We start from the raw sequence: 72,089 nt of genomic DNA on the forward strand, positions 1-72,089 counted from the left end.
GTCTATGTGATACAGGTTTTGAGGCTTGGATCGAAAAGAAAAAGAAGAAGAAGAAGTTGTCAAAGATTTTTGGCGATTTCATAAAGACTAGGAGCAAAGCTTTAAGCAAAAAGAACGGAAAGAAGACGAAGGACTTTTTTTTTTATTATTATTTTTTAGATATTTTTTTTTATTAATTTTTTTTTAGAAACTGTAATTAAAGTTTTTATTTTTGTAATCTTTTATTTTTGGACATTATTTTTTTTCCCGGACATTGAACATTGGACATTATTTTTAAAACCTTACGGAAGGGTTATAAATTAAAAAAAAAAATTAAATACAAACTGTTTGCAGGGAAGGACGACGATTACTATATCGTCTCGGCCCCTGGGGTTCGCACACTGACACCGGAGTCAGTGGCCCGAGTCGACTACAGCGGTTCTTCGCCCGTCTGGTACGGGAGGTAAACTTCTAAACACCCGCGAATCTCCTGCAAGCGGGTTTACTGTTTGCCTTAAGGTGAATATATGCTGAGGACTTGAATACGGCTGTTTTAAATTCCTAGTAAAGGGCAAGGCCTGGCTAATACAAGATAAGGGTTCGGATTTCATCACCATTCTCTTCTTGCCCGCCTTAGGAAAACGAAACCAAACGCGATCCTAAGGCTAAAATTTTGACTAGAACGAGACCTATAGGGTAACGAGCTTAATAGGAAACTCGTTCGAAAAATATTGGTTGCTCTTTAAGCACAGTTCAAAGTTCATGATGGTTTCTGTGAGTTGAATGCGTGACTGCGCCGCCTTCTAATGCGGTGAGGCCTTGGGTATCAAAGCTCTACTAAGCTTCCCTCGTCTCTATTCAACTTACTTTGACTCGGATTGATTCCAGAGGGGTTTGCTCAAATTGCAACGAATTCCCTTTCGAAAGATAGAAGCTGGTCGAAACAATCTAAGTGGAGCCATCATGCTTTTTGTTTGCTAGAATTTATAGGTTTGATTTGGTCGAGTCAGCCTTGTTTGTGATTGTGTAGAATTCCTCTGTAGTTTGTGTTTCCTCGGTGATGAATCCTTTTCAGGAGACGCCACCTGAGATGACGTTACGAGAATATATGTCTAGAAATTCTCGTTATCAAGAGACGTCTTCGGAAATGACTCTTGGTGAATATATGCGTGGGCAGCGATATATGGATACTCCAAATTTTATTGAGGAATCACCTCTAACGATCTATGAGAAATATTATAAACATAGACCATGTAGTTGGGAACAAAGCTTGAGAATTCGTGAATATCAAAAATTATATTGTGATGATGATGAGGAGGAGGATGGTGATGATGATTATAATGATATTTCTAGTTCAAATCCAAATAATTTTAATAATTATTTACCTATTCAAAAGGACGAGGATTTGACTAGAAATACCCCCGTTTTAGACGATGATTACGAAACCGATGATGGTTTAGAGGAACCAGTTTATCTTGAGAGTACTGTTTTCGAGTCAAACGATTTAGAAACAATAGTCTTAGATGAACTCGTAGAGATTAGCGGGGATGAACCTGACTTAGAAAAATCAATCGCCCACTTTCAGGAATCTGATGACCTAGAAATTAGGGAGATTATGACCAGTCTACCTAGAGACGCCGAAAACTCTAAGTTTGGGGGTGATTATCATTCTCCATGTTCTTTAACTCTTACAAAAATCCCTCACGTGGGACTTGACATCAATGCCTCAACCATCTTACAAGACTATCTTCGTACTCGTTTTCCCGAACTTAATAATATTCAACACGAGTCTCAACTGTTAGAAACCCATCCTCTGGTTGATGAGGTTAGCCCAGGCAATAATACCAAGATTGACTTTGTTTTCCCACCAAAAACTTTTCTACCAATTGTGGGAACATATAAATTTCAGATGTGTCAATTATTAAGTTTTGAGACTAAACCTAATTACTTTAGGAGATTAGGGTCGACACATCTGTTTAAGGAAGACCACCACTCTCTTGTGGTCAGCTGTGTAAGTCAAATCTGATTGACTTTAAGGATCCCCAGTTATTCAGGTTGTTATTATTTTTAATTGAGTTTTTCCAGACTTTTAAACCTGAACTGTTGGATCTTAGCTATGAGGAAGTGCATCCAATGAAAATATTCTATCAAGATCCTTTCATAGAACCTGAACCTGAACCACAATGGGACATAGGTATCTTAATCAGGAAACTAGATAAGGGTATGCAGTACATGTTCATTTTCTTGGCTTGTTGCAGATTCCTTTTACTTGTGATATCTATTTGGTTTCGATAACCCACAATTATTTCGGCTATTGCTATATGATTCGAGGTGATTAAACCTTTCTTAGTCTGGCTGAAGACTATAAACTTAGCACTTCTTGGGAGGTAACCCAATCTCATGCAACCCGGTAATATCCTTCCTTCACTCTTTTGCTTCAAATAGTAACTGTCTCTCCTTGTTCATGCTTTTAATTTCATCTTTAGAACATTGAGGACAATGTTAATTTTAAGTTTGGGGGTATGGGAGAAACTTTTTAGTTGCAATAAATAAACTCCAGAGCCTAGAAATTTACGCCTATTAAGGATAGCACTAACCAATCTAAGTGGATGGAAACATTTTTGTTTTAGGAGTTGAGGAACCAATCTGACTAGATGGAAACATCTATAGAGTCTATTCATAAAAGCACAGAGCTCAGGTGTTAGAATTAACATGATAGTTTCGCCATATCTCGTCGAGTCCTTTTCACTTTCTATTTTTAGTTTTCTTTTATTTCAAGTGATTTGGTGGGGCACACGATTCAAGTTGTTACCTTTGCTAGGGTGAAATAGAGTGACTGAGTTACCTTTTCAAAAAAAAAAAAAAAAATTAGACCAGACCAGTAGACCAATCGGAATAAATACTAACACTTGGATAGCAATATGTGTGTGTTCTCCCTGTCTCCGTCGCCTAAACAAGCGTGGAATGCAGGATCCACGGGAATCACCATGTAATCTGCTGACAAGAAACATGCGCTTCGGTCCACAAGGTCCAATCATGTTGTTAGTTCTTAAATAAATGTGTGTTTAATAAAGTCGACCACTGGTACCCTTGTATATGCCAGTTGTGTTGACCTAGAGTTAGGATTATTAACCACTGGTTCCCTTGTATATGCCAGTGTGTTAATATTAGTCAGACCGGTATCTCAGTCATTTAGGTTAGGTTCATCTTGGCAGAGGCCTTCAGACAGATATGGGAAACACCGTTCGCTTTTCAACCATCTACATTTTTCTTTTTCCATCTTCTTAATCTTTTCATGTGATTAGTCTGAATCCGAGTATGATGTCCATCGTGAAACTATCTTAGTAGAGCTCTGTCACTTATATGAATTTTAGTATGCTTGAGTGCAAACTCGTGTACAACAATTGGAATTTCGCATCAGGGTTCTTCCTCTTAGAGTCAATAATTGTATGCCAACCAAGGAGGTTCTTTAGTGCTTTCCAAGGTTTTGCGTAGATAGCTAGGGTATGGAGTAAAGGTTTTGTGGGTACACCTCTGGTAAACCCTCCGGAGACAACACTCCGCCACTAGGGCCACCTAGGGGTTCAAATGATTTTCCTTTCTAGAATAAATTTGATCGAGGACTAGCAAATAATAAGTTTGGGGGTGTTGATAGACGCATTTATGTGTCTAATATGTCTCTATTGTATGTATTGTTAGTGCTCAATTTTGTATTTATTGTGTTCTTTTATGTCTTTGTAGGAATTTTTAGAGAAATAAGCCCTTGCGGCGAAATGGGCTCAAAAAGCAGTGTTTTACACCTCGGAGAAATGTATCGTAGGCACCCCAGAAATGCATCGGAAGCATCCCAGAAATGTCCCGGAGGAACCCATAAAAATTACTATTTCCACCCAAAAATTATTATTTCCACCCAATTGCTATTCGCACCCAAGCTCTGGTTAAGGGGCATCCATCTTCTCTTTAAATTCAAAAACAGCTTTTTGGCGGGAAAAATATATTCAAAACTGGCAGATTTGTGATCGAGAAAATGAAGGTGTTTTAGTGCGATTCAATCGCTGAAATTTGGTGGGAAGTTGTGATATGGGATAGGGAACACATTGTGGGCATCAGATTTGATCGGAATTGGCTGGAAATCCTGTTTTGAGTCACGAGATCAAAACAGAGCAACGTGTCCTGTAACACGAGTTTGATTGTGTGTTCGCCATGCATGGAGTGTTTTGGAGGAGTTCGATGACTTAGGAGGCGTGGGGAAGGTTAACTAGAGCGTGCAGGATCAAAGTTTACGTGTGTAGAAGCCAAAAATGGAAATTATTGTTAAATATGGGCAGCGAGCAATGACGGGATTAATGAGAGATTATACGGTGTTATGGTCGGATATTTTTGTTCTAAAACACTATAAATACAAGGCTAAAGAGTTTAGAAGAGCGGGGGAGAGTCTTTGGGAGAGTTTAGGAGCCGAGAAGAATCGAAAGAAAGTCACGCAGGAGAAAAGCTTGCTGCTGGTGCAAGGAAGAACACGAAGAACATAATACCCTCAGGTACAGTCGTTGATTAGTGTCGCTTAATTGCGACAATACTCAATTCCTTTCCCGACTTCGGAACAACGTCACCTCTGTTGTATCGTTCTTTTTGAACGCTCTATATGTGTCGCAAACACTGTTGTAAACCGTTTTTCTCCATTTTCTCTTGATTGTAAACAACTTTTGAGTATCAATGAATCAATTTGAGAGGTTTTTCATCATGAGTAGCTAAACCCAATCCCAGGGGTGACGGAGGAAGCCATTCTTCCAAAAGTTATGTGGTAAAATTTATTTAAATTTATTTATGCAACTCTTTTATGATTAACTGCACCGAATAAAAATGGAGTAAATGATTTTTATTAATCAATTGTGTTTTCTCTTGATGGAGTATGCTTAGTAAATTGCTTTTGATACTTCATGCTCGCGATTAACAGTGGATGTTTTCAAAATCTAATTTAGGCAATGATTAGAATCACAATTTCCTTTGATTGGAGTTATATTGTCTAGAATTGCATGATAAGAATTGTTATTGAATCACATAAATTTTGGTGAATGGTGGAATCCTGATCCCCGGTAAAAATTCTCTCCCATATTTTGTTAATATTGTGCATATAAAATTATTTATTTATTTTTATTAAGTCTAAAAAAAATTATCCTTCACAAATCCGAGAGTTTGAACCTTCACTACTACAACCATGAAAAATCTCATAATCAAACCTCAAGCAACTGGGATCTTTGAATCCCGACACTATTATTGTGTGTCCTAGTTGTAAACTAGAGACGTCCTCTTCCTAAAACCCTTTTAGGGTTTAGCGACTACAAAGACTTCATAGGGATTCGTGAAGCCATGTCCAACTATCTTTTATCTTGATAGTTCATGCATCCTGATCTTGTTTGATTGTTAAGATACTCACTCAAACAAGATAGATAGGAATCGCAAAGTTCTCTTCGTCCCAGAATTTTTGATTCCACGGATTTAATACTTGTGAGGTGAATAATAATCTAAGATGCTCTTAGGGAAGCATAAGTTTAGATTTCGAGGTTAGCTACACTTGGTCTGTTGCTATCGATTTCCAATCTCACCTTGATCTACGATAAAAAAAGGAAATTACACATATAGGCTTACCTTTGGGAGGCAGCTTAGTTTAAAGTCTTCAATTGAGTTGAAGCAACTCTAAGGTTGTAAAGGACGTCAGCTAAGAGAATTAATTGTGCAGAGTCCTGCTGGGATTCAAGAGGCGTAAGGAACGCGACTGTAACTGAATTACTGTGAGGGATTAATTCGGTCTCAACTACATTTCAATGGAAGTTAATTGGTAGTAGGCTAGTTCCTGTATCGTCTTAATACAGTTTGGTGTTCAAATATGGACTAGGTCCTGAAGTTTTTCTGCATTTGCGATTTCCTTGTTAACAAAATTTCTGGTGTATGTATTATTTCTTTTTTTCATTATTTTTTTTTATATAATTTAAATATCACAGGTTGCACGTAAAACAATCAAAGTAGATACATTCATCCTTGTTTGTTGGATACGACTTGATTGATTCTTGGAAATTGATCTTTGGAACCGTCCAAGTACTCTCACATGGAAATCATGTTCACGAACTTGTCTCTGTAAACTTTCTGATTGTGGGAGAATGAGATATAAGTATAAATATTATTCCTTGATTGAGATTCATTAAGTTGAACTCTCAGAATTGTATTTAAGTTTGTCCATACAGGTTGCCTAAGAAAAAGTTTGTGGTATATTTCGGTACCCTCGCGTTTTCAATTGGTATTAGAGCAGGAAAACCTGGAAAACCCAATAAGTTTGTGTTCGTTTGCTCCTAAAAATATATTTTCATGGGAAACTACTTTGGGAAACTTTTTCTGTTCACCTGTAACTTACACCAAAATTCCTTACAGATTTAATTTTCCTCAAGACTTTCTATCTCAAAAGTGCTCTCAGTTCATTCAAGATTCCTAATATCTTGGTGGAATAGTAAAGAATCAATAGAAAAAAAACAAAGAATCCTTCACCAAGGTTAGAAACAAGAATCGTCCTGTTAAAAGTAATAAGCTGTGTTGTCTTAAAAGATTGTTGATCAGTCTTTTTAAGGAATGCGACAAAGACGGATTTGTAGACGAAGTTTTCTATATAGATTTTGAAAAAACTTTTAAGATATTGGAACACCTTGGATTGATTTTGAGAAAGGTTAAGTCTGTACGATATTTCAGCACTAATAAAGTTTGCTTTCAGTCTGGAGTATTCGGACATGTCAAAAAATCTTGCACGTTTACTGCAATGATATTGAATGCTCCTGATGATTACGGAAGACCATCTCATGATCACAACAATAAGGAAGAAACAGAACCGAAAGACTGTTACGCCAGAATGGTTTGTGAGCATTTTGCTCATCCAACCTCTTGTTAACAAGACCTTGGCATCACCCCATCATGTTATTATCTCTTGAGATGGGGCAAGCGGTAGTAAATATTTGTTTCTGTTTGTAATAAGCTTAAGTTCCTTGATATATCTGTCAAGTTTCCGAGATCCTGACAACTTGGTAATTGAATCTTGATAAATGAAGGATTTTTGTAATCAATCTTGATCAGAGTAATACATCGCATATTATTGAGATGGCTCCAATTTCATGATGTTATAAGGTCAGGAAAAAATACAACACTTCTAATCTTGTGAATATCAATATCTCTTGTGCTCTGAAACTTTTTCATTGATTTAAGAATAAGATCAACCGTCTTATTATATTGATATTATTAAATGTCAATTATTAGATTTTGTCTGAAAATCATCATTTGATATGATTGTGTACATCATAAGGAATATGATTGTGTACATCATAAGGAATATGATTGTTTCTCTTCAATTCATGGGTTTCCGCACCCGAGCCGGTAAAAGCCCATTTGAATGTATTTAAAAGGGTACGCGTACTCCCATTCTCCTTCTTCTTCGTGTTCACAAACGAGAATTGGGTTTGAGTAAGGGTTTCCAAACCGGTGTGATGTCATCGTGAATTGAAGGTTGTTTTCTTCATAATTTTTGTATTCTTTTCATAATAGCAAGAAGGAGTTTTTATTGAGCAATCATCTACAAATGAGCCTTCCAAGTAAGATCCATCTTATCTTCTACCTTGAATTTACTATAATTAACAAGTACGGAAAGAACTAAAGGTGTTAGTAAAAAGCCTAAGGAGGTCTATGAACTCGATCTAAAAGAGAAACCTAGAATCATCTTTGTTAATAAAGATTGTTACGAAACCTATGAGATAATTTCTACTAGAGCATTTATTCTAGAAAATAAATTGGAAGAAAGGTTTGTTCCTTGTAGTGATTTATATCTTGTTTTGATAAGTACAATCTTGGTAATATTTTTAATGGTTTTGGTGAAGAATTTGACACACTTACGAGGATATTTATGCTAACATATTTGATGTTGATCTTGAGAAGTTGTGTTTTAAGACCATGATTGGAAGAGACAAGATTAAAGCAAATCGAGAATTAATTTCAAAAATCACCAATCTTCCTATGGGTGATTTTTGTTTTCCTAGACAAAAAGGAGAAAAGCCGTCTTGTGAAACCATTTCTCTCAAACTTTGTGGAGAGAGTTTTAGTTGGAAAGATGGAAAGTTTGCTACTGAATAGCTTAGTATGGATTTTAAGGTCTTTAGAAAGTTTGGTATTCCAAACATTTGTCCCTCCACGGTAGAAGATGCTCGTTGGAGTGGTGACTTTGCGGAGTTAGTTTGCTTTCTTGAAATGGGTACTCAAGGTATTGACATATGTGGATGGATTATTCAAAAAATGGCAAAAATAACCTTATCCAACAAGAAATTGAATTTTCCTTGTATTATCGAACACATATGTGGATAATTCTCTATTGGTACGATTGAAAACTCTATTGGAACTCCTATTTTGGTTCGTGGAAGTACGTTGAAACGTATGAAAATGAACGAGTGCAAAAGAAAAGGGCATATATTTCATCTCTTGACGGTTTTTGTGATCTAACAACCTTGAGTCTTCTTCAAAGAGTTCACAAGGATTTTTTTAGATGAAACCCAAGGTAAAAGGTATGCAAAAACAACTATGTGTGTTTGCTACAAAATTTCCCGATATCAAGAACGAAATACACAAGATTCAAGCTTCAACTATGGGTGATTCTGATGATGAAGATAATGAGTAACTCTTACAACTTATGGTTCTTTTGTAACTAAGTACTAGAAAACTTCTTGTGAGAATTTATTCTTGCTTTTGAGAAGGATAACTAGGGTTTGGTATATCATAAATTGTGATTACACAAGCTATTTCCAACGATTTTCATCTTGCATGTTTTAGATTTATTTATTTAAATTCTAGAGTTTTTGGAAGATGAACTTGCAATATGTAATCATTATTGTTTTAACATATTGCAAAAGTCTTATGAGATATATGTGTCCTTTACTTTTTGTAAATTGAACTGATATCTCATATATGTTCAGAAGTTAAATCTATTATGTTTTCATAAACTAAAAATAGGATAAACTTTGTGAGAATTTTTCTGCATTATCGATCTACTTGTGATCACACTTCTGTGTTATTAATGCACTATACACCCCGTAAGTTTCTTATGTTGATCCATACCGATTAGAATGATCTCTTTGTCCGTAACCGACGTTGAGATTAATTTAAGTCGATGTTCAAGATACAAATCCATGTGATTTGTTAATTTCCAACAAAATCCTTCTTTTTCATTAAAGAAAGGTCACTCATGTTGTTCTCTTGGGAATGCCATCAAATGGGGGAGATTTCTTAAATGAACTTGTGCTTAATTGCTATATCTTTGTGGGGTGTGTGGCTGTGGAATTTACAGGGGATACTTGTATCTTAAATCTCCTAGATAAGCACTAAGTTTTTCATACTATGTGATATCATCTGAATAAAGCTGATATGTAATTCCTGTAAATCTTGAAGTATCTTTTGGTTGAATTCATTACGATCCCATGATTTTTGTACCTTTGCCAATATTTATTGACAAAAAGGAGGAGAATTAATTAGTAGTTTCGCACTACATACATATGGTTTACGGATCATTATGTAAGAGGGAGTGAATCAATATCTATAGGTTTCACCTATTATACAAAATATGTAAGTATTGATTAAGGGGAGAAAACATATCACCGTAGTATTACTTCGAAGTTGTGATAAATTGAACTTTGGAGAAGATAATAATACTATGTTTTTGTAAACGACGATGCTGAGTTGAACACATTCAGAATCATTGCAACTTGAATTAACGAAGAATTCAAGGAGTTGAAGAAACCAAGGAAATCAAGCATGATGGATTCGAGGAGTTTTTGAATCTTTATTTTTAATCCATATGTATTGATAGTTTTGTCAGTAAAATTAACAAAGGGGGAGATTGTTAGAGCATTGCTCGGTCGAACTCACAAGTGTTGCTATCTCATGCTTATTGTCAAATTTAGTTGTCAAAACTATATCTTGATTTCTAGTATACAGTTAGTGAAATCTCGGATTAGGATAAAAGTATGTAGTTGAAAATTGTACATCACTGCGTTCTGCCATTTGAAGTTGAAGATCAATCAAAGCTTTTGGAGAACTTCTTCAACAAAAGGTAAGTGAAGACTGATCCACCTATTTCTCAAGTTATATTCATCATTCTATCTATGAGACGTTTTCGCATGACTAATTAGACTATCTTAAGCATATCAAGAATTTCGAGTCAAGTTTATCTTAGTAATTAGTTCTCGAAATATATATGACTAAACTTAATGAACATTTGAACTTGATGAATTTCAGTTAAGAACATTTATTGTTCATAATATAAATCGTGATTCAAGATTATCATTCGAAAATAACCTGGAACAGTGATGTGTGTCATTGATGTTATTTGGGAATGTTTCGAATTGATTTAGAGAAAAATATAGAACTACTGTAAATCTGGATACCAGTTTCACAAACTGGGAAAATTGTTATAGGTCAAGAGCTGCAGTACATGTACGCAATACATGTACCGGCATATCTATATGTTGACAGTGATTTAGTGGTATGCATACCCGGTATCCATACCACAAAAGTTTGTGAACTCGTGAACCTGGAATGGTACGCGTACCTTGTAAGCATACCGAAAAAGAACTGTTGGTTTTGAAATCGGTGTGGTATCACGCAAACTGGAAAAGTTCTTTAAGTTCCGTAACTTATATTTGTCTTAAGGGTACACGTACCATGCCAAATATAGTCACGAATAAGGAAGAATACACGTACCTGGTACACGTACTTTCCCTGTCGAATATTTTCAGATGCACATAAAATTATTTCTGTGAGATAATTAACATTTAAATAAATCTCTGAGAACACTATATAGACATGGTTGATCACATTATAACCTATGATTGTGACTCAAACTTAAAGTCTTAATTTTTATATGAAAATGATTAAGCTTATAGTTCAATCGGCTAGTTTCAGATAACTGTTTAGGAACAATGTCTTTATACACGGTTCGTTTACGGTTCATCCTAACCAGATTGTATATCTTGATATGATAATCACATTTCAAAGATTCATCTAGCGGTGGATATTGTTTGCTTGGTTCCAAAGCTATCTTAGCTTAAACCTAAAGCAACCTATATTTTGAAAGTCTATATAAGGGGAACCTCAAGCAGCTGGGATCTTTGAATCCCGACACTACTCTTGTGTGTCCTATTAAACTAGAGTCGTCCTCTTCCTAAAACCCTTTTAGGGTTTACGACTACAAAGATTTCATAGGGATTCGTGAAGCCAGGTCCAACTATCTTTTATCTTAATAGTTCGTGTATCCAAAGCTTGTTTGATTGTTGAGCTACTCACTCAAACAAGACAGATATAAATCGCAAAGTTCTCTTCGTCCCAGACTTTGTGATTCCACGGGTTTAATACTTGTGAGGTGAATAAAAATCTAAGCTGCTCTTCGGGATGCATAAGTCTGGATTTTAAGGTTACCTAGACTTTGTCTATTGCTATCGATTTCCAGTCTCACCTTGATCTACGATCAAAATGAAAATCACACATATAAGCTTATCTGTGGGAGGCAGATTGGTTTAAAGTCTTCAATTGAGTTGAAGCAACTCTTAGGCTGTAAAGGACGTTAGCTAAGGGAATCGAATACGCGGAGTCCTGCTGGGATTCAGGAGGCGTAAAGAACGCGACTGTAACTGAATTGATGTGAGGGTTTAATTCGGTCTCAACTACGTTCCAGTCCGAAGCTAATTGGTAGTAGGCTAGTGTCTGTAGCGGTTTAATACAGTTTGGTGCTCAAATCTGGACTAGGTCCCGGGGTTTTTCTGCATTTGTGGTTTCCTCGTTAACAAAATTTCTGATGTTTGTGTTATTTCTTTTCCGCATTATATTGTTTATCTTTATAATTGAAATATCACAGGTTGTACGTAAATCAATCAAAGTAGATACATCCATCTTTGTTTGTTGGATACGACTTGATTGATTCTTGGAAATTGATCTTTGGAATCGTCAAAGTACTCTCACTCGTAAATCAAGTTCATGGACTTGTCTTTGTAAACTTTATGATTGTGGGAGAAATAGATATAACTCTAAATATTATTCCTTGATTAAGATTCATTAAGTTGAACTCTCGGAAGTATGTTTAAGTTTATCCATACAGGTTACTTAAGAAACAGTTGGTAGTGTATTTTGGTACCCCGCATTTTCACTTATAAGTTATAACAGTTTATCCGTATTTTTCTTGTAGCTTCGAGCTCAGATTATTTTTCTTTTTTATTAGGCCAAGTGCTAGTCCAGAAAGGGCTATAAATCACGTTTTTAAATGACGGATTAATTACGTGAATAGTGTTTCACAAACAAATTCCGTCATATAACATGAAAATAGTTGGGTCCACCATATAACGCAAAAAAGATGTCATTCTCAAACGTGATAATTTACTAGGGGCGTGATTTAACGAGAAACCATTATATCGCACAATAAATCCGACATATATTTTTAGTATTTATAAGCCCACTACTAATCTTTTGTTGCATACCCAGAGGTGACTAGCCACATGTAATGCCACGTTACTATAAGTCTGAAAATGGTTAGCCACACACCCTTAATTTGCCGCGAGCCTTTCACCTGGTTCGGTATTGGACTTATTGGTCACTAGTGGAGGTCTCGGAGGATAGAACATCTAGTTTCTTTCTACAGGCCCAGTTTTAAGCTCTCAATCCTCATTCTTATTCGTACTTCATTTATTTTCCTTCTAACCCTAACCTTTGTGCGCCTCTCTCTTCTCAATTTTCTCCATCTTCACGAAACCAGAAACTGAAATTTTGAGAGAAACTAAACCCAAACTCAAACCCTTTTCTCCATCTTTTTCATCTTCTCCACAAAACCCAAATTCTCAAACAAACTCAAAGACACAACAGAAACAGTTTGTTTATCATTAAACAAAACCTTTATTTCACGTATAATTCTTCTTCTTCGTTTTCTCTTGTTGAATTTGGATTTAATTAGATTTAATGTTCTTGCAAGTTTCTAGGGTTTTCATTAAAAAATCTGATTTTGGGTAGATTGTTGTAAAGAGTCCAGGGTTTTAATTGAAATTAGGAATTATTTTTGAATCTAGAATTTGTTAGGAGTTTTGATTTCTTCATTTTTGTTATTGCAGCTTTTATACCAAGAAACGATCGGAATTCTTCGTGATTTCAGTAATGTGGAATGTCTTACCAAGGTAAAATCGATTTTTTATATTTTTTTTACCCTTTTAAATAGTTAACATAGAATTATTATCGGTAAAGCTGTTCCTTTTAGGGGTTTCTATAGTATGGGATTTTTGAGATGTTCTCTGATTTTTAATCCATTTGATACATCTAGCTTTTTCCATCTTTGTTAGGATTTTAGTATTTCTGGGTATGTAGTGACTGTTCTGTTTTAGTCTTCAATCTGAGAAGATTTAGTTTCTTGGGTTTTAATCTGTGTGGTTTTATCTAGAAATTTATAATTTTTAAATTGATGATTTTCAGATTCACAGCTAGGGGTGGAAAGATGCAACTCAAGGCAATGCTTCCATCCTATATGTCATCTGATTCCAATTCGTGAGAATTCCAAAACCTTGGCCTCATCCTTGTTCGGGATCATGGATACAAATCATTCCAAATTAAGATACAAGAAAAGTAAGACTGTTTCCTCTATATTACATGTTTTGTGTGGGACTAGTTATTGTGGTAGTAATTAACTTGAGTTCTTCAGGTGTTCGACTGTCATAAAATGTGAAGTTGTTTCTCCTGTGCTGGAATGAGAGATTGCAACTGATCCTAAAGTTCAAGATACTGCAATTATATTGAAGAAAAAGCAACAAGTGGTTGCTTAATATGCACCTTAGATTGTGCATGAACAACATCAGAGGTGAGTTTTCTCCAAACCTTAATATGAATGCGGTTGTTGTGATTTAGATAGAGGTTCAAGTTTTGAGGTCTGTTAGTATATTACTTGCATTTCATTGTCGTTTAAACCTTTTGAGTTCCTTTGTAAGCTTTCACAACTGTTTTCCCTTTGATGTTTAGCTTTGTAAATGATAGTAATTGGAATGTTGGATGTATGTTGGATCCTACGGAAATCTAAGTGTGGCTTTCACTTTTCAGCAATGCTTCTTCCAATCTCATGTTTAGGGGCCTGGAAATGATTTCAGCTGAAATGCATTTCTCGTTAGTGTGTCGGCTCGTATAGGTCTGTTTTATTGCTTACGTCATAATTGTGGCCTTAATTTTCATTTTCTGCTTCATCCTCATTGTTATTTCAGTTTTAAGAAATAGTCTAGTTATTTTTGTTTATTGTTTCAAATTTAATTTCTCGTGTACCCTTTACATTTCAGTAGCCATTCCAATCTCTCATTGCTTCAGTTGTTCAATTTCTTCTACACTTGGTCTTAGATTGCCTAGTTGGATGTTCTTCTCTTGTTCATCAATTTTCTTTCGGGTTCAGTCATTCTATTTCCATATTCGTTTTACAGCAAGGCTGCTACGATGTGCATATGTTGATAGATTAAATCCGCCAAATGGCGACGGGTATGACTCCGATATTGATGAAATTATGGATTCAAGTGCCATGTTAGGTGATATAGATGGAGTACTTGGAGATATGTTTCAAGAGGTGATATGATTAAGTGGCATGTAATAGGAGCCTGCTACACCAATTGCTAAAGTTCCTTTGGTCACTTTCCACTATCATTCTCAGCTGCCACAGATTCTGGGAAGACATTGAAAGAGGTATTCCTGAAACATCCTTTTTCAATATACCTATGTGGGCATCTTCATACAAGGTTTGGTAATTTGCAGCGGCATCATAGTACTGGACATAATTTCTTATCACTGAAGAAGTATTTCCAACCAAATGTCCACCAGAATACTTATGAAAGTAGCACATACAATGTTAATTTTTCTAATGGATATCCATTTGCTAAGGAATTCTTGGAGTGGGAAATGTGGCAAGGTTACAACGGATTGATTACGATTTTAATTTTCAGTATTTAAGTTGGGGATTCTAGTATTTTATCTTTCAGTTTGTATTCGAATACTCTATTTTCTTGAATAAAATAATTAATAAAGTATTCATTTTGGAATTGTAATTTGTGCCGCGATCACATTCCAAAATCAGTTTCAGATGCTTGATAATATGAATTTGAACATCACAACAAATATAAATCTAAACGGAATTTAGATTCAAAAAATCTGAATCAGGGCCAAACAGGATTCAGTGGCTAGAAAATGACCATAATTATATTTTGCATATAATTCCCTTTATTTCTTTATGACATTCATCAACCGTTATTATATTTCAATAACCGTGATTTTTAATAACAGATTTTGTGAGTGACTATAAGTCACAAATTTTACTCGTCATACTCAATAACGTTTTCTGTTTGTTATTTATAAAAAGTCACACCAAATAAATAACGGTTCGAATAACAAATGAAAACCGTGATAAATCTTGTTTTATAACAGACTTCATCCGTTATTTATAGCCCCTTCTGAACTAGTAGGGTATAATTAAGGTGTTTTGCTTAACTTTAGCAACATTATTGTTTTGGGAAACCATCAGGGCTCCTTTCTTAGATATAATGTGGCTAAAAGCTTTGTCCTGGATAGTGAAAGGAACACATCTGTTCTTTATTCTAGCTAAGAAATGGCTGACGGAAACTTATGAAATCTCAGTTTCTATATCTCACTTCAAACGAATACTGGGTTTCCGCTATAAAAATTATCGAAAACAAAGTTTTACACTTTTTTCCACACAAGATCTTAACCATCTATTATTTTTAACGACATTATCTTCTTCACCACCAGATCTTAACAAAAAAAAAATTATAACTAGACTTTGTTCTCTATATAAGAAAACTCTTATTCTCAAATACAATTTGTCCCAATCAATTGAGTTTTTTTTATTCTCTTATCCCCTACTGCTCAAATTCTTTGATTTTCTTAACACTCTACCACTCAAGTCTCTTAATTAAATTCAATATGGTTAATATGAATTTTGTTCAACAAGAAGAAATTTTTCTCACAAATTACTTACAATTATGTGGGTAATGATGAAATTATTGGTGTTCAACAAGTATCATCTCTGTTTTTGAGACGTATTCACGAAACTTTGTCACTCATGACGAAAATGCTTATGAAGGGACCTTAATTCCTTGAAATATAATATGAAACCAATTAAAAAAGACGTGAGAGAATTCATATCAATTCTTAACGTTATATATCGGCAATGTAAAAGTAGTGTTGGACACAAAGATTTTGTAAGTTCTATAGCTGAATTAAGTTTTTTCGTTTGGTGTTACCTTATTGTTTTTACTGCAATGTTTTAGACTCGAGAAAGGCGGGAGCAATTTCAAAAAACAGACATGGCAACCATCCAAGTGTAATGGTTGTTATGATATTCTGAGAGACAACATTCATGGGTTTGATTATCAACTCACCGCCGTGCAAAATAATGCTCTATTTTCCCAAGCATAAAGACTTTACACCATCCAAAGATGGGATAGAAGTACTAGTTAATGAAGAGAATCATTGGGACTACAAATATTAGGCGAAGCTCGTATGGACTAAAACAAGAGAAGGCAGGCTGAAAAAGGATCACGAGCTAGGTGTTTTCATTAAAAAAAATGGTTGGGGGCGGAGTGCTTCAATCCATACGGAAGATTTATTAGAGTATTTTAAAGAATCACAGTTAAGAAAGGAAGGAAATAAAACCCGTCAACAAGCTTAATTTCATGAGATTTTGTTGTGTGAACAATAATAGAGCCATCAATCGCAAAAAGAACAAGATAATACAAAAATGGATGTATATCTTAGTAACCTAGCCCCGGTCGAGCGACAATATTATAGAAAGAAGCAAAATGATATTTTGAAGAGATTGAATATAATCAGCTTTGGTGATTTAGAAGATGATGAAGTAATCCAGCCCTAATTATTTTCTTCGAAGAGATGTAATTTTTTTAGCTTTTTATTTCCAGTTTAGTTTCGAATTAACAATATTGTCTTTATTTATTAGTAAACTTAATGCAGTTATTGTTTGAATTAATGAAAACTTTAAATTTTGAGTAACTTCATTCGTCATGTGAAAACTTTAACCAACGGCTTTATTTTTTTGGACTAACATCAACGACTATATTTTTAAAATAGGGAAATGTAAAAAAAAGGTCCTAGTATTAGTACCCGATTTGCAAAAGGGTCATACTGTTACAAACCATTAACAAATGAGTACTATTTCCGTTAAATGCAGGGTTATGTTTCTGGGACCCACTAGTTCAGAGTTAAATGCACTCGTTGAGTTACGAGTTTGCCCCTAACCACACCACAGCAGATCTAACCCCGTACATCGGGTTGTGAATGGATCTAGAGGAAAACTTATACGGTCAGGATTAGGGTTCTAGGTTATTAGATCTACAACCACACATCTTACTGTTCGTACATCTCGAGATGATACGGACGGATATGATCGGGTTTGGGAAGATTCGAACCTATAACAGTTTAGGGTTTGGGAAAATCATCTTCATTTCCGTCTCAACCATCTTTCTCTCCGAAAACTCTGCAGAAATGACGATTCACTCGAAAACTTGAGATTTCGTATGGTTTTGATCGCAAACAGATCCTGAATAGATTATGATGGTAGTGTGTATGGTTTTTATCTATCTTTAGTGAAGATTTTCAAACAAAAAAGGAACTGGTTGTAGGACGACTGTGGTTTTCTTACAAGATATCGTCACTATGTACGCGAACATCATGAGGTTGGTAATCACAACCATATTCTGTCAATTTAATTTCAGTAACTCAAATTTATCGATTTGGGTTGTTTTATTTTTATAAACCCAAATTTCTGAAAATTGGGTATTTTACAAACCAGCATACTAAACCCTAATTTCTGCAGATTGGGTATGTTATCTGTTACTAGTGAATAGTGTATTGAATTTGATTATGTGTATGTGCAGGAAATATGTGAAGAACCCAGTTAGAAGCTTTAGGATTGAAGAATATCAGACAAATAAGGTTAGGTATTTTGATAACATAAGTGTGAATTCTGGTGGATTGAATGGTTTGAGTGATGTTGTTCATGCTGCCTATCAGTTACCACCTATTAAGAAGGTAAGTCTCACTTGGTTCAGTGACACATACCCTTTTTATATTAGTAATAATGAAGAATTCTTTGAGATGTGGGATAAAGGAGTGGTTGAAGAAGATGGGTATATTCATCTTTACATGAATGTTATCAACAGGAGAGTACCTCTTAGTGATGAATTCCTAGAATCTTCTTGTGTGTCAGTTTCAAATAGTCTTTTTTCAACACCTGAGAAGGTGCAGAGTACATCAAGGATACATATTGAAAGAGGTGCACAAGTGAGTATTGACCCTTCCCTGATCATAACACCTAATAAGAGGATTATATATAGTAAATCACCTGAGATACTAAGAAGAAGTCCTAGGTAGTTTTGGTAGTGTGAATGGTAAGAAGTTATCTTTTGATGTGGATGATGATAAGGTTGTGGATGAGGAAATATCACTAGAATCAAGACAGGCTGAGTTGGAGTATGAAAACATACAACTTACAAATGCAGAAGAAGATATGCGTCATCCCATAGATGATTGTAGAAGTCCAGTTGCTGATGATGCAGAAATGGGTATTGAAGTGTATACTGAATTTGTGAACAACTACTTTGGGGGATTAGACTCTTTTGATTTCTTACATCCACAACTATATAAGAAAAAGGGAAATGCAAGTATGATTTTCTATTCTCCAGTTTGATTAAATACATTAACTTGTCTGCATTTTAACAAGTTTGCATTTTAACTTGTTTTCATTTTGTTATAGATGAAGCCCAGAATGACAAAAATTGTGGTGTTGTTGAGGAGTGTAATCCAAAAGGAAAAGAAGTAGTTGTTGTACCATCTGATACAGACAGTGGTGATAGTGCTAGTAGCAGTGATTCTGAAGATGAAGAAGGCACTTTATCAGTCCAAGGAGTTGCAGCTGATGATGGACAAAAATGTGTTTGGGGGTCACATGTAGAAGCTGCTGAAAGAACAAGTGCTTTTGATGATGACACTGGAGATGCTGATGAATTTTTGGATGTTGATACAATGTTTGTTGGAATGGAGTTTATGGATAGGAAAGACTTTAAGAAGCACTTAAGGGCATGTGCAGTGAAGAAGAAGTTTCAGTACAAGTTGAGGCCCAATGACAAAGAAAGTATAAAGGTTAATTGCAAGTATAACAAGTCTCAGAGCTGTGAGTTTTTTATTTATGCAAGTGTCAGAACTGGTGAACCTACTTTCATACTCAGAAAGATGAACTTGGAGCATACATGTGTCACTGAAGGTGTAACAAGAAACAGGACATCAAATGCAGAATTTGTGGCACAATTTTTGTATGATAAACTGAAGAATGGAGACCCAATGCCTATTCTTTCATTTCTTCTTTCCTTATATATTCTTATCTCTTTCTCTCTTCTTTCTTTGTGCAGCCAGAAGGAATAGTTAATATGAGACCTCCTATTGACATCAGAAAACCAGGGAGACCATGTAAGAAAAGAAAGAGAGCTTATGATGAAGGTCACACTGAGAAGAAGGTTAGAAGTTGTTCAAGGTGTAAGACTATTGGGCACAACAAGAGAACATGTGCTGGTGCACCTGTTGGATCTAATCCAAAGGCAAAAAGGCAAAAAACTATGGTTCAAGGAGGATGTCACTCCACTTCTTATCCAGATCCTCATGAGCTTAGTACCAGTAGGAGAGGCAGAAAAGCAACAAGGGGAAGAGGAGGTGCTTCAATATATCTGCTGCTGCTGAATCATCATCGTCTCAACCTACAGATACTGCTACTGCTGGTGCATCATCATCAACAAATGCAGGTGGTAGAGGTTCAACTGGTGGTAGAGGTTTAAGAGGAGGAAGAGGTTCTAGAGGTGGTAGAGGCAGGTCTGGCAGTACAGTGCAGGTGCAACAAACACTGTCACAGAGCATTGCAGGTGTTGGTGGGTTGAGTCAAACACTAACTCAAACTTTCACAGTGCCAAAACCAAAAGGAAAAAAAAAGGTTACAGTTCCTGCTGCTGCTACTCAATAAGTCATTTGGTTCTTGATTATGGTTCTTCCATGGACACAGTTTATGTTATTAAAACTACTTCTTTTGTTACTGCATCTGTTTGCAGAAGTATGACTGGTATCTATGTTTTGGATTGTTGAACTCAGTTATGTTATGTGGTGGCCTTAATGCTAATATTCTAAGTTATTTTGATGCTTTCAGACAACATGAAATTTTCTTTTTATTTAAACTGTAGCTCATTACATTTGTAGATCTCCTATTTCTTTGCATAATTCTGCCATTTTCAGAGATGTTTGTTTTATATTGGATTTTGCTGCATTGAAGACAGCACCAGATAGCCATTGAAAATCAAGACAGTTGGAGCATTTGAGGTAAGCAATGTTATAGTTGTGTGCATTTTGGCAGAAGGAAAGCATCACAGTTCCCTTACACTTCTTTTTCTTGCAGGGTTGTTTCTTCCATGGACAGTTGTTGAGCATATGGCTCTTGTCACCACAAGCAAAGCAGGAATGTGGAGTTGGGAGTTGCACTTTCATTGCTCTTTTTTGGTTTGTGGCATCTGCAAACAACTCAAAGTATGAGCAGACTGAGCATCTCAAGAACTTCTCAGCTAAATGGTCTTCAGTTTGAGCTTTCAACAACTTTCTCACTCCACTGCAAGGTACATTCTTACACCTCGAATATATCCATGGACAATCAATAGGATCATGCATTCCAATCTCACATAAATAACAAATGACATTGATGCTGCTTGATCCATCAACTCTGCTGCTGCTGCTGCTTGCCTCACTTGAATTGTTGCACCATTCAATTTTGCCTCCACCCATTTTTGATTTGAACATGTTATCTGTTATGGTTGTTGGAATTGAAAGCAAAGTATGAATGTGTGCAGGTATATAAAAAAAAGTGAAAATCATGTCGTTGGGAACGATCTGATTTTCTGGCCACCAGTTTGCTGCCACGTCACTGGGATGCCACGTCACTGAGTTGCCACATCACTGAGTTGCCACGTCACTAAGTACCAAACCACGTCGGTTCAGGTTAACTCTAGTTAAAATGGGTTGGGTTAGGTTAGAGGGCATTTTGAGGACATTTAACACCGTTTTTTTCAGAAACTGTTATGTCGCCCAATGCATGATTGTTCTGTAAGTGATTTGTAAAGGTATGATCAATTTATAACTGGATTAACAAAAGTATGACCTTTTTGTAATTGGCCTTTAAAATATTAAACTTCATAACGAGTATTTATGCAAACTGTACGTATTTTAAATATAGAGCCGTTATAGATTTTTCCTATACAAAGATTATTTCTTCTTCATCAACGAAACACAAAACCAGGATCATCTTCTCTTTTTTATTTCCTCCAAATTTTATTGACGTCTCCACCATACACACTTAAGGAAGATACCGATATGATACGTAGTTTTTGCAGAGCTATGAGGATTCATCAAACAACCTTAGTAGAAGCATGAAATCTTTGAAGAAGGAGAAGAGCAAACCACGGGGTTTTCCAGGATTTTATACCTAAAATACAGAACCCGAATCTCCATTAGGTCAACATCAATCCATTAACGTTGGCGAAAATCAGTTTTCGTATTCTACTGGTTTGATAGAAACTGAGTTTCCACAATAAAATTAGCCAATACAAAATTAGAATATATTTTTTGTACACACTTCTAGTGAAGAATGTTAACTACCATCGTTTTTGCATAACTTTCACTTTGAAAGTTAAATCAGTGATGGAAATTAAAATGTCATGTGGCATCCGTCACAGAGGGATTTACGAATTAAAAAACAAAATTAGGAGTCGGTTTCTAATTAACTGGCTAGCCCCTGTAACCAAATAATTAGTAATAAAACTGAATTCAGGCTTTGATTTTCTTACAATAGAAGAAGCAAAATCTAAAACAAATTTCCATGAGCTGTTCCAGGCTTGAAAATTTTGACTAATTAAAATTATTTTATTTCTAGAGAGAGAGAATCAATGAAAGGTGTTGTTTGTTGTACACGATCTTCTTCTCTAAATCTTACCTTTAAAGTTACCCTAACTATCCTTTAAAGACAAACACTTCCTTGAAACTTCAGCCCCAGAAACCCTATAAAATCCCCATTTGATAACTTTCGTAACCTTCTTTGCATTCTCATTGTTTTCTCTGTTGCTTAATATTTCCCCATTTTCTAGCTGTATTCATCCTTTTCGATCTTGGGTTTCCTCGATTTTATTCAGATAAGTATCAAAATTCTGTTTCTTTACTGATTATTTTGATCAAAAACAAAACTTTGGTTTTTGATTAGATTTCGATTCAATCTTTAGAAATTTCACTCAGATCCAAAATTAGGGTTTCTGTGAGGTCATTTTGATTTGTTTTTTTCTTCTTTTTTTTTTCTTATCCAGGCTAAATTTTCTGAAATCGAAATTTAGGTTGGTTGAGTCAAGATCTCAATGATTTTAGCTTTATTTTTTGAATCGAATATATATCTCTGATTCTATATGAGTTATTTAACGTTATTACGTAGGATCCGTCTTCTTCAATCGTTCTCAGTTGTTTTCCTCTACTGGTTTTACAATTTCTCATGGACTAATTCTGCTGTTTCAACCTGATTTAGTATTTCATTTTGTGTAAATACCCTAAAAAATTAGATAAAAGTAACATAAAATATTTTTAAATCAAGGGTTTCTTTGTATATCCTAATCTAAGGTAGTCAGTCATGAGTAAACGGGCAGCAATATCATTGAGTTCAGGATCTGAAGGAGGAGGTGGTGAACCACATCTGGATGATGAAAGAAAGAAGAAAAGAATGTTATCTAATCGGGAATCTGCCAGGCGTTCGCGAATGAGGAAACAACAACATTTAGATGAATTGCTTAATCAAGCAGCTCAATTGCAGAAAGAAAATGATGAAATTGTTAAAAGGGTTAATCAAATGACGGAGATGTTTAGTAAATTTGATTCGGATAATAATATTTTGAGAGCTCAAATGGCTGAATTGACTGATAGATTACAGTCTTTGAATTCAGTACTGAGGGTGATTGAAGAGATTAGTGGGTTTCCAATGGATATTCCTGAAATTCCAGATCCTTTGTTGAAGCCATGGCAGCTTCCTTGTCCATCACAACCAATTATGGCGAATATGTTTCAGTGTTAGGAAGTTTGAATCAATATCTCAAGCCGCCGCTGCTGCTGTCCCTGCTGGGTAAGATAAGACTCAGTGTCTGTCTTTTGGTTTATCTAATGTTTTTTTTAGGGTTCGAGCCTATTTGTATTCTGTGTTGGACTAGATATATTTAATAGTTTGGGTTTAATAATTTGTCTGAGTTCAATGGTGGTGTGTTACTACTATGACAATGTTGTTTGTTACTGGGGGAATCATAACCAAGTCTTGTTGGTTAATTTTGAAGTGTTTGTTAATGGTATGATTAATCAATGCTATGATTGTTGTTTGTTCTTTAAATTCGCATTGGCATTAGTCTGTCTCCTCTATGTTCTGTTTAGAACTTTCTGAAGCAATTAAACCCTTTCCTCTACTTCTATGAATGTTCTTGCTACTGTGTTACCTTGGTAGATCTTGTTTGCATTTAGTATAAGGAAGCCTCCTCCTTCTAGAGAAGAGCCTCCTCGCCTAAACAGCGAAGTAGAACAAAAATAAGGGAGGACCCTTATCAGGGTTTTAAGGTCTACTAGAGTATAGCTAGAAAGAAGTCCAGTAGCGAAACAAAGAAGATATTGTAAGTTGTTGCAAGGGCCAATTACAGAATGGTCATACTTTTTGTAATGTAATCCATTTACAAAATGGTCTTTTTCCATCCGATTTAACACTTTTGAATAAAACGGTGTTATGTTTTTCAAATATACCCTCCCTCAAAATACCCTTCCTAGTTAACTTATTGGTGATGAAGCGGTGGTGGTGGAAGCTTAAGAATACCTGCTAAACCCCGGAGGAGAAGCGGTGAACCTTTGGATGAATGCGGTGTAACGAACCTGAATGTGGTTTTACGATCCTGAATGCGGTGTAACGATATGTAAGCGGCACCACCACCACCAACAAATAGCATCACCGTCAAAAAAAATTATAATGAAGGCAAAAATTAAAAATGTGTGTGAAAGGATAATATGAAGGACATATAAGTAATTTTATTAACATATTTAACTGTGAGTCACCACTTAACTCCCTTTTTAACGGAAGTATGATCATTTTGTTAATAGTTAGTTTGTAACAATAGGATGCTTTTGTGAATCGGGTTCTAATATTAGGATTGTTTTGTACATTTTCCTTGTTGCAATATACAAGGTGCTTTTTCACAGGAACAGAGAAGTACAGTATATATCAATGCCTTGATTGCCTAGATCCCCAAGAAGCTTGTATCAACCCTAGTTAGCAATTCGGGATTCGGCAAACGTACGGAACGACAAACGTACGAGTATTATACGGTTTTGTAAAATCCAAATTCGGTCCAAAATTCGGTCAACGGAACGTGATTCGTCAATAATTCGGAACGGCACACGTACGTGTATAATTCGATTTATAAATGTGAGTTCGGATATGAAAATTCGGTATTTATATATAATAAATAATTAGTATTTATAAGGTCATAGACTAATTTTTATGCATACATGTGAGTTATTTAAATGAAAAAATAAACTTAATATGATGATATTAATAATATATACAACATTAGTCATCAAAGAGGACGTGGTATAGTGGTTTAGATCTCTCTCACCTTCACCTTCAAATCTCTTCTGTCATTTTTGTTTCATAAAAATTACAACAACGTCTAATATTGGACCGTGTATGCTTGGGAGGCAGTAAAGCCCAAAAAAATAGGGCCTTTGAAAACATAAAAGCTAAAGAATTTCTGTCGAATTAAGCGGACGTATCATTTGGGATACGTAAAGTTCGTGAACAATTCGCGAATAATCTGGGAATGCCACATAATACGCGTCTTGGGTTCGGAGTTGCAAACCTACGCGAATAAAATGGTCAAATTCGCGATACGGAAAAATTCGCGAATCTAGGGTATCAACTACTTGAACTTTGAAGTAGACTTGAAAGTTTTCCAGTTTGAATCTTGTGCTCCTAGCCTAGGTCTAGGAATAATTCTCTACCTTAAAACCACGAGTCCAGGACCTTATCAATTTTACTAAAGATGAAAGGAGAGCTGGCTTCCGTCTTCCAACAGTATTATGTTATCATTTGTAAACTTAAACCCATGTTGCTGGATGGAAGTTGGTCGGTTTAGCAACCTATTAGTAGAGTTGATGTAGGGTTTAGATTTCTAAGCACATGTAACACTCTTAGACTGAGATCATATGATAGCACCACTTAATTGGCCAGGGACGAATATTTCACCCCAGGCCATTATTCATCCACAACACCACAAGATTTCTTATGAATAATAACAGTATAGATAAACACACAATTAATTTTTTACAATAACTTTATAATTATATAAAAGATCTATGGACAACTCAAACTGATAACTGAGTTTGCAGATTCTTTAATTCAATTTAACACCAGAGAAGGTAAAACCCAAAAAGGTAAAACATAAACATCTAATTGAAAGAGGTACATAGTCATTAGAACGACCCGAGAGTGGCACAGATTAGCTGTCGTAGGTACGGCACTCATCCGTCTCGGGGTTATCCTTACAGTAGGTCTCCAATACATCTGTGTTCTTCTTTTTGTCTCGGTCATGACTGGCGGCAGCACTCACTTCTTCAACCTCGTCCCATGCAGCAGCACATTCTCCGCTCACTGGGTCACCTTCGCAAACTTCCTTCGCGTTAATGATACTTTCTTCTATTTTGTCAGATAGACGATTTTCTGGTGCAGCCATGGTTCGGATGGTAACCATGCGAACACCTCTAGCTTTGTTCATTCTCCATGGTTGGTTCAAGCATGGAGGTGATAGTGTCTTGTTTGAACTTCCTCCTGATTTGGCTACCACCGTAGTTGCTGTTGAGAAACTCACTCCTGCTAAGGTTGCTGCCATTTTGCTTTTTTTTTTTTCTTTAGCAGAGAAACTGAGTTTGGATTTGTGTCAAGGGAAGTTAGAGAGAGAGAGTGAGATGGGTGATATAGCTGGTAATAAGGAGTTTCTGATTGGGTTGCGTGTGGTTTATGTTCATACATTTCTTATCAAAATTACATCCAATAATGTTGTTACACGTAAGTCCAAATATTTAAAAAAAATCAAGCGAAATATCTTGAAGACTTCTACTACAGAAAAATATGTGAAGATTGTGGTTTTGATTTATAAGTTCCTGGATCATAACCTCAAACCATGATGAAAACAAGAACAAGGAAATGAGAAATGAAAATATCAAGGGTAAAAAATAGATATAGGCCTGTTTTTTATGGGGGTTATAAATATAGGCCAGTTTTTTTCAAGTTTACAAATATAGGCGGGTTTTGACGGTTACAATCAAAAAACGCTATACGGCGGTTATCTCCTTTTTGTCTCCGTTAGGTTTGGATAAAAAGACTTATCAGTCATTTGAACCCCTCCAATCCACCGAGTTTCAATCTGACTCGACGAGTCTGCATATTGACTCGGTTCTGACTGTGTAATACACGTATGCTATACACGTCATCACATCAGCCATGTGTCACCAAAAAAGTGGCCCCCACAGCACCTAACGGTAGCCTTATCTTCAATAAAAGCATATCTTCTTCTACAGATTTTCTGCCTCTTTTTCATTCAGATATCAGTTATGGGTGGTGGTGGTGATCTTTCTTCAAATCAAGCTTCCAGCAGTAGCAGCATCAAAGTGCAATGCTTTATGTGTGATACTAAAGAAGATCATGAAACAAAGAGTTTCCCATGGGTCTATTCAAGGTGCAAATATGGACCTTGTAATGGAGTGAGAGCATTGTTGAGATCTAAAACAGATCAGTCAAATGGTAGAGCCTTCTTCAAATGCTTGAATCCCACCTGCAATTACTTTGTGTGGTTTGATCTTGCTTCTTCTGCAACTACTGCACTTCAAATCAAGCTTCCAAGCCCACATAGTTGCATTGCCTGTGGAGAAGAAAATCATTGCTTCAGTAACTGCCCATTACACAATCAACCATGTTTCAAACAAAATCAACACAATCTCAACATAGCTTACCTGTTGTGCAAGAAGAAAGATTGTGATGCTTTCAGATGGGCTTCAGATGCACTTGTAATTGAAACAAAAGAAACATTGAAAGGAAAAGTACTAGAAATATGTAATGAGTTTAAGAAAAATCTTCAAATGTAATCAAAAGAAAATTCATTAATAAAAACATTGTCTTAAACAATCCTAAGTATTTCAGATTTTGTTTTGCAAAAGAAACTGCAGCCATTCAAAGTTTCATAAACATAGACTAAACATAACATTGTCTTTCAATTTCAGATCTAGAACAAAGATAAACAAAAAGAAAAGGAATCGCAACTTCATGTACTTCTTTGGTTTCTTCTTATTTCATTTGGTTCTAACACTGAAAATGTAACATTGTTGCTCACAGAACCAACCTGTTTGAAATTATGATTGAAACAAGACTTCTGAGAAGTACATCCAACATTAGCTTTTTCCTTTCCTTTGCACCTTCCTTTGCAGATCTTGCACTACCTTGCTGAGAAGATTCACCAATACAGCTCTGAGATTCAGATTTGGTATTCTTTCCACCTATAGCACTGGTACTTGCTCCTGCAGATGAACCATGAACAATTTTGCAGCTTTCTTATTCCTCTTTGATGAAGCTGATACATAAGATGTGTAATTATTACCATCAACACATGTTCTAGCCTTTGGTTCCTTTGGATTGGATCCAACTGCTCCTCCATCACAAGTATTCTCATAGTGACCTGTACATTCACATCTCTTGCATCTTCTCTTCTTCTTTCCAGTGGTTTGAGGTTCATCATAAGCTCTAATTCTCTTTCACATTTATCTACCTGTTTTCCTTATGTTCACTGGAGGCTTCATCATTTCTTTCAAGGATGTCTGCATATGAAGAACAAAACAAAAAGAGTTATATAAAGGGTTGAGAAAGTGAAACCCTAAAAGAATCATATTCTCTATATTTATTGCACAACAAACAATAAATAAAATAAGGTGAAAAGTAGGTAATGTTGGTCACAATACCTTTTCATAATCATATGGATCCAACAATGGGTTAAACTCTTGTAGCTGTCCACCCAATAATACTTGTCAGAATACCTACAACAACATGTAAACACCCATAGAAAACAATAAGGACAATCAATTGAAACAAAGAAATATTAATAGGACTAAAAGTACAAACAAATTAAACAAATGCAAAGACACAAATACTAAGAATATAATCTTACTCAGCCCAAATATGTCTTAATGGCTTTAAGGCACACACAACATGCTGACAGACAAACCCCCTTAGTTGCCATTGCAAGCAGGTACAAGTCTTCTTTTGTAAATTGACAGCAAAAATGGCTCCATGACAACTTGTGACCTCATATACTTTCCCCCTCACAACACCATCCAACTGAAAATTAGTGGTCAAGTCACACATCTTCTCAATCAGCTTCATTGCCTTTGAAACTAGGTCACCATCCTTCCATTTTGCAGCCTCATTCCTCATCTTGTTGAGAAGCCCCATCACCAGTTGTGCATACATCAAACCCAGCTTGCAGATTGGCTTGTCTCTCAACTTCTTGGCCATATTGTTGAATGATTCTGAGAAGTTATTATTGATGTGCTCATATTTTCTAGTAGTTGGAAAATGAGCTCTAGACCATGTTTCGGGCTTTTCATCCATGAGCCATCTTGCAGCACTTTCATTCTCAGCTGCCAAAGCATCTATATGTTGCTGAAAAAATGTACATTACAGTATCAGTTGTAAGTATAAAAGCAAAAAACATAATATGAAGTGTATGCCATGAATAAAAGCTGAAAAAAGTGAAAAGTAATGAAGCTTATAAAAATGTACATTAAAGTGCTTGATCTTATAACACTTGGCAACATTACAAAGATGAGTTTGAATGTTGAACCCCTTGAAGTACTTATTAAAGTTAGCCATCAAGTGCCTGCAAAACCAACCAACAATAATTAGTGGTTGTTAGATATACCAAATAATGCTAAAACAGAACAGAACAAAACAAGAAATGATTAACAACTGAAAATAAGCCACTTCACCTAACACATTGTTTGTGCTCAAACAAGGAAAAGTGATAGTCACCACCTTCTAAAATCCCCTTCTGCTTGTCAGAGATGGAGGTAAACTCAAAATCATCACCTAGCAGCTTCTTCAAATCCTCCAAGAATATCTTCCAATTCTCTATTTCATTCCTGCATATCATTAATCCTAATGGAACAAAACCATTTTGGCCATCCAATCCAGTTGCATGTAACATCACACCACCAAACTTCCCACTCAAATGACATGCATCCAGACCAATAACCTTTATAAAACCAGACAAGAAACCAACTATAGTGGCTTTGAAACAAATTGTCATGGATAAGAAAGTGTTATCTGTAGTTCCATAAGAAAAAGTAGCTACACTGCCTGGGTTTCTCATCTACAAACAAGATGACATGAACGTTTTCAGGGTTTGTTCCATATAAAAACTACTTAGACAAAAGTAAGGAAAGAATTAAAAAAAAAAGTGTTATACCTTGACCATTTCACAGAATGCAGGCACTAGTTGGTAGCTATTCTCATAACTGCCATGTAGTCTCTCCAACACCTCCACCCTTGCTCTCCATGCAGTGTGATACCTGATATTAACCTTTCTGGCTTTGTTGAACTGTGTTGCTAAGTCATTTGAACATGGAACTAGTTCATTAATGCCAATTTCAGTATTCAACTTCTCATAGTACCAGCCAGCTACATATGTTGGGGTTGCAAGCTTGTTCATGTCATCTTTGTCACCATTGCAGGTATGAGTGAGATTAAAGGCTCTAGTGTAAAATTTTTACCTTCACCTTTCTTGACAATGTCATAAATGAACATTGGACATTTTTTTAGTCTTCCAATGAATGCACTTGACCCTTAGCTTGGTTGTAGAACTCTTAGTAGCAAATGTCTGATGTTTGTGCTTGTAGAAAGACTCTTTACTCATAAACTTACTTCCAACAATGAGATCATCTGGATCCAATGACACTTTATCTTCATCTGGGAACATTCTTTTATCATCTTCTTCCTTCAAGTGTTTTGCATGTTCCTTCTCAAACTCGGAATTATCATGAATATGACCACTGAATTTGGAACCACTATACTCAGGCCCATTGAACTTAGAATCACTACACTGTGGCCCACCTGATGGTACTATAAGCTCCAGCCCAACAAGTTTTTATATTTCTGATCCAAGGAAAATCAAACATTACATAAATACCTAAGAGTAAATACAAGAAAACAATTAATAAACAAAAAAGTGAACAAATAACATTTACCTTCTTTTTCAGATTTAGCGTCAGAGTCCATTAAGTCCCCATACTGGTCCTCTGCAATTAAACAGAGAAAACAAAGGCAATCGTTAGTAGTTATCATTAAATACAAAACAAGTACAACAAATCCAACATTAAATAATTCATAAAATTCAACATGGAACATTACCTTCTTTGTCATTATCTACCTCAACCTCACCAAATTCTGGATCACCAGTATCATTGTCACCATTGTCACTGTCATTTTCACTGCCTTTATCTGATAAATACCCATTTTCAACCTTCTTCAGAAACTTCTTACAGTGCAAGTCATCTTTTAACTCTTGTTCATATCCAGATTCATTGTTGATATCCTCATCTGGATGACACTCATCTTCTTCAATGTTTGGAAGCTGAAAAACAAACTCATCACTCTTCTTATATTCCTGACTCAACCTGTAAATATCTTCAACAAAACTTGCTTGAGTTGTAGCTTGAATCCAAAAATCATGATTAAACACTTCTTCTGCCTCACTTGCTTGTGTAGCCTCAGTTTTTTCAGGGATTTGAGGAACATATACTTCTTCTGCCTCACTTGCTTATGTAGCCTCAGTTTGTTCAGGGATTTGAGGAACATATACTTATTCTTCTGGTATGTTATCTGCCAGACTTGCTTGTGTTTGGTCACAAACTTCTTCATCATCTGATATTTCAAAAAATAGTTTCTTCTTACTTTTCCCTACAATTTGTTTCTTAAACAATGATGCTATCCTTGGACTTCTTTTCTTGAACTACTAGGTGCATTGCCATTGGATATTGTTGTGTTTCTTCTTGTACTATTAGGTGCATTTCCATTGCCATTAGAAGGTCCATCTATCTTAGATACTGGTTTCTTTGGTGTTGCACCCTTATGATTAATTGGACTCAAGTACTTATGGGGAGGAACAGAATCATAAGTAAGTTCATATTCATCTACTGAGTTAATTCTAACAAGCACTTGCATATGCAGTACAGTCCAATCATTCTCATCAATTTCTGCATGATCTCAGAAATACCAAAATTCTTCTTCCCTAATCAAAGACTATGGTAAACAAGGATCCACAAACCAAATTATGTCTATAACCTAATTACCCTTCAATCTCAAATTAGGCCCGAGCATGTCCATTAACCTATCAAGACCCATCTCAGTTCTAGCCAAGTTTCTGAACTCAAACTCATGTTCAGTTAGCAGCACCTTTACCTTAATATTTCTAATAGGTTTTTGGTCATGTTGAACATCATCTCTACAATAATCAAAGAAATCAAACCACAAAAGCATATAAACCCTAGAAAACAAATAAAAATACAAACCCTAACAAATCTAATACAAACCCAAGAAAAATCTAATCATATAGAATCGAAAACAAACTGATTGATTTCAAAATCGAAACGAATTTGAAAATCAAAATTCTGACAAACCTTAGAAATTGAAATTTCAACACAAACGAATCTAACAATGACAACACAAAAACCCACTAATATGCATGAATCAATTGTGAAAACCTACTTCAAATCATAAGTTAGGGTTTGTCAGTTACCTTTTTTTTGGTCGTTTGTCATCTGGTGTTACCGAAACCACTGCACTTCGTCTTTTCTTTGCTCTATTAGGTTTAGACAACTTATACTTAGTCTATGTAACCCTGGGTTGATAAGAATAGAAACGGAGGAACAAAGAGAAAAATGGAAAAATGAAGAGACGAAACAGAGAAAATAGAAAAGACTGAAAAAGAGACGAGAAGATTATGTTTCTTCTATCTCTTTTTCCCGCCTGTTGGTTTACCCAACTCTCATCTTAGCCGTAAAAATTCTTCGAAATCTAATTATATGAGATGAACGACTCATATTTTCCCAGTTGTGTTGTTAATTACGAAGTGTCAAACTAATCCTAGCCTTTCATTCTCAGATGGCCACCACGTGCCGACGAAATAACGAGGTTGTCCTTTCTTAAATCTCAGTCGTCGATTTTTATAGAGATGTGTTATTGTTTGATATGGCGGACCAAACACATACACGTGTAATATAACGACTGAACGTGGGAGATTCAATCTTGGTCGTTAATTTTCGTAGGGTTTTTAACTGATTAGATTGGTGCTCCTCCATATGACATGTGTATAAGGGAAGATCTGTAAACTGTGCATCATTATATCATCTTATATGACGAGAAATGGACCCGTCTCACCGAAAAATTGACTAAAATAACTGTTTTGGGTGGAAACATGGATGAGGCCTAAATTTGTAAACTTGAAAAAAAAACGAGCCTATGGTTGTTTATCGGGTAATAAATCAGGCCTAGATCTGTATATAATCCAAATATCAAAGTCCTACATGGGCTACTTGTGATCCTTAATCGTGCTACTGATTTGGGGTTGTTTATTTAAATCCTTGGTCTGGGCTTTTTTTTGAAACCTCATGTACGTATATGGAAACACCAAAGGGGCTTATCCGGTGATTCTAACTTCTAGTAAGTTGATTAAACCTTAAACCTAAATAATCATAAAATAAAATCCAGTCCCCTAATTCTAATCAACAATGCAAAATCAATCATCATCAACAACAACCCAAAACCGGTCATCACAACAACCTTTCTATCAATTAAACCTAAAAAAAAAAAATTATTTAATTCTAGTCAACAACCCAAAATCAAACGGTTTCAAACAATTTCGAAATATTTGGATTTTCTCAAACAAGTTTGAAAAAAATCGATTCCGAAATCGGTTACGACTAGATCGAAAACCAATGTATTAAATGTAAACCCCCGTGTTCTCCTACATCAAATTGATAATTGACTTTAGGGTTTGCCCGAAAAAGTTCTCCAATAACCCAATAACCAAGTGTTGCGGCATACAAAAGTGTCGTTGAAAATCTTTATCAGGGTAAACACATCCGATGATAAAATAATCACGCATGATTTGTTAATGTCAATACTGCTATAGGTTCTGGAACTCGCGTTATCTGGCCCGGGTATAATTGTATCATGGCATCGTCAAATTTGCATTTTCGTCTGAATCTTCATCCATCTGATTTGCCAAAAACATCCAATATTGTTGGAGATATAATGAAGTTACTGTCTGCGCTTCCTCATATTCCAAATTAGGATCCATAAAGAGAAATAAATATGATTAAAACGACTTAAAACAAGGAATATATTGATGGAAGAAGTTGGATAAACTAAATTTGATGAATAAAAGTTGTGTGAGTTTATTGGTGGCCGGAAGACGATTTATATAGGTATAATAGGCATAGAGTCGTTGGATTTAACAGTTAAAAATATATATGTTATTGTATGAGATGGATATGGCCATACTCAGTTTGTTGATGTCAGGTAACATATGCCAATCTAGTACTGGGTAACATGAAGCTGTTGAAGGCCGCAGAAGAGAAACTGACCCTCATAGAGAGTCTAACCATGATGACCATATCGCAGATAGTTATGTAAGCAATTCTAGGCTACCAGGTAAATACTCGCATATTGTAACTTACAAACTAATTGTTTTCTTATCAGTTGGTATATGAAAATATTGTAATGTTTGAACACTTCATTCATAAGGAAACCGCAAATATGGGTGCCCTTGTGATATCGGTTCAGAACAATTTGTGACGGAAATTGGAAATATAGTACATACACATTGTCGTCCTGCAATTGATTCTAGGACGTTGTTACAAAAAGCATCAAAGACGATATATGGAACAATATCGTTGTGAGTGAATTGTTATTATTTGATTTGCCTTTATAATTTTTATGACCAGTACATGATAAAATGGAAGGTTAAGTATGATAATTTGCAGGTTAAGTATGAGGTTGATGAAATTTATAAGCCTAACATATTGACAAAGGCTAATGTTTCTTGGAGAAACTGGAAGCATCAGCTTCGACTTGTGTTGGATAAATATGACGCTATTGCCGAGATGAAAATAAATATGCTTGAACGCTTAATTACAAAAATATAAGATTGGGAAAGTTTTGTTGATTTCTGCAACACCGATGAGGATAAAAAACTTCGTGCAGCTGGTAAAAAGGCTAGAGAAGCTGTTGAACTACTACAATCATGTGGCAGGAAATGAATTTCTCGCACATATACGACTTGATAAATTACTACATATCTTCCCTTATGTTTTATTTTGACTACCTTTTCTTGTCTGAATTACTTACTCAGTTAAAGGACCCTTTTTATTAGAGTAACTTATTCCCAGTCCATAAGGGTTTAGGAACCACAAAGGGTTCATTTCTCCTATGTTCTGCCATCGCACTTTTTAAGATAACAGAGATATGGAACCTCATGCATTTTTCATTTCGTCTCTAGCATTGCAGCACAATGTTATGCATCCCGAGTCCATTGTTTACTTGGATATAGGAAAACAACATAGCTTTAAACATTTAGTTTATTTGGAGGCGGGATCTACATACACGGAAGAGTATTTCTACCGCTCATAATAAATTATCCGCAATCTGAACTGTAGTCGATAATGAGATCAATCATGATTCACTTTTTGGTTCGATAAATAATTTGTTTGTTTATCATCAATTGCAGGAAAAAGAGAGTCCAACGGGTGAAATTAACAGATGTGTGGTGTTTGCGACAACCCATGTAACCAAGACCATAAATGATCATGCATCCACATCCGCCTCTGATGTTAAAATTATAAGACTAATTAAATTCTTATGTTTTTGTGTGTGACTTTATCCTTGCGTGAATAGAGAACTCAAATTTCTCCATCAAACTATTGGAAAAGTAATTCCTTCTGTATCTAGTTACATCTAGATTATTTTTGATCTTGTAGAGGAAAATTAAAGAAATCGTAGATGCTGATCCAAAAGGTCGGAATGATATCGACAACGATGTTATTGCTAAGGTAATTAAGAACATAATTAGTATATATTTTGTGAATATTAATATTCTCCACTGGTGAACGGAGTACCCTTACTGCCTTACTTTTAATGTCTCGTTCTCAGACATGTGGGTGTGATCAAAAAGGTTATGTACGATGAAAAGACGAGGGTACCCAAATATACCTCAAGCTAAAACTTTTCCTAACTATAATTCCTTTCTCCGAAAGTGATTGTCTATGGACTGAGTCGAGACAATACAACTAATCGGTTCACACTTCGTGTGATCGTCTATGGATACGAGATGAGACAATACAACAACGAAGTATGTTACTTGATAAAAAGGTTCGGACTTAACCAAACACAATATGATTCATTTATCAAGTAAATAGGAATTAACGTTTGTGTAATTTACTATAATTATAATAAAACAATAATAATGCGGAAATATAAAGTAAATGACACGAAACGATTTTGTTAACGAGGAAGTCGCAAATGTAGAAAAACGCTGGGACCTTGTACAAAATTGAATACTCTCAGGATTAAGCCGCTACACAAAATTACATCTAACTTCGTATAGTTGAAACCAAGCAACTAAACATATAGTTCACCTAGTTCCGTATGTATTCCCACGCCTCCGACCTTAGTCACGTACTTGGAACAATTCCTTTGGTTCGTATTCCAAACAGTAAAGGAACAACAATCTGTTTCACATCAACTCTCTTCAACCAAGTGATATGAGTTGGACAAAGGCTCTTCTGTTTATCTTAACATAAACTTCTTCGCCAGGTCCTTAGATCTATCTTATATTCAATTACCGAAGTAATAGTTTAAGATTAAGCCAACAACACTATTAATCCAAAGATTTTTGTTGATACCGATCTACTCAATTAATCAATCCAATCTATCACAAGGATAAATCGATTATTAATTGGATCCTCTTTTACCGAAACAAGTATTGTGCACACCAAAAATTATGAACCACAAATCAGAAATCTTCAACATCTTCTTCGTCTTCAAATATTCTTAGATCTTCAATAATAACCTGCACACAATCACTTGAATCTCTTGTGATCAATCACGCACAGAACGGAGTCTGTTAACAATGGATTATCACAAGATCGCCTTTAGAACTAACAACAGTCTAAAGATCTCTATCGAAACTCTGAACTAGTTTGAGTGAATCTTATATCAGAAGAGAAGATTCTCAAGCATAAAAAAACTAGGTGCAATTAAAGTTCAACCACCATTAGTCAATCAAATCAATGAAAACAAAAGATAAACCTCAATTATCTAGTTTCCCAACAATGGTACACAATAGAGCTTCTGAATCCCAAATAAGACTTTAAACTCAGCGGCCGTAAGAGATTTCGCCTAATTAGGTTACTCTCCTCTCCGAATACGCGGTTACACCAGTAATAACACAACAAAGAGGAAGCTTATTGTTACGAAGGATTAGTTTGCTAGAAAGGAAAACTTCAAGTATTTATAGACAAGGAAGTTTGAACACCAAGGAATTTCCAAAACCGAAAATATTCTCAAGATATTCATTCAAGCACATTCATAATTCCTGGAAATGCTCTGTCCAAAAATAATGATCGAAATCTCTCGGAAAATCTCTAATTAGTAAATGCACATTACTAATTCTTATTTCCATACAAAATGAAGTTAACTACCTTAATTAAAAGATTCTTAACTTATTTATGTTTCGATCCTGGGATTCTATTCCCTTAGCTATTAAGGAATAACTTCGAACAATTAAATAATAAATATTCATAGCACGTGTTCAAAGTATGTCGACATCCTTACTTTGTAGGTTCTCTTTCACACTTACAACCTTGAAACCGATTTGCCACACTTCCAAACAAGTTTAGAATTGGTTCATCTGACTTTCAAGAATTATGCGATTGATCAGATAACATTCAATCACAATCATGGGTTTATCGGTTCTACCAAAACAAGTTTCGGTTCTACCTTCCATGCGAGTACTTTGCATAGTCACACTAGCTTTCCAAAATTCGGTTGACTAGGTACTAGGATCGGTTCCCCACATATATATGGTATCTAACTTATATATGTTGAACATGTCCATAGTATCGGTTCCCCTTTACCTAAAAACGTGTTGCACGTGTTCATAGAATCGGTTCCCCTTTCTGCTATAAATCTTGTTGTACCTCATACAAGGATCGGTTACCCTTTGCGATGTACTGCACCTCTTACTAGTATCGGTTCCCCTCTCCCATATTTGGTCAGACATAAAATCATAAACCCGATCATACCATCTCAGGTGATTACTTAAGATCAGTTTCAGTAATAAAAGTCATACCAATACATAAGTCAGGCCTTTGTGAATAGTTCTACCAAGAACACAAACAAGTCGTGAACGGTTATACTCAATCAGACATATTGGTTGTTCATAAGATATGCAATGAATAACAAAACCAATAACACCTGGCAATTTCCTTCTCGGTTCACAAACAAGTTTATGAACTTACTTCCTTAGAACACATGTAAAACATTGTTCCCTAGGATGAAATCCTCATCTCATACCCATACATAATCACAATAGCATTCAAATGATTATGGCGATGTCTTATCTACAAAGTTTAATGGTTAAGCAATAAACCGCGTATTGTATTCCTTAATACTATGTCTATCAAGAGTTCAAATATGCTTCGCAGTTTTGTTTTCAATATGCACGACTGGAAAGATACGTTAGGGAATGAAACAGTTCATGTCAAATATCACTAACCTCAAGTGGAAGGATGATTTTTGTCGCTGTAGCTCCTTGCTTCTTCACATCTTCAAGACTTCGCAATATTTGTAATGTCTCATATCCTAATACTTTCAAGCTAACCTATACGAAGTTGACTCTAGTACATAATCAAGCGACTTTTAACATGAGTTTTGATTCACTAAAATATGACAACCAAACTTTACATACCAACGCTTGGTGGGTTCAACCGAGCAATGCTCTAGCAATCTCCCCCTTTATCAATTTTAGTGACAAAACTCTTACATCATATGGATAAACAATTACAAGAATTCATTACACATACGCTTGATTCCCGATTTAACAGCACAGTAAACTGCTTACATTCAATCCTTGAAAATGCCGATGTTGACATTATAATAACAAAGCAAATACTCCCCCTAAGGAAGATAGGTAGATATTCAATTCGTACGTCTTTGTTATACCACTTCATATGACATGTTACTCCCCCTTAGTCTGTGCTTTCACTCTTTCGTTTAGATAAAACGTTTAAGCACCAATGTTCATTTCCTTAGCGATACCAATCAATATAAAATCAATGCTAGTATCACTTGTTTACTCCATATATTTCTCCCCCTTTTTGTCACAAAATGACAAATAAACGAAAAAATAAAGAATAACACGAAAAGAATCTTACAAATCTCAAAATAGACTTGCAACCTGTAGAGTTAGGCACGAGGGTTCCACACATCATGTTCTGATAACCAATATCAAAACCGAAACTACATGTAGTTTTATTTTGATATGTTACCAAGGAAACAATTGTCCAAAACAATTTTTCCAATTTAGATTAGCAAAAAAAAAAATCAACTAAGCGCCTTAGTCCCTTTGCTAAACTGATTGTTCAAAACAACCGCTTAATTCGATAAGACCAAAATAAAGATAATTCTATTTTTCTCATCAGGTTCTAATTATCCATAAACTTAGACCTTTCAATTTTAAACAAGACAAGTACTAGGTTAGTTAACTAGCATTTCTTGTTAAGGTATTCAATTAGACTTGAATAACCGAAACCTCACTTCGATAAGTCTAACTAAGATCAGAATTAACTTAGTTTCTCTTATTCGGAACCGAATTGGATTAAACAACTCATCCCATACACCTTTTATTTCGTTAAGCCATAAATAATTCATACAAACCAACATAAATCAACTTGCATAATTATTCACCTCAACCGGAAGCAATTGAAACAATATAAGCATTAAAACATCGCAAATGCACCGATATTTTGTAAGCCTAAACAATTGATACCACACAATAAAGCAAGATAACTATAGTTTTTCTTAACCGGAACCAATTGAATCACAAACATCTACACACACATCATGGAATAAACATCAATTGAACCGAAATTTTGTTAAGCAAAAGCAATAAATATATATGATATAAACTCGGGATTTTCTTAAATAGGAAAATAATTGACTAACAAGATTGTTATCTCAAATTTCGCATACACTTCTCCAATATGACTGCATCTTCGTCCAGGGAGAATTGATATCGAAATATCATCATGTTTTTATCCTTATGCAAAAACAAAAAGAATAACAACAACCAACCTTTACCGGAGAAAGGTTGAAAATCGGTTTTAACAATTGCAAGTAAAAGTTGAAAACTGTCGAAACACATATGCTTTTATGCTAAACCAAAACCGATTCAACATATTGTGACTTTTTCACATATTGTTTTACCATAAGCCCTCATGATTCTTTGGTAAAGCCTACCAACATGGGTTAGAACTTAATCCTGCTAAATCAAAAAGTCACCCAAACCACAAGGGTTCACAATATATGAGATCGAATATTAAGGTAGTAAAACCGAAATCAGACATCCCATAAACATACATAGCAATAAGATAAAAGCATTCAAGCATAGGCTATGTAAACCGAAAACTATCACAAGAAAAATTATAAATCAAATAATTTTATTCATAATAGGCCAATACAATCATTGAAAGAAATCAAAAATTGATGTCTTTTGTCTTGCAACCTAGTTCTTCATATCAGATTTGAATGAAGGTGGATTACTACTCTTCAGCTTTTGAATTTCTTCAAGTAGAAAACCTTGTTGCTTGACCAGAATCTCTTGCAGATGAGAAATTTTCGTGAAGGATTCTGCAAGAGCATGTAATTCTGTCTTTGATTGAACACAAAAGTGTGTCAATGCCTCAATACACTGATCTTTCTTCAGAGTATTCTCTCTTTCCTTCTTGCTAAGCCAATCTTCCTTTCTGATTTTACTCTTAATATCAAGGGATGATCCAGACTTAGTTTTAAGATGATCTTTCTGATCTAGCATCTTCTCCAGAGAAACCATTTGATCCAGGACCATAGTTCGGACAAGGAATGACCAAATTAGAAGAAGGATCTTTTTATAATTTTTCATACTACCGAAAATATAATATTCCTAAAAATACGAATATATCAAATATCTTCAAATACTAGATATTATTTCCATAATCTACACAAAAGGGCCTTGATTTTTCTTCTTCCTCACTCAAAGAATTGGCACACGTGGTGAGGAAAGAATTCTAATACCGATCAAGTGGCATTAGTATGAGTTTTTCTCTCATTATGTAATTTTGAACAACCAGAGTGTTCTTGATCAAGTATAGTATGAAAAGATCTCCTTTTGTTACTCCGAACTAACGAAGTATCTTGAGATTGACTAGAATTGCATATGCAACTCTTAGCAATTCTGTTTTTAAGACAACTTTTGCATCTTGTATTATTTTTCCCTTTACCATTAGGTGATTTAATTACATCGGAAGATATGTCCATTCTTAAAATGGGTAAATCAATAATGGAGGGGTAAGGAATAAGATTGACAACTAATGCAATATTAGTTATTTTCTCTTCTTCAGAATCGTATGAATCAGAGGTCTCATCTAGAGTTACAGCTAATGCCTTGCTTCCAGTGTATTTCTTAAGATTGGGACAGTCTTTAGCAATATGATCAAACCCTTTACACTTGAAGCACCGCGGCTGATATTCATCATCTTCTTCATGATCCTTTTTGACAGGAACTCGATCATGTGGGCGAGAAGATCGATAAGTATCCTTAACGAATCTCTTGTTTCTTTTCTTTAAGAGATCTCGAAACTGTCTTGTAATTAATGACAATGATTTTTCAATTTCATCATCAGAATTTTCTGCAATTTGTTCATCTGAATCATTCATCTGTCTATTCCTTTCCATTGGAGCTTTCAGAATTCTTGCAGCTTTAAAAACGATTCCTTTACCTTGAGTAGACTGTGATTCATGATCAAATATCTTTAACTTACCAACGAGTGTGCTTCGTGAAAGAGTTGAAAGATCGTTTGCTTCTATGATTGCATGCTTCTTATAATCGCATCTAGATGGCAACGATTTTGAGAATCTTGCATACTATATCTTTTTCAGAAATAGTCTTTCCTAACGAGAAAGAAGCATTAATTATCTCAGAGAGTTTAATATGAAACTCTTCAAAAGTGTAGTTGTCATCCATTCGAAGGTTTTCTCAATCGGAAGTGAGAGTTTGAAGTCTAGCTTCTTTCTATGATGAATTTCCTTCGAATACGATCTGAAGATTATCCCAAGCTTCTTTCGAAGTTTGACATGTTGACACATGATGTTGTAAATCACGACTTACAGCATAAATAATAGCATTCAAACCATCTGAATTCTGCTTTGCAAATGCCTTTTCTTCGTTCGAAGAATCTACTAAGCGTTTAAACTCAGTTTCCGAATTTTCTATCTTTGGATGAATATAACCATCGGCGACTAATAGCCAAGTATTAAAGTCTCGTGATTGAAGAAAATATCTCATAGCAGATTTCCACCATAGATAGTTTGTTCCGTCAAATCTTGTCGGTACGTTAATTGAAGTCGATTCATGAGAACTCGAGTTCATTCTTATAGGTTGGATCGCACCAAACACAGACTGTTAGATATTTTCGTGTTTGCCTGCTTTGATACCAATTGAAAAGGTGAGGGTACCCAAATATACCTCAAGCTAAAATTTTTCCTACCTATAAGTCCTTTCTCCGAAAGTGATTGTCTATGGACTGAGTCGAGACAATACAACTAATCGGTTCACACTTCGTGTGATCGTCTATGGATACGAGATCGAGACAATACAACAACGAAGTATGTTACTTGATAAAAAGGTTTGGACTTAACCAAACAAAATAGGATTCACTTATCAAGTAAATATGAATTAACGTTTGTGTAATTTACTTTAACTATAATAAAACAATTATGATGCAGAAATATAAATTAAATGACACAACAAGATTTTGTTAACGAGGAAACCGTAAATGCAGAAAAACCCCGGGACCTTTCCAGAATTGAATACTCTCAGGATTAAGCCGCTACAAAAATTACACCTAACTTCGTATAGTTGAGACCAAGCAACTACACCTATAGTTCACCTAGTTCTGTATGTATTCCCACGCCTCCGATCTTAGTCACGTACTTGGAACAATTCCTTTGGTTCGTATTCCAAACAGTAAAGGAACAACAAATCTGTTTCGTATCAACTCTCTTCAACCAAGTGATATGAGTTGGACAAAGGCTATTCTATTTATCTTAACATAAATTCCTTCGTCAGGTCCTTAGATCTATCTTATATTCAATTACCGAAGTAATCGTTTAAGATTAAGCCAACAACACTATTAATCCAAAGATTTGTGTTGATGCCAATCTACTCAATTAATCAATCCAATCTATCACAAGGATAAACCGATTATTAATTGGATCCTCTTTTACCGAAACAAGTATTGTGCACACCAAAGATTATGAACCCACAAATCAGAAATCTTCAATATCTTCTTCGTCTTCAAATATTCTTAGATCTTCAATAATAACCTGCACACAATCACTTGAATCTCTTGTGATCAATCACGCACAGAACGGAGTCTGTTAACAATGGATTATCACAAGACCGTCTTTAGAACTAACAACAGTCTAAAGATCCCTGTCAAAACTCTGAACTAGTTTGAGTGAATCTTATATCAGAATAGAAGATTCCCAAGCATAAAAAAACTAGGTGCAATCAAAGTTCAACCACCGTTAGTCAAATCAATGAAAATAAAAGATAAACCGCAATTATCTAGTTTCCCACCAGCGGTACACACTAGAGCTTCTCAATCCCAAATAAGACTTTAAACTGAGCAGCCGTAAGAGATTTCGCCTAATTAGGTTACTCTCCTCTCCGAATACGCGGCTACACCAGTAACAACACAACAAAGAGGAAGCTTGTTGTTACGAAGGATTAGTTTTTTAGAAAAGCAAACTTCAAGTATTTATAGACAAGGAAGTTTGGACACCAAGGAATTTCCAAAACCGAAAATATTCTCAAGATATTCATTAAAGCACAAATTCGGTTTTCATAATTCCTGGAAATGCTCTGTCCAAAAATAACGATCGAAATCTCTCGAAAAATCTCTAATTAGTAAATGCACATTACTAATTCTTAATTCCCTACAAAATGAAGTTAAATACCTTAATTAAAAGATTCTTAACTTATTTATGTTTCGATCCTGGGATTCTCTTCCCTTAGCTATTAAGGAATAACTTTGAACAATTAAATAATAAACATTCATAGCACGTGTTCAAAGTATGTCGACATCCTTACTTTGTAAGTTCTCTTTCACACTTCAAACCTTGAAACCGATTTGCCATACTTCCAAACAAATTTAGAATTGGTTCATCTGACTTTCAAGAACTATGCGATTGATCAAATAACATTCAATCACAATCATGGATTTATCGGTTCTACCAAAACAAGTTTCGGTTCTACCTTCCATGTGAGTACTGTGCATAGTCACACTAGCTTTCCAAAATTCGGTTGACTAGGTACTAGGATCGGTTCCCCACATATATATGGTATCTAACTTATATGTGTTGCACATGTCCATAGGATCGATTTCCCTTTGCCTAAAAACGTGTTGCACATGTTCATAGGATCGGTTCCCCTTTCTGTTATAAACCTTGTTGCACCTCATACAAGGATCGGTTCCCCTTTGTGATGTACTACACCTCTTACTAGGATCGGTTCCCCTCTCCCATATTTGGTCAGACAGAAAATCACAAACCCGATCATACCAACTCAGGTGATTACTTAAGATCGGTTTCACTAATAAAAGTCATACCAATACATAAGTCAGGACTTTGTGAATAGTTCTACCAAGAACACAAACAAGTCGTGAACGGTTATACTCAATCAGACATATTGGTTGTTCATAAGATATGCAATGAATAACAAAACCAATAACACCTGGAAATTTCCTTTTCGGTTCACAAATAAGTTTATGAACTTACTTCCTTAAAACACATGTAAAACATTGTTCCCTAGGATGAAATCCTCACCTCATACCCATACATTATCATAATAGCATTCAAATGATTATGCCGATGTCTTATCTACAAAGTTTAATGGTTAAGCAATAAACCTCGTATTTTCCTTAATACTATGTCTATCTAGAGTTCAAATATGTTTCGCAGTTTTGTTTTCAATATGCACGAGTTGAAAGATACGTTAGGGAATGAAACAGTTCAAGTCAAATATCACTAACCTCAAGTGGAAGGATGATTGTTGTCGTTGTAGCTCCTTGCTTCTTCACATCTTCAAGACTTCACAATACTTGTAATGTCTCATATCTTAATACTTTCAAGCTAACCTATACGAAGTTGACTCTAGTACATAATCAAACGACTCTTAACATGAGTTTTGATTCACTAAAATATGACAACCAAACTTGACATACCAATTCTTGGCGGGTTCAACCGAGCAATGCTCTAACATACGAGGAATGAGAGGAGGTGTTACCAAGACCCATATGCGGGCTTCGACATTAAGTAGAGAGACTCTTCATAAAGTACAACAAGAAAACAGAAGTAGGGGACCGGGCCCACCGGCCGACCGGTCATGCCACCGTACCCGGTCCTACACCTCTTTAAATTATTTTATATTATTTTGTTATTTTTACCTCATCTCATGAAGACTCCTTCATTTGAGCAAGGTCCCTCGTTTGAGCAAAATTCTTAGTTTCTCCATACTTTCCATCAAACGATGAAAAAATAGGGAAAGGTGTAACGGGACCGGGCCACCTAGCCAGACGGCCATGCCCTAGCCGTGGCCGGTCCCACACCTTGCAATTCCTTATTTTCTCATATTATTATTTCCTTGATCTAATGAAGCTCCATCGTTTGAGCGAAAACCCTAGTTTTTCAATATTTTCTCAAATATTGCTCAAACCATGAAAAAGCCAAAAAGTCAAATGGTCACATGACCGACTAGGATTCTCACGTCAAAATTAAAATGTTATTATTTTAATATTCTCAAAATATTGGTTACACGAGCAAAGTTTTACTTGATCATTCGAGCAAAATCGTGAGTTTCAGCCAAGATCAAACTCTTCTGAAAATCCAAAATATTGCTCAAACGCGTACCGGAAAATACCAAAACTCTCAGAACTGAGACACGGGAAGTATGGTGACACGGTCATGCCACCTTGACCGACCAAGGTCGGACCTTAGGCTTGCAAGGAGCCGGTCCCACACTCTTTCATAATTTTGACCTATTTATCTCTCAACAGTTCATATTGGGTCCAAACTCTCTCCAACCAACTTGGAATTTGATCAATCGACCACCAGCTGGTCCCACGACCAACCAAGGGCCGGTCCCATGACCTCTTTGTCGGTCCCCCATCTCTCCATAATTAGGTTTTATTACCTAGCGCTCGCACGATCACTATTTTAATATATGATGAAACCAACATGTGATCATCTTTTCACAAACTGGTCAACAAAGGACTTTGGTGCATGCTCACTCGAGCACTTGGGCGCTACATGGTCGACCATCATCCCATGTAGCCGGTCCCTCCTTCACTCAGTGACTTATTTTTAGTAAACATCAATTGATCAGCAATTAGGGTTTCGAACGAATGCTCTGGAAATCATAATTCTGAGCGAGTTCAGACACTAATAATTTTATGTTGATCATGTTCCATCCATGAATCATAGAGCATTCAACAATCTCGAAGATATTATTCCAATACCTATGACCAGGGATATGTTAAAGCATAAATCTATACCCGTGTCGTAACGACACTCTCAAGGATTTGTATTTCAAATGTACTCATTGATTCATACCTGTCATAATTTTTTGAGAAGAATCGAACCGATCGATCCAAGTTTAAATGTTTTAAGGATTTGGTTAATAAACATGTCTTTGTCCTCAAATTTTTTAATATTGCATCTGTAAGTCATGCAATCCTTTGGGACAAACATAATTAATCTTTAAAGCAAATCGTATGGGCGGTAGAGCTTTACTTTGTTCACCACTTTAAAACAAAGTAGTGTGACTACTTAAAAAAAAATCATCAAAGGTCATTCATCAAATTTGTAACAAAACTAAAAACACTTAAAATTACTTTAAAATCAATTAGATTAATCTTACAAAATTTGTGAGCATTAGAATTTAATTTTTCTCTTTGACATTAATGTTCTCAATTTATATAGATCCGTGTTTATTCATTTTTCTAAAATTTGTAATAATATTTAATTTTTGATACATATATTTTCTTGTCTCTTTTTTTTACCTATTATCATGAACTATTTCTCAAGCATGCATAACTACACGAAGTTGGGGAGAAGTGGCAGAAAAATAAATCATGACAGAAAAGGGGAATAAAGAGAGATGTGAGAAACTGAATCGATTACAACTAATTTGCGCATAGCCTTGCATAATTTCACGAAATCGGGGAGAAATGACAGAAAGAGAAATCATAACAAAAAAAAGGGGAATAAATAGAGATGTGAGAAACTGAATTGATTACAATTAATTCACTCGTAGCCTTTTATTTGGTCAATTTTTATATAAAGTTTCATTTTTTTTCCTGCCCCTGACCCTAATTTTAAGAAAATAATAAAAAAAACTAATTTAAAAACTAAAATCAAATCAAAAAAGAAAAGAAAATTAACCAAGGGTGACTAAATAATTTACCTATCTTACAACAACTTTCTCACCCCTGCAACCACCACTTCTTCCAGCACCACATTAACGTCACCAATACCCACAACCATTATCCCCACCGTCGAGACACCACCGCCCACCATCACAACCACCACAGTCACCAATACCCACCACAATTATCCCCATCGTTGAGCCACCACCGGCCACCATCACAACCACCATTAATGCCTACTGATATGATTAATATCAAATGAACTTACTATGTATCAACGAAAATATATTCATTTGATTAATTAAAGAAACATTTGTTATGAAAATATCAATTGAGCATTTATTGCTAAAAATTAATAAACGTGATCATTTTATAACTGAGATTTATGTCATGCAAGTATAAATCTGACGGTTTTTTATCTAGCCTAACTTATCCAAGATTTGTTTTATATTCTAGAAATGTAATCAATTTTATTTTAATACTAAAATTCATGATTTACTCTATCGTGTACCATAAATAGCAGGGATCCCATTTGGGTGATCTAGCGGTAACGATCATATTGTCCTATATGATTTAGTATCCTCCTCCAAATATTTGGTTTCTTTCTTTACTAGTCGTGCTAAAAATAGCCAACTACATCTATCACAATACAATATTACCTGTTTTGTAAAGACACAAAACTGTTATTGTCCACTACTATTCACCAACATCCACCACCGTAAAAACCAGCCACACCCACTATTTCTTCCACCACCAATAATGTTACCACTTCCACCACTCATAAACACTCGTCACTGTTTCCACCACTCACTGTTTCTTTCTACTATCACCATTAATATTAATTAATATAATTTTAAATAAAATTATTTTCTAATAAAAATATGTATTTATTAGATTAACTAAAGGAACATTTATAATGAAAAATTAATTAATCATCATCATGAACAATTAATAGGATACTAATTAATAAAACATTTATAATGGTTAGTTGAACAAACCACGATCGTAGATTTATCTTTTTCATAGACAAATTTTGGTCACTCTTTATCTAGGATAAGTTAGATAAACTTTGTTCTGTATTCTAGATAGAATGAGCACTCTCACAGAAACATTTATTTTTGCTTCATAAATAGCACTGTATAGAGAAACTTTCAAAATCATATGTATTATCAATGTCGTGCTGATAACTTCTTTGTTTCTCTTGAAACCCAAACTGCAGATTTTAGTATTTAAAGCGAGGGGGTGTACTCCATAGTACTCCCGTGTTAATTTATTGTCAGCTGCTTGAGATAATAATATTACAGAAAGAAGACACACCACTGAATTAATGGAAACTGCAAGATGAAACTTAGCTTATATAAAGACAACTCTCTTTATTGATGTTTAGAAAATCTCTCAAAACTAAACACAAGCTCTAATCTTGCTCATATGATCAACCACAACTTTGGTGATCATATATATATAAAACTATGAATTCCTTTTCCTAGTCCTATTACCTTATTACATGTCTTTCCTTTTCTTAGAACTATACGACTTCTAATTTCCTTAGGATTACATCAATTTCCTAATCTTGTCCTAACCAGCTTGTTAGTGACTTCTATGTTGAAGTTTAACCAACATTCTCCCCGTTAAGCTTCAACCTTACCCGTGACATATCTTGTACTCCAATCAATTGTCTCATTTATTCAAACTTGATCCGAGATAATGCCTTTGTCAATATATCTGCTTTCTGCTCAGTTTCTGGTATGTGTTCAACGTTAATGACCTCCTTCTCGATGCATTCTCATATGAAATGATACCTTTTGTGAATGTGTTTCGTCTTCCCACGAAACACTGGATTTTTAGTGAGTGCAATTGCAGACTTATTATCAATCTTGATGAGAACTTTTTCAGGTTCTCTTCCTTTTATTTCACCCAACAGTTCTTGAAGCCATATTGATTGTTTAGCTGCTTCTGTTGCAGCCATAAACTCAGCTTCACAGGATGAGAGGGCTACAGTGTCTTGCTTCTGTGAACACCAAGTAATAGGTGCTTCTCCTAGATAAAATATATGACCAGTTGTGCTTTTTCCATCATCTTGGTCAATATTATGACTGCTGTCACTATACCCAACAATTCCTTTTGATCCTCCTCGACCATACTTCAATCCATAGCTGATTGTTCCTCTTAGATATCTCAATATCTGCTTTATTACATCACCATGAGACTTGCGTGGACTCTGCATATAACGGCTTGCTACTCCCACAGAGAAGGCCAAGTCTGGTCTTGTGTGTAATAAGTATCTTAGGCATCCAACATTTCTTCTATAACTCGTTGGATCAATCTCAGCTTCTTCTTGTGCCTTTGAAACTTTAAGTCCAAACTCCATTGGTATCTTAGTTGGATTACAAGTTTCAAGTCCTGCTTCTTTCAGAATTCTCCTTGCATAAGCTTCTTGTTTAATCTGAATCTCATCTACTCCTTGATGGACTTCTATGCCAAGGTAATAAGTGAGTTTTCCGAGGTCTGACATCTCAAACTTTGATGACATTTCTCTCTTGAACTCATTGATCACCTTAAGGGAGTTGCCAGTCAAAAATAGATCATCTACATAGACTGCAATCACAAGAAGCATTCCCTTTTCTTCTCTTCTGTATACAGAAGTTTCTTTAGAACACTTTATGAATCTCATTCCCTTTAAGATTTGATCTAACTTTGTATTCCAGGCTCGAGGAGCTTGTCTTAGACCATATAGAGCTTTTGATAACTTATAAACCTTATGCTCTTGTCCTTTTACTTCAAAACCTTCTGGTTGTTCAACATACACATCTTATCGCAATTCACCATGTAAGAATGTTGTCTTAACGTCTAAGTCGTGAATTTCCCATGAGTTTGATGCTGCTTCTGCTATTAAGAGACGAATTGTCTCTAGTCTAGGAACTGGTGCGAAAACTTCATCAAAGTCTATGCCTGATTCTTGAACGTATCCCTTAGCTACAAGTCTTGCCTTATATTTGTTGACAGTACCATCAACATTCCGTTTTATTTTGAAGATCCACTTAAGACCAATCACTTTTACCCCACCTGGCTTATCAACTAGAAACCAAGTCTTGTTTCTGTTGATTAAAATAATTTTTTCTCTACATGCTTGTGTCCATTTAGTCGAGACCTTTGCTTCTTGAAAATTCCTTGGTTCATCATTAACAGAAAGTAGCATAATCTCACATTCTTCTGCAGCTTGAAGAACATAATCCTCCAGGTACTGTGGATTTTGTATCTGTCTTGTTGATTTTCGCAGTGGAATGGGTTGAGTTATTTCATCGATCTCTTCTTCTTCTTCTTCGTTATTCTTACTGTTTTCATTATTCTCTTCTTCTTCTTGATTAACATCATTGTTTCCATTGGTATTGATGATTATGGGTCCTTAGCCTTCATCAATTACTTGACCCCATCTCATGTGAAACATTCCTGGATCCCTACTTGGTCCATCATTAGTTTCTTTCCAGTTCCAGTTTGCTTTTTCATCAAACTATGATCCCTAAATTGGCGTTACTCTAATGATCCCTACATTGGCGTTACTCGTGATGCAATGACAGAGATGCCCGATCTCTGTTTCCCGTGATGCAGATTCAATTTTCACCACCATTGAAAGCATTACCCGGCCTCCTCCGTTATTCTCCAACACTGTTATATATTTTAGTTTTTAAGAGGTCACATGATCAGTCGGTCCCTGTAACAAGGGTTTTGTCTCTAAGATATAAAATATGAATTTCATATACTTCTGATGCCGGGTCAGAGACACATGAAATTACGGATTTACAATTTTAGCCTTCGTTAAAAATCCACCATCAACAAGAATAAAAAATGAAAGTACTTCCATGACACTTATTTAGTTTGAGTTTTGAATTATGGATGTAGTTGTTAGTTTGAAATTTAATGTAATCCCTAGTTTAAAATTCAATGTAATCTTTAGTTTTAAATTCAATGTATATCTAGTTTCAGTTTTAACGTTTGTTTATTCCAAATTACCCAAACCAAAAAATAAAAACAAACTAGATCATGTTTTTAAACCCAATTATGCGCAGTGAGATCCTCCCTTAGTATTAAATGTAAACCACTGTTTTAAATTCTCTTTTCTACCATTTAATGTATCTTGCGGGCACACCATGAAGGGGTTGGACTTCTGTCCTCAAATCTTTATTTGGATAATTTTTCTAGCTGGTATACCGCTGGGTATCCTCGATTACCATATTATGCAAAATGATGCGAGTGAGCATAACCCTATTTATTTTTATTAAATGGTGCAAAATGAATGATATGGTTCACAAATTTTATGGAGCTTCCGTTTCAAAATTCCAAATGCTCGTTCAACATCCTTCCTACACGCTATTTGTTTCCCGTTAAAATATTTTCTAGCATGATGCTTCTCGACTTCGAGTAACTCACTGTAACCTTGAACTAAATTTGACCATGCCAGGTAAATCCTGTCTGCCAGAAAATACCCGATATTAGTTATGTCGTTGACAGTGAAATTTGCAGCTGAAGCATTTCCATACTTCAGTTCTTCAAACAATGACGAGTTGTGTAAAATATCGATGTCGTTATTTGAAACCGGGAGGCCAAAAACCATATGCCATATCCAACAATCATAAGAAGTCTTTGCTTCGAAAACAACAATTGGTTTTGAGTAGTGTCCTTTATGCTACCCTTGCCAAGCATAAGGACATCCATGACACACCAAGTACATGCAATCAAGGCTACCTAGTATTATGGCAAAGCCTCCCTTAGCATTTTCAATTAGTAATTGGTCTACATTATCTTGTGTCGGTTGTCACAAAAAAGTGGACCAAAATAGATGACTACAGTTTCGCAAAACGTACCGGAGTTTTCGTACGTGGTTGTTTATGCCATACGAATATACTCATCACAGGCATCCACCGACATATCATAACCTATAATTCTTACGGCTGTTGTGGCCTTTTGTTCAGAACAGCGTCCCTGTACATTTCGTGCATTAAATTGATAGTTGAGTTTAGGGCTTGCCCGACAAAGCTCTCCGATAAGCCTAATAACCAAGTGTTGCGGCATACAAAAGCGTCGTTGAAAATCTTTATCGGAATAAACACATCCGATGATAAAATAATCACACATCATTTGTTGATGTCATTTCTCTCAAAATCTCCACTTATATCTTCTTGCCAATACTGCTATCAGTTTTGGAACTCGTGGTACCTGGCATGTATATAATTATATCACGGCGTCGTCAAATTTGCATCTTCGTCTGAATTTTCATCCATCTGATTTTTCGGAAGCATCCAATGATGTTGTTGTTGGAGATATAACAACGCTACTCTCTATCCCTCATTTCCGAATTACGATCCATAAAGAGAAATAAATCTGATTAAAACGACTTAGAACAAAAAATATATTGATGGAATAAGTTCGATGGATATAAACTGTGGGAGTTTATTGGTGGAAGGAAGATGATTTATATAGGTTAAATAGGCATAGAGCCGTTGGATTTAACAATTAAAAATATATACGTTATCGTCTGATATGGAGACGACCGTCCCAAATTGGGATGAGCAGTCTTGTTGGGGACAACCGGCTCAACATCGACGGATATGTATTTTTGCTACCATGAGAAACTGGGTTTGCCTATTCAGCTGGACCCTCAAATACGGAACTTTGCCCGCTTCCACTGGATTTCCTTAAGGATTCAAGAAAGGTCGGTTGGCTCAATATAAGAAGATATTCGTCTGAAACAGAGCCAAACCTTGGCCTTCCTTTACCCAATAAACCGAAATTGATCCGGTCGTCACAAATTAAATTGACCGACTCAACTTGAGCCAGGATGGACAAACGCTCAAATTCAGAAGTTGACCCCTCCTCTTCGCCTGTTTTGCCAATTGCACATTTGCCGATTTCCCCACCCCACTGGACTTGCTTTTAAAATGTGGCACAGTAAACAAAGCTTTGTTTTCTGAAGATCTACCGGAAATAGCTCCTCACGTGGCGCGTTTAAGTCGTAGGTGTTGGGAACCTCCGCTCCGGTCCGAACCATACAACTTCCAAGAGTAGAGAAACAAATCATCAAAATTCAATTCAAAACACTCTCCAAGAAGTCTGACCTTTGAAGTTTCCAACGAGATACCCTACGCCTAATCGCGCGCTTTGATTCCTCAGTCATTGCAAGTATTGAATCAGGTTCTTTCCTCCTTTTCTTTATTCATAAACTCACTCGTCACTAGATTTGGCTTCTCAAAAGTCTTTCTGAAGAAGAAGAAGAAATGATGGATTTGCAAAAAAGAAGGGTTCGAATTCTCGTATTCGTTGTTGGTTTGATTGCTCTCAGTATTACAGGTAAACAACAACAGATATCAGATTCCCTTCTTCAAAATAACTCTTTTGGTTTTTGTCTGATCATGAGCACCTTTATTAGATCCAAAAACGTAAACAAAAAGAAAATTATATTTAGTTTCATTTTGGTACGAAGAGAGCCATTAGATTGATTTCTGAAAGACTAGTATAATTTTGAGTTGTAATCGATTTTGGTGGTCCAATTAAATGTGCTATTCCCTAATTGGATGTATTCTTTATATGAGTTTTTATGACTGATTCCTGATATATTAGCTTTACTAGGGTTCCCCTTGCTCACACTGAAAAGTAGAGTACTAGATGATACCAATTTATTGGACTCAATTTTATCTCTAAATGATTGAAATAATTATTGGAAATTTCGGTTTTGATTGCAATGCACAGTGACTGCCTTTTTGGTGTTGTTCATAGCAATATTGCTTAGACCAGTTTGGGCAGCAAAATAAGTGCAATTGATAGCACCCATTGTAGTGAATAATTTGTTCTTACAGTAATCTTTTTGTTGTGGCCTGGCATATGGTTGTTATTGATCGTTGATGTGAAGCTGTCCATTATATTTACAAACGTTCCTGCAGTAACCTGCAGTTTCTCTCACTCTGCTCTTTAGTCTTAGTTTACTCGATGCCTATGTGCTATATCCAGAACTTTCCTGTTTGTCTGAATACTCGATGCCTTTCAATCTCATTTTTCACACAATCTATAATCTTACATCTATAAGTTTGGTGCAATCATTGTCTCGTTGCTGTAGCTTTGGAGCTGGCAAGTTACGCACTATCAGATTTTAACATTTCATGAATGCCAGTTTCTTTTTTTGACTTGCTGGTTTTACTTTTTTTTTTTGTTAGTATCGTGCATATAGTTTCGTATAGTTATATGCTAAAACTTATTTGGGTAACAATACATGTAGTTCTTATCTGGAATTTCTACACATGCCCTAGTAGTTGCAAAATGGGATTTTTTGCTTATACTTCTCTACTCGTGACAGCTGAAAAGTTTCGGCTGCTGGTTGGAGAAGAGTCTTCATCCCAAAGTGGGAAGTTTACTATCTTAAACTGCTTTGACATGGGAAGTGGTAGTGTAGCTTGTGGAGTTAAGGAGGGTGTAAAGCTCTATTTCTACAGCATCAGGTCTAAACATGTTGAGGGAGCAAGGTTCAAGGCACTAGAAACTGCATTAGCAGATGCATTATCACAGGGACTTGATGCCACAGCTGCAGCGAAGCTAGCAGAAAAAGAAGGAAAAAAAGCAGCGAAGTTGGCATCCCAAAAGGCGAAACGCATTATAGGTCCTATCATTTCTTCAGGCTGGGATTTCTTTGAAGCAATTTATTACGGAGGAACCGTAACAGAAGGTTTCTTGAGGGGCAGCGGGACGTTGGTTGGAGCTTACGCAGGAGGGTTCCTTGGAGAACAAAGGCTAGGGAAGTTGGGCTATCTGGCAGGAAGTCATTTGGGCAGTTGGACTGGGGGAAGGATAGGATTGATGGTATATGACATCCTCAATGGAATTCATTATTTGGTTCAGTTTGTGCCATCAGAAGATAGCACCATCAATGAGTACGAGAACACTGAATCTGCATATAGTGATTCTTACACCACCGAAGAAACCCCAACTTATGATGATCTTTGAAGCAAGACTTTTGCAAGTTGCTATATTGAAATTTTAATCAAGATTCTTTCTGGTTTTCCTCCTGTAATTAAACATAGTTTTACAAACTCTTAACTTACAATTGAATTTGATGAATTCTTTCTATAAAAATGTCTGGTAGCAACTCAACAAGGGCATCACTGTAATACTGCTTTACCATATCCCTGTCCACTTACCCCATATCTAGTGTCTATGTCAGCTTCTTCTTCCTTCACTCAATAAGGGCATCACTGTAATCTCAGAGGTGCGTAGGATTAGAATCTTTGTACACCCTCCAAGCAGCAAAGTTGATAGCACTTTAATATTTGTAGATACTTGGGCATACTCATAACTCATTGATCAATCAGGGGAGTGCGTATTTTATACCCCCATTATCTTATGATGCGCCTTCACAAACTTTGCAATCGTTTCTCTCTCATCTCCCCTATCTCTCAATCTTCTTCTTCGTCAAGACTTCTTCCATCACTTTGTTCATCTTTTCTTTCTCTAAATCCTCACCACCACCACCACTCTTCACCGCCTGGGTTTCTCAGTACTGGATTGAAAAACCCAAGGAAATCTCTCAACACTCATATGACTATGTCTACTTTTCATAATCCTGTGAATTCTGAAGATGGTGGTCTTGGAAGTGGCTCGAATGGTACTGCTTCTTATTCCCCAGTTGATTACGAAGGTAACCCTTCTCTTCAAATTCAATCTTTTTTTTTATTGTTCTTAGTTCTTTTTGGATGTTGAGAAATTTTGAGTCACTTATTAGTTAGTGTCTGTGATTAACTGTAAAAGTTGAATTGATGCGCTATCTAGTTGTGCAAAGTGGAAGTCAATCTAGTTGAACTTAAATTGATTGGAATTAAATGATATCTTTGTTTCTAGATATAATTGTCTTGCTCAAATATGTGATTCTGGACAGTTCAGGATTCTAATTTGTTATGGTAGATCTTGACTTGAACCGAAGCTCATAGTACGTCGTGTTGGCACCGAGTCTTTCATTTTATTTCTCACTTGCTCCGTTTAATTTGAAGTTCTATTAATCCCATACATTTTGATTGGCTTCCCCTATGCTTATTGTTTGAATTGCCATTTGTTTAGATAAGTTTTTGTATTGATATGAAATTATACATTTTGAGTAAAAGTTCCCTTCAATGAGATTTTCTTGTTGTCGTTGGATAATGCAGATAGTTCTGCATTGGATGGTGGGTATCATCTTCCTCCATCGGAAATCAGAGATATCGTCGATGCACCACCTCTTCCTGCATTGTCATTCTCACCTCAAAGGGATAAAATATTATTCCTTAAGCGTAGAGCCTTGCCTCCGTTGACAGAATTAGCAAGACCAGAGGAAAAGCTAGGTGGTCTTCGCATTGATGCAAAATGCAATACTCGGAGTCGTATGTGAGTTCAAGAAACTTAAATCTCTCTCTCTATATATATATATATACATACACATGTATGGAGTATTGATGAAAATTGTGCATTCAGGTCATTCTACACTGGTATTGGAATTCATCAATTAATGCACGATGGTACTTTAGGGCCAGAAAAGGAAATACACGGCTTCCCTGATGGTGCTAAGATTAATTTTGTTAGCTGGTAATATCTGGAGCCTCAAACATCTTCATCAATTTGATTCTCTATCTAAAACCTGCACTTGCTTTCTTTTGTCTCTAAATCTACACAGGCTCCAGTACTCAATACACATATCTTAAATCATGCTCATTATGTTTATCACTTTGTTTGAACCAGGTCATATGATGGTCGCCATTTATCCTTCAGTATTCGATTCGACGAGGTGATCGATTGTGGTGCCTTAAAACTGAGAATTGACTATCCACGTGATTATAGCAATAGGTTTTTCATTATTAGAACACGTCTTAGACACTTGTCCAAAGGATGTTTTGGTATAATAGTCATAATCTGCCCGTGGGCACCTAAAATTGTTCTTCGACTACTGAAAGATGTATCAAGTAGTCTTTGGTGGGCTTATATGTGACTGTGAATAGTTGTTGTTAATATTCCATACATACCTGTGCATACTCAGCTTCTCAGAAGCTATATACACTAATATGTAACATTTTTCTGAAATCAGGATCAGAGCGATAACAATAAGCTTAGCGTTTGGGTTGCAGATGTAGAAACAGGAAGAGCTAGACCTTTATTTCAATCCCCAGATATATATCTTAATGCAGTTTTTGACAAGTAAGTACTAGGTTGCGTGCTTTCCATTTTTCTTCATTTTCTCTTTAGGCCATATCATGAGGTGTAGCAGACCTTTGCTAGATCCTTCTGTTTTCTGATGCCTTCTTGTTTCTGCTTTGCAGTTACGCTTGGGTGAACGACTCTACTTTATTAGTCTGCACCATTCCTTTATCTCGAGGAGACCCACCAAAGAAACCAATTGTTCCATCTGGCCCAAAAATTCAGACGAATGAACAAAAAAATATTGTTCAAGTAAGAACATTCCAGGATCTGCTGAAGGACGAGTATGATGAGGACTCATTTGACTACTATGCCACATCACAGTTGTTATTGGTTTCATTAGATGGGACAGTGAAGTCCTTTGGTCCACCAGCTGTATATACATCGCTGGACCCCTCACCAGACGAGAAATACATTTTGATTAACTCAATTCACCGACCTTACTCCTTTATCGTCCCTTGCGGAAGATTTCCTAAAAAAGTTGATTTATGGACGACTGATGGAAAGTTTGTTAGAGAGCTTTGTGATTTGCCGCTTGCGGAGGATATACCCATTGCATTCAATAGTGTTCGGAAAGGGATGCGTTCGATCAATTGGAGAGCAGATAAGCCTTCACAACTATATTGGTATGAACTAATAATATCCTCCATCTCAAGCTCCGTAAACATTAGTTAGTTTCCGCCGCATTCTGTATATTTGAAATTAAGCATTTTCTTAGATTTCCAACTGCTTTAGGATTTTTTTCACAACCTCACTGTGGTTCCTTTGTGTTGTTGATGGTTTGTATACATGAGGCATCTTTATTTTGATCAGCTGAAATTTTCCAGGGTGGAGACACAAGATGGAGGTGATGCAAAAGTGGAAGTTTCTCCAAGGGATATAGTGTATACGCAGGCTGCTGATACACTAGAGGCTGGACAGCCAGAGATTTTACACAAGCTTGATCTTCGCTATGGGTACTTGTTGTCTTTATTGTCGGCTCTGGTCTACGTTTTTCCTACCACAGCTTTCCTTATTTTATCTGAACTTTAATTTGTCCCTATCTGGTTTGGCATTTCAACAGAGGCATCTCTTGGTGTGACGATTCCCTAGCTCTAGTTTATGAATCTTGGTATAAAACACGCCGAACGAGAACATGGGTTATATCTCCAGGATCTAAAGATGTGAGCCCGCGCATACTATTTGATAGGTCATCAGAAGATGTTTACTCTGATCCCGGCTCTCCAATGCTGCGCAGAACTCCTGTTGGGACATATGTTATTGCGAAAATAAAGAAGGATGGAGAGACTTTCCTTTTACTCAATGGAAGTGGTGCAACACCAGAAGGAAACATTCCCTTCCTCGATTTATTTGACATGTAAGTGTTTTTCCAGACTTGTGTTTTTTTCTGTGTTACAACGATACGCCTAAAAAAAAATAATCAGCTGTATCGATACGTATTTACACGGATACGCGTACTAATACTCCAATACTTCAAGATACAACTCAGTTAGAAAACTTTGACTAAATATTAGATCTCAATACCTTAATATTAGAAAATTTAGATATTTTACTAGATTCTATGAGAAGTTTTAACTAGAGTGACAAAATATTAGTTCCAAATCCGTCCACTGATCTTGCTCTAGACTTTCTTCCTTCTTATCCAGACCTCTCTCCAGTGAGGTTAATCATACATGTATGTGTTTTTTTAAGTTTCTATCTTATATATAATATGTTTATGTTAAACTACTGTATCATAGTAGCGTACTGGTATCTTGTATCCAATACCGTATCCGTATCATTGCGACACGGTTTTTTTTCCATCATTGAGCAAATCGTGCTTGTTTAATAATTTCAACCCATATTTCTTTTATTTCAGAAATACTGGTACTAAAGAGCGAATTTGGGAGAGCAACAAAGAAAAGTATTACGAGTCGGTTGTTGCTTTAATGTCAGATCAGGTTGAAGGAGATTTGTTCCTCGATCAACTGAAAGTATTGACTTCCAAAGAATCAAAAACAGAAAACACCCAATACTATTTACAGAGTTGGCCAGAAAAGAAAGTTCGCCAGATTACAAACTTTCCTCACCCATACCCTCAGTTGGCCTCTTTACAGAAAGAGATGATCAGGTATCAGAGAAAAGATGGAGTCCAACTTACTGCTACACTTTATCTACCTCCAGGTTATGATCCCACAAAAGATGGCCCACTTCCATGTTTATTCTGGTCTTACCCTGGAGAATTCAAGAGTAAAGATGCTGCTGGACAAGTCCGTGGTTCTCCTAATGAGTTTGCAGGCATAGGTTCAACGTCGGCCCTTCTTTGGCTAGCTAGAAGGTAATAATGAGTTTATTGTTCTTTTTCCTTTTCATGATACTTTGTGTCTCACAAGTGTCCATTAATAGATTTATTTGCGAGATATTTAATAAAATCCTTCCAATGCCTTCAGGTTTGCTATTTTATCTGGTCCAACAATACCAATCATCGGTGAAGGTGATGCGCAGGCAAATGACACGTAGTTCTCTAACCCCCTTTTTTCTTTCATTCTCTTATATTTTCTCCTCGCCTCTCTTTTCTTTTCTTTTCTCTTCTCTTCATTTCTTATTTTTAATCATCATTGGATTATCATCCTCCAAACAGTTACATAGAGCAGCTGGTTGCAAGTGCTGAGGCTGCAGTTGAAGAAGTTATACGCCGAGGGGTAAGCTTCTTCAGATTTATCCTTATGAATGTCGTGAATACATTTTAACTATTCTTGACCCTGCAATTATTCAGGTTGCGCATCCAAATAAAATTGCTATAGGGGGTCACTCTTATGGAGCATTTATGACTGCTAATCTTTTAGCACATGCCCCTCATCTCTTCTGTTGTGGAGTTGCTCGTTCTGGAGCTTACAACAGAACACTTACCCCATTTGGTTTTCAGGTACCCATCTATAATTTAAGGATTCTCTAAATAAACGAATCATGATTTTCAACTATTGGGAGCTTATTGTTATTTGGCTTATTCGTCTATAAATCATTGTCGCTCAAGTCTTGAAGTATGAGTTATTAAATTTGACTGTTGTTGACGCAGAATGAAGACAGAACACTCTGGGAAGCCACTGGTACATATGTTGAGATGAGCCCATTCATGTCAGCTAATAAAATCAAGAAACCAATATTACTTATCCATGGGGAAGAAGATAACAACTCAGGAACACTAACGATGCAGGTCAGTAACTTAAACTTTTTCTGCAATCCAGTCCTTGTAACAATTACCTGAATGTGTGAATAGACTTAGAAAATGAGATTTGGTCCACAAACAACCTAACCAAGCTTAAGCATAGGGATTTGGCCTTAGCATCTTAAACGGCTAGACGCTAGTAGTTAGTGCTTCAAGGATTGATCTGAATGTCCATGTCCTCTTCTTAATGTAATATAGCCTTTCTCTTTGGCATATTTTTGAAGTTCGTATCAGTTACATTTTTTCCATATGTTTGATGCAGTCTGATCGGTTCTTCAATGCACTCAAAGGCCATGGGGCTCTCAGTCGCTTGGTGGTTTTACCCTTTGAGAGCCATGGTTACGCTGCACGAGAGAGTATCATGCATGTTCTCTGGGAAACAGATCGCTGGCTACACAAGTATTGTGTAAACAACTCTGATGTGGTTGCGGATACGAGCAAAGATGATACCAAAGAAACCCTTAAAGAAGCCGAAAGTAAAGTTGTTTCTGCCAGTGGAGGAGGTACTCCAGAGGAGGATTTTCGTTCACAGAGAAGGTCTTTATTGTGGTAATTTCTCCTGGTCGTTAATCCTATTCTCATTACTTAGTTTTAATTCAAACAGGCATGAAAATGATTGTAAAGCAAATTGGTTGACCCTGGCCAACTATTATAATTGCTCAAAACCACCAAATTGATTGAGAAAAATGTTTTCTTGTGATTTCAGAAAAAGGTAAGAAAATTCATTTTAGTTCAATGTTACATGAGAGAATGCAAATACTATTTGGTAAGATTTTTTTGAGATATAAAGGAATCATGAAAACTGCAAGATCCTGAAGAGTAGGATATCTAACTTATATTTTCTCATCTGGTTTGGTAGGATGACATTCTTCTGATTCATGTTTGGATTTTTTTTTATAGATCGAAGTAGTGAACCTCGTGACCCTACACTGTTTGGTATGGATAAAAGCTGGAGCTGTTTGTTCAAGAAGTGACTGCCAACTGACCGACTCAATGTATAATTTGGAAAAAAAATAAAACAGTGGGTAATTTGGAATCCAAGATCCCCTGATTAAAAACAAGGAATCCACATTAATTAAGGTGCAATGCGGAATCAATGCATCGTATTCCTTATTGTATTTTAGACTTAGAATTGTATCATGTCCTCTCGCCAACCCCCCTTGTGGGGGATTTATAATGTGATGTAATTGCTGCAGAAGGAAAATCATTCTTTGAACATATGTGCGGAATAATAAGAAACCTGTTTTGAGGCATACTCATTTTTTTTCTGAGACATACTCATTCATTATACTATTTAGGGTGGGTTTATAAGGGGTGTTTAAAGGTAGTGCAATTACTTATATATTCTTAAACAATTTAAATTATTAGAGTGCCCTTATCATCAAAAACCTAAAATCAAAAATCAAAATAAACTTTAAACTCAAACATCTTGGACTCAAATTCAATCAAGAAATTGATCAAGCAAAGCAAACACGAACCGAAGTGAGCAATGTTGGAGTGCGAAATCCAAATCTCAATTGCTCTTATATGTATTTTAGAATGCATGTGTAACAAACCCATCTTGTTTTTGATTGATTTTATTTTGTTTGATCGATAGAATATGATTTCAAAGATGAAATTAGGGTTTTCAGAAGATCAGTTCGGCTGATCTTGGAGTATCAATTTTGAGCCGAACCTAGTGTATGATTTAGAGAAACACTATGTTCGGCTAATGCGACTTTGCTAGATTTTGTTCGAATCAGCCGAACCAAAATTCGTCAGTTACAGAGTGAAGTCCGGCTGATAACTTTTCAGCCGAACCTCAGTTTTTTGAAAATATACCTAGGTTCGGCTGATAACTTTCCAGCCGAACTGTTCATCTGGTCAGTAGATCTGGGTTTTAAAAATTAAATTTTTTGACAGATTCAACTTATAAAAAGAAATTAAACCTCGTATAGAAGTTTACCTATGATTTGAATCACACATTTTGGTCACTTCTAATCATTAAAATCTCAAAAATTCAAAGTTTTTTTTCACTTCTTCTTCTTCCTCTCAAGAATCCCAACTCTCTCACATAAATTTGATTTATCTACTAATTCACCACTAATAATATAATTTTTAATCAATCTTTAAAATTCCAAGCTAATCAAATCTAATCATAATCATTAACACCAATTATGTAAGGGTAGTTATGCCATTATCAAAAAGGGTGGATAAGGGGTGATATTATTTTTTATTTGGTGACCCTATTTTGGCATTATTTAGTATGCCTCAAAAAATTTCAGTATGCCTCAAAACAGATTTCAATAATAACCAGAATAATACCAAAACCATGTATTCTGAAGAGCAAGCCCAGGTCCAATGTCCCATCACAACTCTTGAATATGTACAATTATCCAGTGGGATCTTGTTATCTGGTTTCTGATGACACTGTTTCGATCAAGGAAGGGTATTTCACTCTTCACGATAGGTAAAGTGAACCATGCCTATCACTTTTTCATCTAGGACCAATCTCAACTTAAAAATAGCACCGAGGGGTTTACCACTTGCAAGAATTATGTTTGGCCAAAACTAATGCAAACATTAAGATCAAAGTGAACCTTACGCGGTGGTTTGCACCTCTCCTCTTAAGTGTGCTGTGTGCAAGTGGTAATACAATAAGGACAGACGCGCAGTGGTTGCCACTAATCTATGTTCGCGATGGCCGTATAATAATGTTCTCGATGGCCGTATAATAAATATGTTTTTAACAGTGCTCCTCTTCGCACCCACATTAGCGACCACCAACCTAGGTGTTTTTGAACTTCTGTTTGGAACTCATGGTGGGGCGACAGATGCATCAATCGGAGTTGACCCATGGCAGCATCTGGCTTAGTGTCTGGCTATATACATTTCCTTACTACTTCCTTCCATTTAATCACTTGTCAACTTCTACAGTGTGTTTTACTTTTGTGATTCCAACCCTGATGGTTGATCTACAGTCTACACCATGTCCCCACCCAAACAAATCTCTTTTAGCATTCCATGGGGAAGTCATAGAGGTTTTTGAGAGCTTGAATGGGCATACACCCAAGATAATGCAACTTACAAAAAAAATCCTGGCAGGGCCATTGCTTTTGTTTGAAAACAATAAATGAAACGAACAGAAACAAAAAGTTAAATCAAAATCTAGAATATGGGCGGGGTCTATAGATCTATGAAAAGGCTGTGCTTTTTTTCTCCAGGATTACATAATGCCACTAACTTCGTCGAGTAGTCGCATTATGTATCAAAAGTTCCAACCACTGTTTGAATACGGCCTTTGTAACATAAGATTAATGCCATTATGTTGATCAGTCGCGTTATGCATCAAAGTTCAAACCACTGTTTCAAAACGTCCTTTATAACAAATGCACGAAAAGAACCCCGGATGACGTTGCTTTTTGAAGGCCCTTAGTTGATCTGTTCACCAAATTGGTTTCAGAATTTAGCCGCAGAAGCTAAAAACTCACAGATCTGCATTATTTAGAAAAAACTTCCATTACGTTGAATGATCTACGTACTATATGTAAAGCGCAACTCTTCCAGTTCAATTAACGGTGAAATGCTTCCTGTTTTAGCATACCAAAAAGCAACTATTAGTTCTCTCCTACACACTAATGTCAACGTATAAAGATGTAACATGGTTGGTTATATTTACCATACCGATCTTCCCCAAAAGTTTAAAGTAAGGGTCAATAGCATTGCTAAATACCGAATCTATAAAGCATCTGTTAACCTTTTGAAGCAGTGTGCTCTTAAAAAAGAGAGCTTTTGATGCACTAAGATAAAGAAATAAAACTGTTGCTAATTTTGCACCATTCATTTATACAGTAGTACTTCATAAGGCAGCAAAAGAAGGAAGAGATGGAAACAAAATGAGTGCTACCCCACTTTTAGAGTGATTTTTGTGTCTGGAAGTTTGGTTTTTGATGACATGATATGTCGACATTTTTGTCCTAAAGGATGCATATAATGGCTGTTCCTTAATGTATAAGGCCATATATGTATATATTCTATCTTTTCTGGTCAGTTAGTAGCTACTCTATGAGTCGTGCTAGGCAAAGGCAACTCCTGAGTTGCTAGCAGCCTTACATGGATGGTAAGAGTGCCAGAGAGGAATCAACTCTGTATCAAATTGTACCTAATTAATGAGTGTTTTACGCGATTAACACAAATTAGTCTTGAAGCCTACTTTATATAACCAACCAATGCTGAAAGAAAAATTTAGCGTAATTCTTAATTAGTTTATTATTAATGCTCTGAAGAAGACCATATACCTAACAAGCTAGTTTATATGATTGTGAAGTCTCGATGAAAATCAAAGCGATAAAGTTCAAAAAGTCAAATGCCATAATACTATACATGTAGGGATATGGATCCTCCATTGTTCTCAAACTCCAAATGAGTCTTTGTCCAAGTGTCTGGAGTTCATCGTTCCCCCGCCTGTCTGTACGGATAATACCTTTTTTCTTTCCTTTTCTTGGTGATAAAATGTCCTCATTTCTTCATCAACTTGCGTATGTTGGCTCGAAGAGTGGGCAACATGTTTGACCTCTTGCCAATCCGACGCCCTTTAGTGCCGGTATACATAATGAAGAGCTCTATTTTTCCTAGTCCATGTGCAGTTGTTCCAAATATGAAAAACGCAAGGGAGTTGCAGAGGACACCAAAGCCAATAGCCAAACTAGACGTAGTAGTTATATATTTAGCCAAACAACTGTACAAACATGATGCGCTATCTTCCCTGCAAATTAAAATATAAGATGTCAGGATTTTCTTAGGGAATTACTGACAACCGCGGAATAACGGATCTTGAGATATTATGATGAATAATAAGTAAACCAAGCACAAGCAAGTATGAAAATACGAGAAAGATAAATCAACTCACAAGACACAAGATTTATAGTGGTTCGACCAATACATACAACTTGTATATATTGTCTTCGTTCACTTTGAGCCGCACCAACTCAAATCCACTATGAAGAAGACGATTACAACGTCGTGTGAATCCCAGCAAACCCTTGGTTACACCGCAACAATTACCCGAGACGATAACCTTGTCTCTTGTTCCTCACCAATATGCTCTCACAACGAAATCCTAGCTTTATCCCTAAAAGCTATACAAGAAATCTCTCACCGATCTCTTAATCGTTTTCTACACAATACATCAATTCTACAAGGCCTAAATACCTATTTATATAGGTTACAAACTTGGCCACCAAGAATTCTAAAGGGTTTAGGAAACCCCTTCCCTAAATAACCACGGCTAACTTTAGGAAATAATTAATTAGTCTTCAATAACTAACAATCTCCCACTTTGAAGACTTATTGATTGTCTTCCAGTCTTCAACTTTGGATTGACGGTGCTAAAACATCTTCCTTGTTAGTGCGGCTCCCCTCCCAGATCCTCATTCTGAGAGACCAACTAAAGTCTTGCAGAGCTTTAGCTTGTCTGATGTAACTCCCTTGGTAAACATATCCGCCGGATTCTTCGAACCAAGAATCTTCTCGAGCTTCAACTCTCCTTCTTCTAAGAGATCCCGAATGAAATGATAATGGATATCTATATGCTTCGTCATAGCATGATAGGTTGAGTTCTTGGCTAAATGTATAGCACTTTGACTGTCGCTAAACAGAACATTATCTCCTTGTTCCTTGCCCAACTCAGCTAATAATCCTTGTAACCAAATCATCTCCTTGCTCGCTTCCGTCACCGCTATGTACTCCGCTTCCGTAGTAGACAATGTCACAACTTCTGTAACCTTGAGTTCCAACTCACTGCAGCTGACCCCATAGTATAAACATAACCGGTCGTACTTCTCCTTTTATCTACATCACCTGCGAAGTCTGCATCCACATAACCCCTCAAGATAGAACCACCTTTTCCATAACACAATGGTACGTTTGTGTTACCTCTCAAATACCTGAGAATCCACTTCACAGCATCCCAATGTTGTTTTCTTGGGTTGCTTGCATATCTACTCACTACTCGCACTGCATGTGCAATATCCGGTCTCGTGCACACCATAGCATACATTAGACTCCCAATAGCCGAAGAATATGGTACGTTAGACATGTACTCCTTTTCTTCATCTATCTTCGCACACTGCATACTTGAAAGACGAATTTGACTTCCAAGTGAAGAACTAACTGGTTTAACATTCTCCATATTGAACCTTTTCAACACTCGTTCAATATATTCAGCCTGACTAAGCATAAGTACACCCTTAGCTCTGTCTCTTATGATCCTCATACCAAGAATCTGCTTTGCTTCACCAAGATCTTTCATATCAAAATCACTTGTTAATTGTTTCTTCAAATTCTCAACTTCTTGTAGAGATGTTCCGGCAACCAACATATCATCCACATACAGTAGTAATATGATGTAGTCAGAACCATTCCTTTTGAAGTAACAACAATGATCTGCATTACACCGTGAGTAACCACTTCTATGCATGAAGTTATCAAACTTTATGTATCACTGTCTCGGGGCTTGTTTTAAACCATACAAACTCTTCTTTAGCTTGCACACCATCTCTTCCTTGCCTTTTACTATGAATCCTTCTGGATGCTTCATGTAAATTTCTTCATCTAGGTCACCATGAAGAAAAGTTTTCTTTACATCCAACTGTTCAAGGTAGAGATCTTCAGAAGCCACTAGACTTAACACTACTCGAATAGTAGTCATCTTCACAACTGGAGAAAATATCTCGTTGTAATCAACACCAGGTTTTTGCTGGAAACCTTTCACAACCAACCTCGCCTTGTAGCGAATTTCTCTATTTGCTTTAGATTTCATCCGATAAACCCACTTGTTATGCAACGCCTTCTTACCTCTTGGTAATTTTACTAACACCCAAGTGCCATTCTCATCAAGTGAATTTATCTCATCCTCCATAGCAAGTTTCCACTTGCCTGAATCATCAGCCGCTAGTGCTTCCTTAATATCTTCAGGTTCGCCTCCATCCGTAAGTAATAGATAATTCAAAGCATACCTTGGGTTTGGTTAAGGAATTCTTGACGGTCTTCGTACTTCTTGTGAAACTATAGGAATAACTCCCACTACAGTAGAAGTCTCTTCAACTTGTACTTCTCTGCCATCCGCAACATCATGCTCTTCTTGTTCCACACTTCTTCTAGAAACATCATCAATATCGATATACAACTCCTTATCGACGTTGCTTGACCTGACATCTTCAACTTGTGTTGTGTTCCTGTCCTTGTACAACTCATTCTCATTAAAAGTGACATCTTTACTTCTAATAACTTTGTGACCCTCATAGTCCCAAAGTTTATACCCAAAAGCGTCAATTCCATAACCAAGGAATATACACTTCTTTGCTTGAGCACCTATCTTAGATCTCTCACCGGGACTAAGATGAACATAACCAACACAACCAAAAACTTTCAAATAGGAAAGATTTACCTTTTTGCCAGTCCAAACCTCTTCTGGTATCTTCATATCTAATGGACTACTAGGTGTCCTGTTAATTAGATAAGCAACCGTCTCTGTTGCATGTGCCCAGAAGGTCTCGGGCAAACCAGACTCCAACCTCATGCACCTTGCACGTGCATTCAACGTCCAATTCATACGTTCTGCTACTCCATTCTCCTGTGGTGTCCTTGGAGCTGTCCTCTCCAAACGAATTCCATTTGTAGCACATAACTGTAAGAATTCTGTTTTGTCATACTCACCACCGTTGACTGACCTTAGACACTTCAACTTCAGACCAGTTTCTGTTTCAACCAAAGCTTTCCACTTCTAAACACTTCATACATATCGAACTTATTCTTCATGAAGTAAAGCCACACCTTCCTTGAGTGATCATCAATAAAGGTGACATAATACTGGAACCCGCTGTGAGATGCAACATCAATTGGTCCCCATACATCCGTGTGAACCAAATCAAGTTTTGTACTTCTCAAGTATCTTCCTCCTCTGCTGAAACTAACTCGTTTTTGCTTTCCAAGAATACAGTCTTCACAAAAACTCATATCAACAGACTTCACCTTAGGTAGATATCCTCCCGAACATAGAATCTTCATGTTCTTCTTACTCATGTGCCCTAATCTTCTATGCCATAAGTTAGTGTCTTCACCACTACTAGCCACTGCTAAAATAGTTCCATCTGAAGTCCGGTATAGAGTACCGACTCCAACTCCACGAGCTAACACCATAGCCCATTTCTTTACTTTCCAATTGTGTTTCGTTAACACAACTTCACAGTCATCATCACAAACTTGGCCCACAGACACCAAGTTTTTCTTCAAATTTGGAACGTGTCGTACATCCTTCAATTTCCATGTCGAACCGTTGACTTTCAAGATCACATCACCCAAACCAATGATGTCACATGCTTCATCGTCACCTAAGAATACTTGGCCATAATATCCTTCTTTATAAGAGATTATAATACTCTTATCACCCGTTGCATGGAAAGAAGCTCCCGAGTCTATAATCCAAGACTCATCTTGCTTGTCCTCAGAGAGTAGTAGAAAACCTTTCGTAATCACCTTCTTGTTATCAACAAGGACCTTCACCGGTTCCGCAGCTGCAATTACGTTGACCTCTTATTGATTACCTTTGTTTCCACCATTATTAGCACCTTTGTTTTCCGGACAATCGCGCTTGAAGTGTCCTACTTTCTTGCACGCCCAACACTCAACAACACCTCTAGGCCGGGATTGAGATCTCCCCCTATATTTCCATCTAGACTTCCATCTGGATTTGTTGTTGTTGTTCCTATTTGAACTCCTGCCTCTATCTTCATCATGCATACTTAAGGCCGAGCTTGAAGAACTAGAAACATAACCTTGTTCTATTCTTCTCTCCTCTTCAGCGATCAACCTTTGCTGCACATCATCAAGCTTCAACTTCTCGCTCCCTGCAGAATTGCTTATGGTTGTCCTTGTAGTCTCCCAACTCTTTGGTAATGACGACAACAACCGTAAAGCTTGAACTTCATCATCAAAAGTAATATTAACTTTTGAAAGCTGAGAAATAATTGATTTAAACTTCCCAAGATGTGATGAAATCGCTTCGCCTTCTTGCATCTTCAGATTAAATAATTGTTCACACAACATAATCTTCCCCGAGGATGATGACTTTTGATACAACTTCTCAAGTTTAACCATAAGATTCTTCGTACTAGTTTCCTCTTGTACGTTATTGTAGACTTCCTCCGTTAGACATCTACGGATCACGGCTACACACTTGCGATCAAGAGTTGTCCATTCATCGTCTTTGCGTGCTCCCTTTTTCGCAACTCCAACCAATGGATCAGCAAGGTCTTTCTCATATAGGTAGTCTTCCATCCGAGACTTCCAAAACGCAAAGTTCTTCCCATTAAAAACTTTAACCCTAGCTATCGTACTTTCCTTATTATCACCCATAACTCCCACTCCAATTGTACTACGATAAACCCTAAAGCTCTAACCCGAGCTCTGATACCAGTTGTCAGGATTTTCTTAGGGAATCACGACAACCGCGGAATAACGGATCTTGAGATATTATGATGAATAATAAGTAAACCAAGCACAAACAACTATGAAAATACGATAAAGATAAATCAGCTTACAAGACACAAGATTTATAGTGGTTCGACCAATACATACAACTTGTATATATTGTCTACGTCCACTTTGAGCCGCACCAACTCAAATCCACTATGAAGAAAACGATTACAACGTCGTGTGAATCCCAGCAAACCCTTGGTTACACCGCAACAATTACCCGAGACGATAACCTTGTCTCTTGTTCCTCACCAATATGCTCTCACAACGAAATCCTAACTTTAGCCCTAAAAGCTATACAAGAAATCTCTTACCAATCTATTAATCGTTTTCTACACAATACACCAATTCTACAAGGCCTAACTACCTATTTATATAGGTTACAAACTTGGCCACCAAGAATTCTAACGGGTTTAGGAAACCCCTTCCTTATATAACCACGGCTAACTTTAGAAAATAATTAATTAGTCTTCGATAGCTAACATAAGACACTGTTTAATTTTCAGTTCTTTACGAGCTTTTCTGCAGATCATAAGTAAGTTAGCCATTTTATCAGGAAATTTAAAATAACTGCTCTTAATTAGTTGTCATAAAGTGTCAACATGGGCCATCGGGTTGTGAGCAAAAAGAATATTAGTTTAAATACAGTTTTAAAGACACTTAGTGGGGTGTGTGATGTTACCAAATTACTAAGTACAGTAAAAACAGTAGTAAATTACCAAGTACAGTAAAAATAGTAGTAAATATACCCGAACCAAACTCATCAGTCGTCAACCCTAAAAGGTTGAAATTCCCTTAGACAGTCATCTCTCAACTCTAACATCTTTCTGGACTACACAATTTTATGTTATTTTCTGTACTACACAAAAGATTACTTGGATCTTAACATCTTTCTGTACTACACAGTTTTATTTTATTTTCTGTACTGCACAAAAAGATCACTTCGATCAACTTGGGTTTACTTACTGCACAATGATTTCGCTCACCCAGAACCTAACTGTATCGCATTCATCGGTCCTGCCCCCCCTGCTGCTCACATCCATAGCTGTGTTGGCTTCGTAGTGCATACACCCCGACTTTGAACAAATATTTTAGCTCTTGGTTTGGTCCCGCGGATGCTAACTTACTGAAGCAAATGTTCTTTCATAGTACTATTGAATATTGATATTAAGGGTTCTAATGGCCTAAGCGATGACGACATAGTTGTTTTTTTCTTTCTAAATGAATGCTACAAAGTTGTACTTCTTAGTTAGCTTCTGTAGTGGTTTACACAAAGAAGAGAAAAATAAGGTCATCGAACATTTGGGTAAAGCTTATGACCACCAGGGTTCATGGTGCTCCTGGATTGGACTATCTCATCGTTGATCCGAGTGAATCTCCTGATTTTGAGGTTCTTTCGGTTTTTCATTCGATGGACATAACGAACAATAATTGATCATCAAGGACTTGGACCAGTTAGAATATCAACCACCAACCACTTGTACCCGAGAGTTTAAAAGATGTAAAGGTTGAAAAGAAGGAAGTCTTGAGTACACATCCAGGAGCACCTATATGTTCCAAGACAACTGCAACCTAATGTTTTCCTTGTACCCTCAGAATACGTTTATGATCCTATGTTCCTTTGAGCTCATTATTTGGAACATGTGGTTATATATAGAGAAACCTCAGTAGCTGCATGCTAGCTTAATATAACCCTAGAAATTTTTGTCAAGGTTATCACATCATCCGAGGGTTTTTGGTTTCTGCGGTTAATAACTTGATAAACTTTGGACAACCATATTCTTGCAAGTCAGTTATTAAGGTTAGTGAGGCTCATGAGGTTGCATCTGCTCAGTGTCATCCCAGAAAATGATTCCGTTCTCTCCAACCAAACAAGCACTAAATTTGAACTTTTCAAACTTTCGAGGTAGATTTTCTCGATGTAGATACAAAATATAAGCATCAACACGTGACAATTGATTAAGGCATCAGCAACATACAATTTCACATCAACATACACTACATCTTTCTTATGTTAGCTTAATTATTAAGTTAGGGATATTTTAGTAAATAGCTTTGTATCTCTTTCCTTTATAAAGGAAGAGATTAGGTCAGAGAAAGGGAGTCCTCTCTTCTCATCGATTGGACCTCTTTACTTACCTCTTCA

At 36.2% G+C, this 72,089-nt stretch overlaps 6 protein-coding genes and 1 long non-coding RNA gene across 7 annotated transcripts; 6 read left to right on the plus strand and 1 right to left on the minus strand.

Moving 5' to 3' along the window:
* The first annotated feature begins 12,758 nt into the window (after positions 1-12,758).
* On the plus strand, positions 12,759-15,095 carry LOC113332691. Its single transcript, XR_003351667.1, has 5 exons — positions 12,759-12,942; positions 13,146-13,208; positions 13,501-13,650; positions 13,727-13,882; positions 14,487-15,095. It is a non-coding gene; the product is annotated as an uncharacterized LOC113332691 (long non-coding RNA).
* A 2,549-nt stretch (positions 15,096-17,644) lies between these two features.
* On the plus strand, positions 17,645-18,459 carry LOC113332835. Its single transcript, XM_026579339.1, has 2 exons — positions 17,645-17,762; positions 17,964-18,459. Exons 1-2 carry the CDS (start codon positions 17,743-17,745, stop codon positions 18,457-18,459), a joined length of 516 nt encoding a protein of 171 aa, XP_026435124.1. The 5' UTR covers positions 17,645-17,742.
* A 1-nt stretch (position 18,460) lies between these two features.
* Positions 18,461-20,232, plus strand: LOC113332669. The gene is made up of 2 exons (XM_026579190.1): positions 18,461-18,749; positions 18,842-20,232. Exons 1-2 carry the CDS (start codon positions 18,596-18,598, stop codon positions 19,504-19,506), a joined length of 819 nt encoding a protein of 272 aa, XP_026434975.1. The 5' UTR covers positions 18,461-18,595; the 3' UTR covers positions 19,507-20,232.
* A 1,942-nt stretch (positions 20,233-22,174) lies between these two features.
* Positions 22,175-23,527, plus strand: LOC113333330 (bZIP transcription factor 53-like). Its single transcript, XM_026579838.1, has one exon. It carries the CDS (start codon positions 22,784-22,786, stop codon positions 23,219-23,221), a length of 438 nt encoding a protein of 145 aa, XP_026435623.1. The 5' UTR covers positions 22,175-22,783; the 3' UTR covers positions 23,222-23,527.
* Positions 23,528-25,460: 1,933 nt separating this feature from the next.
* LOC113333093 (calvin cycle protein CP12-1, chloroplastic-like) lies at positions 25,461-26,139 on the minus strand. The gene has a single exon (XM_026579582.1). The coding sequence runs from the start codon at positions 26,064-26,066 to the stop codon at positions 25,677-25,679; it is 390 nt and encodes a 129-aa protein (XP_026435367.1). The 5' UTR covers positions 26,067-26,139; the 3' UTR covers positions 25,461-25,676.
* A 26,837-nt stretch (positions 26,140-52,976) lies between these two features.
* On the plus strand, positions 52,977-55,158 carry LOC113333172. The gene is made up of 2 exons (XM_026579686.1): positions 52,977-53,367; positions 54,368-55,158. Exons 1-2 carry the CDS (start codon positions 53,295-53,297, stop codon positions 55,009-55,011), a joined length of 717 nt encoding a protein of 238 aa, XP_026435471.1. The 5' UTR covers positions 52,977-53,294; the 3' UTR covers positions 55,012-55,158.
* Positions 55,159-55,272: 114 nt separating this feature from the next.
* LOC113333171 (probable glutamyl endopeptidase, chloroplastic) lies at positions 55,273-61,701 on the plus strand. Its single transcript, XM_026579685.1, has 15 exons — positions 55,273-55,702; positions 56,205-56,421; positions 56,509-56,619; positions 56,773-56,818; positions 57,116-57,225; positions 57,348-57,851; positions 58,053-58,181; positions 58,289-58,582; positions 59,084-59,542; positions 59,655-59,720; positions 59,846-59,906; positions 59,981-60,130; positions 60,281-60,418; positions 60,693-60,979; positions 61,331-61,701. Coding segments are annotated over exons 1-15 (2,868 nt in total). The 5' UTR covers positions 55,273-55,407; the 3' UTR covers positions 61,332-61,701.
* Positions 61,702-72,089: the final 10,388 nt, after the last annotated feature.

The sequence above is a fragment of the Papaver somniferum genome, unplaced genomic scaffold (genome assembly GCF_003573695.1).
Source record: "Papaver somniferum cultivar HN1 unplaced genomic scaffold, ASM357369v1 unplaced-scaffold_132, whole genome shotgun sequence".
NCBI lineage: Eukaryota > Viridiplantae > Streptophyta > Magnoliopsida > Ranunculales > Papaveraceae > Papaver > Papaver somniferum.

Bases quoted from the DNA above. Each gene is read 5' to 3' on its own strand.
- LOC113332835 (XM_026579339.1), top strand. From the start codon at position 17,743: ATGTACGCGAACATCATGAG. The intron at 17,763-17,963 runs GTTGGTAATCAC...GTGTATGTGCAG, and splicing joins ATGTACGCGAACATCATGAG to GAAATATGTGAAGAACCCAG.
- LOC113332669 (XM_026579190.1), top strand. From the start codon at position 18,596: ATGCGTCATCCCATAGATGATTGTAGAAGTCCAGTTGCTGATGATGCA. The intron at 18,750-18,841 runs GTATGATTTTCT...ATTTTGTTATAG, and splicing joins TAAGAAAAAGGGAAATGCAA to ATGAAGCCCAGAATGACAAA.
- LOC113333330 (XM_026579838.1), top strand. From the start codon at position 22,784: ATGAGTAAACGGGCAGCAATATCATTGAGTTCAGGATCTGAAGGAGGA.
- LOC113333093 (XM_026579582.1), bottom strand. From the start codon at position 26,066: ATGGCAGCAACCTTAGCAGGAGTGAGTTTCTCAACAGCAACTACGGTG.
- LOC113333172 (XM_026579686.1), top strand. From the start codon at position 53,295: ATGATGGATTTGCAAAAAAGAAGGGTTCGAATTCTCGTATTCGTTGTT. The intron at 53,368-54,367 runs GTAAACAACAAC...TACTCGTGACAG, and splicing joins GATTGCTCTCAGTATTACAG to CTGAAAAGTTTCGGCTGCTG.
- LOC113333171 (XM_026579685.1), top strand. From the start codon at position 55,408: ATGATGCGCCTTCACAAACTTTGCAATCGTTTCTCTCTCATCTCCCCT. The intron at 56,620-56,772 runs GTAATATCTGGA...TGTTTGAACCAG, and splicing joins AAGATTAATTTTGTTAGCTG to GTCATATGATGGTCGCCATT. The intron at 59,907-59,980 runs GTAAGCTTCTTC...GCAATTATTCAG, and splicing joins AAGAAGTTATACGCCGAGGG to GTTGCGCATCCAAATAAAAT.